At 36.1% G+C, this 72,089-nt stretch overlaps 2 protein-coding genes, 1 long non-coding RNA gene, 1 other non-coding gene and 1 pseudogene across 5 annotated transcripts; 2 read left to right on the top strand and 3 right to left on the bottom strand.

Moving 5' to 3' along the window:
* Positions 1-27,686: 27,686 nt before the first annotated feature.
* LOC115968020 lies at positions 27,687-29,938 on the top strand (annotated as a pseudogene).
* Positions 29,939-32,814: 2,876 nt separating this feature from the next.
* On the bottom strand, positions 32,815-35,005 carry LOC115968023. Its single transcript, XR_004086640.1, has 3 exons — positions 34,757-35,005; positions 34,491-34,628; positions 32,815-33,250 (listed from the first exon to the last, which is right to left on the bottom strand). It is a non-coding gene; the product is annotated as an uncharacterized LOC115968023 (long non-coding RNA).
* An 8,206-nt stretch (positions 35,006-43,211) lies between these two features.
* On the bottom strand, positions 43,212-48,237 carry LOC115968021 (endo-1,4-beta-xylanase 5). 2 transcript variants are annotated; one of them, XM_031087209.1, is made up of 8 exons: positions 48,036-48,236; positions 47,903-47,937; positions 47,588-47,747; positions 46,641-46,813; positions 46,023-46,124; positions 45,324-45,470; positions 44,010-44,648; positions 43,212-43,570 (listed from the first exon to the last, which is right to left on the bottom strand). In XM_031087209.1, the coding sequence occupies exons 1-8, from the start codon at positions 48,118-48,120 to the stop codon at positions 43,235-43,237; spliced, it is 1,677 nt and encodes a 558-aa protein (XP_030943069.1). In that variant the 5' UTR covers positions 48,121-48,236; the 3' UTR covers positions 43,212-43,234. The 2 variants fall into 2 exon arrangements, with proteins under 2 accessions (XP_030943069.1, XP_030943070.1); XM_031087210.1 differs by lacking the exon at positions 46,023-46,124 and having other exon boundaries at positions 48,036-48,237.
* TRNAE-CUC lies at positions 47,388-47,460 on the top strand. Its single transcript has one exon. It is a non-coding gene; the product is annotated as a tRNA-Glu (tRNA).
* Positions 48,238-54,155: 5,918 nt separating the features above from the next.
* Positions 54,156-60,199, bottom strand: LOC115968153 (protein NUCLEAR FUSION DEFECTIVE 4-like). Its single transcript, XM_031087453.1, has 3 exons — positions 59,744-60,199; positions 58,507-59,339; positions 54,156-54,960 (listed from the first exon to the last, which is right to left on the bottom strand). Exons 1-3 carry the CDS (start codon positions 60,089-60,091, stop codon positions 54,468-54,470), a joined length of 1,674 nt encoding a protein of 557 aa, XP_030943313.1. The 5' UTR covers positions 60,092-60,199; the 3' UTR covers positions 54,156-54,467.
* Positions 60,200-72,089: the final 11,890 nt, after the last annotated feature.

Here is a 72,089-nt window from a genome sequence, read left to right on the forward strand (position 1 = left end):
AGAATACTTCTCCAAATGTATGATGGTCTTCTCCCTATTTGAGCCTCCAAAAAAGCTGTCTTCGCAAAATACTTTGCTTTGAAAACTTTATGAACCAACAATTCCGGGTTTTTCAAAATTCATCATCCTTGTTTTGCCAATAACGCCAAGTTAAAAGCCTTCAAGTCCCTAAAACCCATCCCACCATCAACCTTTGGGGAGCAAAGCTTTTCCCATGACACCCAAGCTAGCTTTCTCTCATTTTTCTTCTGACCCCACTAGAATCTGCCCATCAAGGAATTCAAATCTGAGCAAAGCAAGTCCAGTAGTTTAAAGCAATTCATCGTGTACGTGGGTGTTGCTTGCGCTACTGCCTTTAATAGAATTTCTCTACCTGCATTGGATAGCAGTTTGCCTTTCCAGCCAGCTATTTTCCTACTCACTTAGTCCTTTATCCAGTTAAAAGCTTTTTTTTTACTCCGACCCATTAACGGGGGCAGCCCAAGATACTTCTCATGTTGTTGGATAATTTGTGCACCAAAAGTTTCTTTAGCCATTTCCTGAATATCCATACTCGTATTTTTGCTAAAGAAAAGTGAGGTCTTCTCTTTATTCAACTTTTGCCCCGATTCCTTCTCATATGTAGCAAGCACCTCTGCAATTTGAGCACAATCCCCAACCGTAGCTCTACAAAATTTGAGCACAATTTGAGCACAATTTGCGACGGGATATTCTTGAGGCTCCTATCTTGACCGACACACCCCTCAGACTACCAAGCCTTTCTTTCCTTTTTATCATTGCAGATAAACCTTCAGTGCATAGAAAAAACAGATATGGGGAAATTGGGTCCCCTTGTCGCAACCCCCTTGAAGGGGTGATAGAGCCTTTAGTTTCCCCATTGATTAGTATAGAATAGGACACCGTCTGAACACACATCATAATCAATGATACCCATTTATCCTTAAATCCCATTCTTTGCATAATAGCCTCCAAATAGGGCCACTCCACCCGGTCATACGCCTTACTCATATCTAATTTTATAGCCATTAGCCCTTCCTTACCCTTCGTCCATTGGTCTATGGTGTGCATTGTTTCAAAGGCAACCAAAATGTTGTCGGTTATGAGCCTTCCCGGAACAAAGGCACTTTGCGCTTCACTTATAACTTCAGGCAGAATCTTCTTCAAGTGGTTTGCAAGTACCTTTGACATAATCTTGTATATCACATTACAGAGGCTGATAGGACGGAATTCGGTTATTTTTTGGGGGCTCTTAGTTTTAGGGATAAGGCAAATGTATGTTTCATTAGCACGGGGAGGCATGATACCAAAGTTAAGAGCCTGTAAAACACAATCTAAAACACACAGTCCAACAATATCCCAATATTTCTGAAAAAATAAAGGGGGCATACCGTCGGGACCCGGCGCCTTAGTCGAGTGCATCTAATTGAGAGCCCTTCTGACCTCTTCCAGCTTGAACTCCTTAAGCAGCTTCTTGTTCATTTTAGGGGTAATACATTCTTCAATAGCATCTATGCTGGCATCAAAGTTGGTTGGACAGTTAGATGTGAAGATATTCTTGAAGTAATCTAAGATAATAGCTTTTGTTGCACCTTCCTCTTCATGCCAAACTCCTTTAGAATCCCTTAACCCCTCAATTCTATTCTTACTCTGTCTCTGGCTGGCTGCTGCGTGAAAGAATTTCGTGTTCCTATCCCCATTTTGAAGCCACTCCACTCTTGATCTTTGCTTCCACATTATCTCTTCTCTAGTAAGTATTTCATTAACTTCCATCCTCAATTCCTTAATTTCAGCCTCATTGTCATTTAGCAAATTAATTTATTCCAACTGCTACAAGCAGGTTTGTTTCTGCCTCAGATTTTTACTCACATTGCCAAACACTTTTTGATTCCACCACTGTAGCTGATTTTGGCACCTTGTTAGTCTCTCCTCAACAGGAAGGTCTGATAATTCTCTATATGGGTCCCAAGCCTGCTCAATCACTTCTTTGCACCCTCCTTCCCTTGCCCACATAGCTTCGAAAAAGAACCGCTTTTTTCTCTTCCTCTGAGGTCTACTCTTCTTAAGACTAAGAGCAAGCAAGCAATGATCCGATGCTGCCATAGACACACGGTAAGCCATTGCTTTCAGGAACTTAGCTCTCCACCCATCATTTGCCACCATTCTATCAAGCCTAAGGAGGGTGCGTTGGTCACCAAATCTCCCATTGCACCATGTGTATCTTTGCCCAATGAAACCCAAATCAAACAACCCACACACATTCAGAGATTCCCTAAAGGCTTCCATCTAGTTTGAGTCCCTTTCTTTCCATCCTAGCTTTTCATCCACATGGAGGATTTCATTGAAATCTCCAAAAACCACCCACGGTAATACATATTGAGAATGGAGAGTTTTTAATAAATCTCAAGAGCTAGAACGCATACCTATGTCGAGATGTCCATAGAAGCCCGTCGCTCACCACAATCCTCCACCATCATCCTCCATCACCACCACGTCAATATGGGTATGGGAGCAACTTTTAAAATGCACCACCGTACCTTCTTTCCATAATAGAGCTAGGCCGCCACTCCGGCCATCGCTAGGCACCACAATACCTTAGGTTAATTCTAGTTTCTGCTACAGCCCCTTAATTCGGTTAAGTTGAGCCTTGGTTTTAGCTAGAAACACCAAGGTGGGGTTCTTTGATCTCACTTCCTCGGTGAGCAATCGCACTGCGAGAGTCGACCCCAAACCTTGACAGTTCCAAGCTAGCACGCTCACTGCGCTCGGCGGTGCTGCCTCGCAACCACTGCCACACTGCCATGCACATTGTTTTCCTCACACAGAGGGTTTTTTTCTACTCCCTTTCCTTTACCTTTCTTTGCGCACAGAGTGTTAGGATCTAACTCCTGGAGAGGCACAAGTCCTTCTCTTTTGACATTGGCTGGGCCAAACTTTTCACTTGGACTTATTTCTTTAATTTTCCTCGCCAATCCCTTCCAATGTCTGCTACCAAGGCCCAACTCCTTAGAAATCCAACCCTTACTTGGATCCAAACTCATAACCAATGGGCCCATATTGTTCTCGGCCCAGCTCATTTGAACCTCTGAAGCAGCAACATCTTTTGTGTTGAAATTTTCATGCCGTCTCACTTCTGCACTGTACTCAGACGTCTCTATCATCCCCCTTACTCCCATATTTGAATCTTCATGCCCTCTTGTCTCATCCATATTACCCATGCTAATTTTATCCAACACGCCAACCTGCTTTTCCTCCTTAGAATTGACTTTGCCATTCTCGTGTAACTCCTTTGTTTTCTCCCCCCCCCCCCTACTCCTGTCGCCTTAGTACAAAGTCTTGGGCTGTGCACCAATGACCGGCTTTTTTCTGCACAAGTATTGCCATCGATCCCATCTTGCTGTTCCGGTACCGTATTTTTTCTCGGCAATACCCTCATCTCCCTTGCCGCCCCTTCATCCCTGTATTTGTTCTTCAACCCATTCCCTTCATCCGTACTTTCATTTTCTCTGTTAGCTCGTCTCCCCGGTTCACCTCTCAGCCACGGCCCATACTGTGCATTTCCTTTCTCCCCATTCTCCTCCCTCAGCATGCTCTCACAACATTCCTTTTCACCATGGTCAAGCATACCGCATCTATAGCAGAAATTGGGGAGTCGTTCGTATTTAAAGAACACCCATCTCCCATTATTTCCTTCAATACAAACCTTCTTTCCTCTCACCAATTTTCTCAATGTTTACCCTCACCTTGAGAAACTTTCCCCACTAAACCCCTTTCTCAGGGACATCTACTTCTAATACCTCTCCTATTTTTCCTCCAATCGCATAGCCCGTCCTACTGGTCATACTCTTGAGCGGGAGATTGTAAATTTGTATCCAAAATGGCGACCATCTAAGGGTTATTTCTTTTGGAACCAGCTCACACTCAAACTCCCTCATAAGAACTAGCTGTTTTTCGTAGCTCCATGGTTGCATTCCCATCACTTTTTTCTTGTCACAACTATCTCCAAACTCAGCAAGGTATAAGTTGTCTTCAATCTCCGAAACTTGTAGCCCCTTGTTTGGTTTCCACAGCATTCTCATATTCTTCTCTAAAGCTTCCATGCTAACGCTGCGTTGTGTTAAAACTTTCATCACAATGCAATTTTTCCCAGCCTCTTTCGCTACTTCGTGCTGTTGCTTCCTAGTATTATATCTTCCTCCTCTTCTTCAGTAACCGTCAGTTTCTTCCACAATTCCTCAAGCTCTTCTGCCATGGTTAGACAGCCCACTCTCACCGTATTTGGCAAAAGGGTACCAAGACTGGCCTTACAATCTGGAAGGCCACAAAACTCTTGCAGGAACGCTAGACGTCACTTGCTTCTACATGCACGAGAGCATGAGAGCACACATCATTGTCTCTTCTCCATCTTCCACCCCTCTAGTTTTACTAATTAGGAAAAAAGAATTGCACACGCAAGCTCTACAAAATGAAATAAAAAGTACAAAGTTGGGATGCATATCAAAACATATAATCTTATATGAAATGATAAGCTAATACAATATGCCTCTCTTAACAAAAATGACAAGCAAACTAAGCTGAATGTAGGATATCACAGAGCATAAAGTTCATCAATCCTTTAATTCTTGTCCTCCCAATCTTCAATCAATTTACTGTTTGTCTTCAATTTAGTATTTGTCTTCGGCCATTAGATGGTGCCCAGGATTTCTTTGATTTCTTGCTCACATAAATCTTGGTATAAACAGCTTTGGTTCTAATAGACAATAAAATGTCTAGACCAAACCCAATAATGCATGCAACAGCCATGACCACAAAGGTTTTCCTGTAACAATGGGCTCCAACACAAGTATTGCCGCCTCCAGCAGTGGGAGTAGCCTCCATGTCGTATAAAATGCCGGCAAGTAGACGAGAGAAGAGGAAGGAACCAAGGGGAAGGTCGTTGAGGATTAGAATGTTGTATATGAGGCCATAGTATATTATACCAAATAGTTCAGAAGCTGTTGGGACACTAATGGCTATTCGGATCCCATAGCATATTCCTACTAAGATTGAACCAATGTACAAGGAACCAGGCAGAGCAAGGGCCAAAATAACGAAACCAAAAACCATTAGAATCTGAGCAGCCGCATTCCAAAGAGGCCTTGGTGTACCAGCTTTCCTGTCAGGACAATAAAAGTTGGTTAAAAATTTTACTTATTTGCTTATATACAGTTTTTTAAAATCTTACTTTTTCTATATACAATTGTATTATTGCCCACTTTCCGCAAATCAGTGATTCAGCACACAAAAAAAAGTAATCTAAACACACCAATTTTGTATAGACAAAACTTTTCATGAGATGTGCACGTTTTTAGACCCCTTAAAATACAACTAAATTAACCTAGTAAATTAACCAAGTGATTACTTAGTCCAAATTTCAGATCTAGGTTAACACAATCATATAATCATATCAATGTAAAGTGCAGAATATAAAAAATACAAAGATATGATGACCCAGGAAACTACACCAATAAAAACCTGGGGAGGATTTAACCTAGCTATCCTCAGGGTAAACCTGAATCCACTATAAAAGAATCGAAGTTTTACAATAGGACTTAGAGCACTAACATCCTATTACTACCCACCAGTAGAAACTTACTGACACGACCACGTGCAAGCTCTGAGACTACGGACTCCTTCTTTCTTGGATTCTCCAGTAAGTACAAGCACACCCGCTTGTGTTTCTTTAAGTTCTTATGGCAGCAAATGACTAATCATCAAGTTCTTGAACGAATCTCCTCTTGATAACCCTAAGCTTGTGTAAAAGAAAGCTCCTCACAGATATCACAAGAGATTTACACAAACAACAATATGAGCAACACTAGAACGTGGCTAGGGTTCGCCTTATATACTTAGGGAAAAAACACAAAATCCTAAACTTTTTAAATGAACTAGGGCTGAGTTGGAATTCTGCAGAAAAACGCATTCTGCCCGAATTTTGATTAATCGAGCCTAAGCTTCGATCGATCAAACCAAACCGAAATGCACTTTTAATTCTACATCAACTTGAATCCAACTTTACATAAATGACACAACTTTGAGCAAGTCTAAACACGACTAAACACCTTGTTTTGATCATGGTTTGCCAATAATACACATTAGGGTTCTAATACATTAGTTCCTAATTCTTTAGAACCTAACAAGATGAAATTCACTCTCTAAAGTCTGTATAGGTTTTTTAATGTTTTCGAGGTAAAACTATACTATTACCCATTTTGAGCCAATTAGTAATTCAGCCAATCAACCAAAACAACTATTTTCAAACAAACACTAATCATTTTGCATGGACCAAGGGTTCTACGAGATGAATTCCACTCTCTAAATTAAATAAGGTTGCCCACTAGATTTATTGATGCCAGTGAGACCTACCTATCTTGACTTAACTACCCATTAAGGACTCTAAAAAGATCTACTTTTTTTATGTTTTATATTTTGGCTGTGTCTTACAATACCAACCAAAAACAAGAAGATGGTAGCCAAGCATAAATCTATGGTGAAGAATTAGGACAAGCGTGTCACTGTCAAGAATTTAATGTGTAGATAATAGAAATGATCCATTTTGGTCAGACTTAGTTTGATTTGTCTAGACATCAATTTTCTCTCTTACCAAAAGTCCGACTTATTTTAGGTGGAAGTTTCCTTGATTATTACTTGTATACAAAATTCCAGGATCATTAAATTGGAATAGGTCCCTTACTAACCTAACCAATTGGAATAGGATGAAATTTATTCCCATCCACACTAAACATTATGTACACTCCAAATTTTTTTTGCATCTCATAATGATACGTTGTTGATAGGTGTCATCCAAGTCCAACATGATTGAGAGTTGTAATTGACATGATTGAGAGTTGTAATTGAGACTATGGCCCAGAAGCTTTACTATTTAATACTTTGGGAGAAAAATTAAACACTCATTTAATGTAGGGATAATTACAGTAAACCCACTCGTGGTATGGCCCGTTTTCACTTTGTTTACGCGTGGTTTAAAACCTTACACTTTGCCCACCTGAACTTCAATCTATTACCCATCCATTACCCACCTCTATTAAAATCAAAGGTAAAAATGTATTTTATCTTCACTTTTATGTCTCTCTCCTCTTAAAAAAAAAAAAAAAAAAAAAAAAAAAAAAAAAAAAAAAAAAAAAACTTAAAAAACTCAAACAAACAAGATCAAAGAGGGGGTTTTGTAGCATGGGTTCAAGAACACCCTTCGTCTTGGTATGAACAGACTTGAGCTAATCAATCCAAATAAAATTTTCAAATTTGCACAAATCCTGAAAAACATTTACAAAAATCCTACACTTGAAAGTACTCTACTCTAATTTCACAAAAATCCTTTCAGACACTTTCAGTCATTCAAAAAAATCATACACGACTTCACCTCAGTTCTCTCTCAAATCTCAAACCAAAACCAAAGCAATCCCCTCTTCAAAACCCAAACCCACCACACCTAGCAACACAAACACAGGCCCACAAGAATTGACACTCAAAACCAAAACCAAAACCAAAACCAACGGCGTCCTAATTTGAATCCCAACTCCAACTCCAACCCCAACCCCAACACCAACAGCAAGAGCAAGAAGAAGAAAGGTGGACCCATTTCCATGGATCACATGCTTCTGGCATTGTAAGAGACAAGGACGAGAGGCATCTCAGAATCCGAGCTCTATTCGATTTCTTCGATGCTACCAACCTGGGATACTTGGACTATCCCCAGATTGAGACATATTGCTCGCTACTACTAATAAATTTGCTTTTTATTCTCTCCTCTTTTTCCTCCCCCCCCCCCACTAAATCACTCTCTATTCTCACCTAACTCTCTCTCTCTCTCTCCCATATGCACTGCTCAACATCAATAGGTGGTGGTGGTACTAAGTTTTGGTCGCGATCTGGTGATAGTGGATGTCTAAATTGGCAGTGGCAAATCTGGGTGTCTGAAGGTTGATTTTTGTGGGTTCTCGTTGATATTTGTTTGCTTTGTCAGTGGGTGATGGGTTTAGTTTGATTTGTGAGATGGTTACTGGGTTTGTGATTATTTTTGGGTTGATTTTTGCAGTGGGTGTGGTGATTTCCCAAGTGGGTGTAGTGGTTGCTTGTGCACGGTGGGTGGACGTTCGCAAATCAGAATTTGTGGGTTGATTCTTTGGTTGATTTTTGTGGTTGTTCTCGCATATCCAAATTTGTGGGTTGATTACTTGGTTTGGGTTAATTATTTGGTTGATTTTTATGGGTTGATTTGTTTGGTTTTGATTGATTTTTGTGTAGTTGGGGTTGTGTTTGTTATGGGTTGGGGAATGTTTAAGGGAATTTCAATTAATCTGGGTTTGAATTTTTCTTTTTCTTTGGGACTAAATCTGGGTTTGTTGTTTGTTCCTCCAATTTGTTCTTATTAAAGTTTATGAGCAATGAAAAACCCTAACTTTTTTATTCTTGTTATATTTGTTTTTGCCTAAAAATGTGTTTTTCTAACGGCAAACAGAGAGATGGGTTACGAAAGGATAGCGGAAGTAACCTTAAGTGGGCAAAGTGTAAAGTTTTAAACCACAGGTAGACAAAGTGAAAATGGGTCATACCACAAGTGGGTTTACTATAATTATCCCTTTAATGTAACAGGAGACTATGAAATTTGACGTTGTATACACTGGGTTTGTTCTTGATGTTGTGAAATTGCTGTAGGTACTAAAAACTTAAGTTTGATTAGTTGGCAAGTCATGTTTTTTAATTGTGAAAAGTCTACAATGGAAAACTTTTGTGTTCCTACAATAAATGTTTTGGAGAGAAAATTGTTAGGACCCTCATCTCATTGGGACCCCCCCTATTTATACAAAGGAAAAATGGTCCAATATTCCTAAGTGTGACTTAGTTACATGGAATTTTTGTGCAAATGTGCCTAGAATTCTTTTAAAAATTTAATTATAATTTTAAACTCTAATTTGGTGATTTTTATATGATTTTCATGGTTTGATTTTGATTCAGTGAAGACATATTAGCCAAAAGAAACGAAGGTAGAGCTATTAAAGAAATCTGTACTCAATTACAAATGGCTAATGCTGCATTGTCATTTGTGGTTGTGGTATGAATAAGTGGAATGTTGTTTAAGCGACTAATTGAGGCAAAGCAATTAACCATATTAAAAGGGATTAGCAACTTTTTCTTTCTCCTTTACCATTTGTGGTATGCATATGCTTTTTTCACATATGCTCAACTAAAATACCGATTAGGATTTCCCTAAATTATGATGAACATATTAATTTTTTTTTAAAAAGTTTTATGTTTATTAAATGAGATATATATATATATATATATATGTCGAGGGCCATGTAGCTGAATTGGCATCTCGCTCTACATAAAGTGTCTGGGGTTTAAGGGAGAAAAGGTTCAAATTGCAGGAGTCAGGAAAAAAAGGTTCAAGTTGCAAGGTTATTAGCGTATTGTAATTATTTTTAAATTTAAAAAAAAAGATATAGAGATATATATTATTTTCCTTGAGCTAAAGCAATTGCGATGGAAGTGAGGAGTGGATGGTTTTTTTTTTTTTTTTTAGCCCTAGAGTATTTTGGATTGTTTCAAATGAGTAATGGCTCCTCTTAGGCTCCTAAATTTTTTGGTTTATTGATTTTCTGCCTATAACTTTGATTCTTCTTTACCTAATCAAGTTTGGAATTTTCTGTAAGTAAATTTTTTCTTCAAGAAAATGAATAGAAATCTCCTTTCATATTCATGCGCATGTTGATGTTCAAATTTGTATCTTTTGCAATACTCAATAAGTTGTTTACTCATTTTGTGAATTATCAATTGTAGTTAAGAAAAAATGTATAAACACAATACTATTCAATTAAACTAATGTGAAAAATTAAATCTATTAGATTAAAAAAATGGACATGAAAATGAAAATTTCACAAAATATTTCTTAAATAGAATTAAAATAATTCTTATTCAATATTGTTTATCAAGAAATCATGTACTAACTAACAACATTCCAATCATTACGTGTATAACAGGGTGATGAAATGGTTGTTCAGTTTATTTAAAAAATGTGATCTAGCTAATAGAAATTAAAAAAATACAATAACTTTCATGCGTAGTCATGAATTATATCTTTACGTACATCTTATGCATTTTATGAGTTTTATTTTTTATAAATGTATTTCATAAAATTAACAAAATTTATCATAAAACCCTTCATTGTATTTTTTAAAATCACTACATAAAAATAAAAGAAGTTCTTTTCCCAAAAAAATGTTCTCCAGTCATAATATTTACCAAAAAAAATCATGCAACGCACAAGCCAATACCCAGTCTATATATATAATTAAAGCCAACACTGAGAGAAAATTCAATTAAATTCCAATTGTTGTTTAATTTTGTGTCACGTGTCCAATTTAAGGTTTTTTTTTTTTAAAAAAAAAAAAAATTGATTCCAAATACTGATGGACTCACCATTCCAAATACATTGCAATATACTAACTTGGATTTTCTGAGATAGGTTTTTTGATGAGATAGTGGCTCCTAAAAAAGGCCATATATGGGATTGTGATTTCATGAACAACATGTAATTTTAAATAGGCTGATGGTAGGTTGCTATAAACACACACACATATATGTAGCCAATTTTACGCCATGTGTCTCATCTAATTTTTAAATTTGTGTATCAAGTGAATTATTAAGTGCAAAAATCAAAGAGTCTAAATTCAATTAGATTCTAAATTGAATTTTAATTGGACTTCAATTTTACGCCATATATCCCATTTAATATTTTAATTTTTGTAGCAAGCGAATTATTTCGTATAAAAACCTAGATCCAATTAGATTCTAAATTATATATATATATATATATAATTGTGATTGTTTTTAAATATACTTGTGCATATGCACAGGGTTACATACTACTTTTATTAAATGAATGTATCAATTTTTAAACACAAAATAGAAAAATAATTAGGAAATTGATTTCTTACCTTGTTGACATGACACTAATTATATTCATTACCATGTTAGTTTACAAGATTTTTATAATATAATTGGTAATAACTTTAACTTCTTAAAAAAAATTATAATGTAAAAAATTGACATTTGGCTTCTTCTTTTTTTCATTTTAAAATTAGGTAAATAGTATGTTTTTTAGATGATGTTCATGAGCACTTTAACTAAAAAGTCAAGGCTTAGACCCCATTTGGTTGCCGAGAAAGCAAAGGAAAAGAAAAGAAAAGAAATTTTTAATTTCTGCAAAGAAAATGACATCTCATTTACTTATGGAGATGCAATTAATATATTTTCAAATATTTTATTTTATTTTCTAATTAAGGACATGTGATAATTCAAAGGATAGCTTAGATGGCATAAAAATATTATTTTGATATTAATGTTAGATACATCAATTCTTTTCATGTACCGCTTAATAATAAGGATTACTTTGACATAATACCAAAAGTTTAGAAACAAAATTGACACGTTTAAGATGTTAAAAACCATTTTGATACAAAGTACAAGTGTTAAAGACTAAAACGGTAATTAAATATGTTTTTTACATATTTTTATTAAAGATTAAATTCTATAAGGATGTGGTTTAAAACCCAAGTTTTACACCCTCAAATTCCAATATGTCACATCATCTTATCATGTATTAAAGAATAAGAACAACCACACTCTATCAATTATAATGCTCATCTAAAAATTCAACCAAATTGGGAGTTTATTAATATGTTATTAATTGTGGTATATACTAAGTTTTAAGTAAAAAGCTGATGTAACATCTCTTATTAGATGGTGAAAAACATGAATTTTACACCCCATTCTTACCAAATTCAAACTATTTTTATTAATATCCTCAAAGCACTTTTTTTTATTAGCTGAATTTGGAAACTAATATCCTGTTTGGTTGTAAGGGAGACGAAAAGGAAAGAAGGGAGGAAAAAGTAAGGGAAGGGAAAGGGAAGAAGAGAGAGTTGTACATAGAAGGATTGCATTAAACAATTTCTTCAAAAGAAAGGTCTTCTTTGAAAAAATAATGGGGCCATCTGAAGGATTGTGCTAAAAAAATTTATAGAACACAAACTTTTCTCAAAATTATGGGTTGTGAGAAAAGTATGAAACTTCATCAAAAAAGAGGAAAAAAAAAATGAAATATTGGTGAATCAATCAAATTGTGTATTCTCACTTTTTAATAGAAAACTGAAAAATAAAAATGCTTGGGACCATCACAGCACGTATTAATATAGAAAAACTTAATGAAAGAGGTAAAAAAAAAAAATGCTAAATGCAAAGTTAGAGCACCACTTGGTAAGACTCCATATACTCCCACATGAGGTCTCTGCATTTATATATATATATATATATATATATATTGATTTCCACATCCTTTCATCATCGATCATCTATCACTTTATGATCACTAATTTCTTCCCTCTACCAACCCATTTACATTTACAAGTGTAACAGCCTACAACTTAACTAGTTTTAGTTATGCCAACACTAACATATCATATGAGGGAGCTTACCCTGAAAAGTAAGCAATTTAATTCATTAACACCATACTGGCAAAACAGTTGGTGAGTCAAGTCACTTATTTCAGACCCATGCACCCAAGGATGGAACCATGCTAGTTTATGAAATTACCAACTTTTTGAATTACCACAAGCATGATTTGTGTTAAATTTGTATGCAAGGTTAGCTCCTCATGCTAATTTTGGACCAAAAAAAAGGTTGCACACTTTTTGTCATTTTTTGCAAACTTATTTCTCGGCCTTCCTAACGTCGATTTGACTGACTCAAACAAAAATTTACTGAAAAGTCTGCGACACAAATTTCTCTTTGTAGCTTTTGATTTTGAATTTAGCAAGTTATGAGCATAGAAAAATGATATAAAACACAAGTTTTGGTAACAAAATCTCACAATTTCTCCTCTTTTGTCTCTTTGGTTATTCACAGAGCCTAGAACAAAAATATGTCTTTAAGTCACAGTGTTAATAATATATTGCTTGCCAGTTTATTCTCCATAGTTGTTCGGTAAATGGCTGTAATGATGACTAATTACATACATTTAATTCATTTAAATGCGTTATTTTGAGCGTGTACTGTTCTATAGATGACACTGGAAACATATTGAAAATCAATAAATCTAAAAACACAAAAAATTTCATAAAAATTAAGGGGTGATATATTGTGATTATATATTGCTAATAAAAATGATGTCACTAATGGCCTATTAGAGCATTCACATCAAAACATAGCTTTTAACAACTCAAAAATTCACTTTATCTATTTTAATAATTCACTTTAAAATACATCAATATCAAAGGTTCTATTTTAGCATACAACATATTAAAATAATATAAACAACACAATAAAATAATATATCATATACAATAAACACCATAAAAAGAACTAAAAAGAGAAGAGGAGACGTGCCATGCCACAATTTTTTTTCTTTTTTTTTAGTTTAAGTTTCAGCTAGCAGTTTATTGTAGCTGAGAGTAATATTTTTTTTTTAAAATATAACACTTTTGATATAGAGCCTATTTTAGTATTTTAAGTTATAAAATAGCATTTTTGTAGTAACATCTTTGATGTGAATGCTCTTATGAAAGCAATGTTCTAATCAAAACTTGTCAATGTTAAAAATGTTGTATCCTTAACATTATTTTAGAATGAAATAGAATTATTTCGGGTCTTCAGGCGGGTCATCAACTTGTTTTTTATAAAATGGCTAGTGCTATGCATTTTCGTCCTATTTAATTATTTTTGGCATTTATTAAGGCAAAGATGTACAATATTTTTCTTAATACAAATATTATATTCTTTTTTGTGTTCTACTTTGTACTCTATTAATAATAGTATGTCATAACCACCGCACACCTTTGGCGTGATAATCACTTCACAAATATAAGTATTTTGTGGAGTGTAAGATAAGAGTCGGGTTTCAAATCTCTACGAAGAAATTTTACACACATACATATAGATTAAATCATAGTAGAATTTTATCTCAGATAAAAAAAACAAAAACAAAAATCATGGTATATCATGTGTTTATTTTTTACCAATTTAAAGTATGATTATTTTATAAGGAATGTCAAATGAATATGTAACAAGTTATGATTGGTAGAGTATAAAGTGAAACACAAAATATTGAACAAAATATTTGTATTTGTACTTCCTAAGAAGCTATTACATGCGCTAAGAGTATCCACGTTAGTGAAGCAATAAATTTAGTAATAATGCTCCATATAAAGTTATTTTATCTATTTTACATTCTCACATTACAAAACATCTAACATCAGTTGTTTTATTTTAGCATTCAACATAATAAAATAATATAAACAACATAATAAAATAATATATCTACTACAATAAAATAATATATTCACTACAAAGCAATGTGAACACATGAATAAAATAATATATTTAATATAAACACATAATTTAATAAAATAATATAAACAATATAATAAGATAATATATCCACTACAAAGCGGTGTTAACACGTAAATAAAATAATGTAAGGACTGAAATTGGATTGGACCCAAAACAAGATTGGGCGCAAACCCAAGCGGCCCAAACAATAAATTTGTAGAATGTGGACGAAAGAACTAAATCTATTCTAGAAGAAAAACGATTAAATTCGGTAGTTTAAGACTGTTGGACATAAGTAAGATTTAGAAAATCTATCCTCGGAATAACTCAAGGAGTTTGTATTATATTATCTTGTTGAACAATAAAGTTATATAAGAGTCACAGTCCTATTCTTCGATCCTCTCTTATTTTTTCTGATCCTTCTTTTTTCTTTAGTACATCTTTCTATGTTATATATTCCAGTCTTGGTGTCGTCCCTACCACACACGTGTAGGTTAGATCCGGGGAACTCCTTCCTGTCCCATCCAGCACTTCCTAGAACCATCAACTAGTAGCTGTAAGGCTGCTTGATCACTGTTCAGGCGTCACTTTCACATTAATGCGGCTAGAGAGTTGGTTGGGAGTCATTTAATGCGGAGGTAGCAGCTTTTTGAAGATATTTGTTGCCCTTCTCCTTTCTTATCCCTTGTCCGACATCTAACTCTTGATGATGATATAACTTTGAAGTAAGTCCATGATGATTTGGCACTCGTACTGACCTTGGACTCTTGTTGCTAAGATGGCTTTTATCCTCGGACGCTCGTTGGACTTATCTTATACTATCTCTACTCCTCTCTTCACTCTGTTCTTCTTATAATCTTATCTGGACCTCCTCGGATGGTCTAACGTTCTCGGATCGAGCCATAGGCCCAATTAGTACTGCCTTAACAGTACTTCCTGATTAACTAGCCTCCACAATAGCCCCTTAAAATCTTACTTTTCGACTCCTCGAGAGGAAAGGATGATTTTGACGTCCTCAACCCATCTTATTTATGGTCCTACTCTGTATTCTTGACCTTTTATATGTCTTTTTACCTGCTCATGGCACATTCCTGACGCTTTGGCATCCAGAGTGTGCCAGCATTAAATTTTGGCGACGCCCCTGTCCCCCACATTCAACGGTAAGATATAAATCTAACGGTGGAGGATTTTTCTTGTTTTACGAGCGGGAACTTTCCCACTTGTAATTTCTGCGCTACTATAAATAGCTTTTCAAATCAATTCTTTTTCTCACTTTCAACAATCACACAATCCTAGAGCTCATACACTGAACCTCTCTCTGTCTTTCATTTTCTTGTGCATCTATAAATACTAGAATTTGTCCGAGGACCCTTTTTCAAACCTGTAAGTCTTCTTAAAACCTTTTTAGCTTTCATTTTAAACTTGTCAATTTTTCTTCGAAACCTCTTAGGAAAATGGGTAAGTTCCAGTGTTTGGTTAAGTCCAAGGAGGGTATGAGAAGTTTTAGGGCTAAGTATAGGATCCCACCTACAGTAGGCATGAGGTAGGCTGCCCAGGGGGAGTGGATCGGTGCTAGGAAAACTAGAGAAGTGGTTATTCTTATGATTGCCTTCATAGAGGGAGGGATGACCATTCCCATGGGTACCATCACTAGAAATTACCTTAGGTTTTTTAGGTTATCTCCCACACAATGTGCCCCAAATATGTTTAGGGTCTTGGGGAGTATAGAAGTTTTAAACGAGAGAATGAACCTAACCCTAACCCACCACAATGTGAATTGGGTATACAATTTGCACAATTTGAAAGGGCAGGGATATTACCTTAAGTCGAGGCGTCCCGAAGTAAGGCTAATCCAATGCCTTCCCACTTCAAACAAAAATTTAAAGGAGGATTTCCTAATCTTTTCTGGGGAATGGCACAATGGTCTACCCTATCCGATTGAGAAGGGAGAACCAGGTGGGGAAATAGCCGTAGATTCATGAATTTTGGTTTGCATTCCTCTTTCGCTTACCAACATCCTCGTCTCTAACAAAACTTTATTTTAATTCAATGATTTTGCAGACAAACGTACTACTAAGCCCAAGCTCAGCTTAGTTAAAGAAGAGAGCTTAGATAGGATCTTGCAAGCCAAGGTGTACGTGAACGAAGCTGACTGTCAACTCCGAGCAGCCCATCTAATTCTTGGGTACACGCCACTTTCATTCGCATTCCAAGCGCCTAAGTACGTGATTAAGGCTCGCGACCCTCGACTCCACCACATCAACGTTACTTTCGAAGGGTTCATTGTTCTAGAGGGTATCCCACTCCTTCAAGATACTTTCCACACCCAACCCCTTTTTGTGGCCACTCCTTCAATTAAAGCATCCTCATCCCAACTCGTTCTCGAGGAAGAGGAAGAAAGAAAAGAAAAAGAAAAAGAAGAAAGAAGCCCAGAGGAGGTTGTGGACTTGTCAGACCCCTCGGACGAGTTCGAGGTTTTTAACCAAACTCTATCCTCCGAAGACATATCTGACAAAATGGGTGTCCAAAGGAAACCTCAAAGAAGTTTAATGAAGCTGATAGAAAATCAGCCTGGAAAAGGTGCATCGGGGAAATCTACACAGTCTCAAATTCCCCCTCCTCTTCCCAAATCTCCTCCTCCTGCTCCTCATCAACCTCAACCAATCAGACCTAAACATGATGATCCAAAAAGGAAAAGGGAGCGGAGAGGGAAAGATGTGGTTGAGGCTAGAAGAGCCAGTCCAACCCGAGAAGAAGAGGCCTAACAAGCTGCGAAGCAATAAAAGGTCAGCCACACATCACAACGGGGCCTGGAGAGGTCAGACACTCAACCTCCAGAGCCACGAGTCTGGCTCTCAGCACCCATGCACGACGGGGAGCCCCTGAGAGATGATGCATCACTCAGGGACTTCAACGGGGGCATTGGGTGCCACGTTGCCTCGACCGTAGAAAAGGCCTTATTGCTCCCAAAAGATATGTCTGACCTGCGAAGCATTAGGAAAAATGAGGTCTTCCTCAACTGTAAAATATATTTGGGCATGGTAAAATGTTAACCTCATTTTTTTTTTATAATCATTATTTGTAGACATATACTTTTTGTTGGCTATGGTATTAATCCTTTTCTTTTAGGCTGTCCAAGCCACCTTTAGGCTGGAAGAAATTATCAATAACTACTACCAGCAGTTAGAAGATGAGAGGAAAAGACGGATGGCGACTGTGCAAACACTGACCATATCAGGAAATAACATTGTCGAGCTGAAGAAAAACTTGGCCAAGGAGCTGACTCGGCCTTGGATGGTGTGCAAAGACAAGCCGAGGACCAGAGAAAGCGTCTGCGTGAGACAACTGATCACCAGGTAGCAGATGGCAGCACTCAAAAAATAGCTGGAGGAAGCCCAAAGGCTAAAAGACCAAGTTGAGAAGTCCAAGGCTGAAGCTGAGAGGGCAAGGGTTTAGGCTGAGAGGGCAAGGGACGAGGATGAGCAAAAGGGTTATGACCTTGGAGTAGCTGAGACCGAGGAAACCCTTAGGGCAGAGGTCCCAGCTGTGTGTCGCATTTACTACGCCCAAACTTGGGATGAAGCCCTAAACCGGGCTAGGGTTGAGGCTTCATCCAAGTTGAGGAAACCAGAAAATGTGTTTTACCCTTCTGCAATACGAGCCTCGAACCTTCCTTCTACTCAAGATGATGTGGCTTTTACAGCTATTAATCCAAGTAAAGAAGTACAGCCTCAGGATCCTCCTCCTCCCAGCCAGCAAAGGCCAACAAAAGAACCCGGTGCTTCCCAAGAAGTATCCTCAGACAAGGTTGCAGCTGTTCCGAAGGTAGGAGTAGCTTCCCAAGGCTTTCAACAAGACTTGGCTTCAACGGTTATGCCCGCTAAGGGAGCCTCCAAAGATAAGGAGGGACCAACTACCTCGGAGGCAGATAACCCAGCCAACAAAACTTCCAAGCTTCAAATTAAGCTGAAAAAATGAGCTTTCTTTTGTAATGTAATTAAGACTTTTGTAAGGGATTTTGTTCCCCCCTTTTTTTTAGACATATTTTAATGAAGTGTGTATTTTTACCTTTTTGAATTCATTTGAGTTATTGTTTATTTCATTTTTGTTTTATTTGTTTTGTTACTTTGGTTTTGAGGAGTTTTCATTTTGACTGCCCTTTGTTTGTACAAGAGAAAAAAGAAAAACATCGTTCACACATGCTTTTAATTGGCAGTTAAAATGGACAATAACCATTGAATCTGTAACATTACATAGACATATTTTGAATACATATACATCTATTCTAACGAGTTTAACCTTGAGAAAATATCCAAACGTTTGATTAAATAAAGTCAAGTCTAGAGCACCTTAGTATGCTTTAAATGATGCTCATAGGTTTATTGAGGTTTATATCTTTACTAGGTAATCACAAACCCTGTGATCCGAGAATGGGAATTAAGGGTTTACTCCCTTCAAATGCTCAAGTTCGTGTTGAACTAGCATCTTAATAGTACGAGGGTGTATTAATTTTTATTGAACCTGTTTAATACTTCAATAGATGTCATAGGGTATTAATTTCCACTAAGTTCGTGGTTCGAGAAACCTGACATAACTTAGTTTCTGTTTAATACTTCAATAGATGTCATAAGGTATTAATTTTCACTAAGTTTGTGGTCCAAGAAACCTGACATAACTTAGTTTCTATTTAATACTTCAATTGATGAGGAAACACATGACATATGATCGGGATAAATTAAAGGGAAACTAAACAAGACTATTTTTCATTAGTAATAATACCTCTTTAGATTGTTTACATTCCAAGGATGGAGTACAGATTTTCCATCTAGATCTTCCAAATAATAGGCACCTATTCCTGCCACTGAAGTGATCCGATATGGTCCTTCCCATTTAGGCCCCAATTTTCCCCAGGCTAGATTCTTGGTAGTTCCCAAAACTTTCCTCAGTACCAGATCTCCTACAGCCAACGACCTCAGCTTTACATTGGTATCGTAACCTTGCTTGAATTTATGCTGGTAGTAATCTAGTTGGACCATTGCATTCTTCCTTCACTCTTCGATCAAGTCCAGACTCTTTTCCAACAACCCATCATTGTTGCCCGGGGTAAATGCACTAGTTCTCAACGTTGGGAAACTAGTTTCTAGAGGGATTACGACCTCGGCTCCATATGTCATTGAGAAAGGGGTCTCTCCTGTTAACCGTCGAGGCGTTGTTCGATACGTCCAAAAGACATATGGTAATTCCTCCACCCATTTTCCCTTTGCATCGTCTAACCTCTTTGTAAGTCCACTCACTATAACTTTGTTGATAGCTTCAATTTGCCCATTCCCTTGAGGATAGGCCGGAGTGGAATATCTATTCTTTATCCCTAAGTCAGAACAGTATTGCCTGAAAGCTTTACTATCAAACTAAAGGCCATTATCCAAGATAAGGGTGTGGGGAGCACCGAATCGAGTAACAATATTCTTCCAGATAAACCTTTTAACATCTACGCCTCTAATATTAGCCAAAGGTTCAGCTTTGACCCACCTAGTGAAATAATCCGTGCCGACCAGCAGATACTTTTTGTTTTCTAGTACTTTAAGAAAAGGACCTACAATATCTAAGCCCCACTGAGCAAAAAGCCAAGGGCTGGAAAGAGGATTAAGAATTCCTCCAGGTTGGTGGATGTTTGGAGCGAATCTCTGACGTTGGTCACATTTTCTAACATACTCTTACACTTCTTTCTGTATATTTGGCCACCAGTATCCTTGAGTAATTGCGCGGTGAGATAGGGATCTTCCTCCCATGTGACTTCTGCAATTCCTTCATATAGTTCCTCTAGAAGTGAATCTAATATCTCGGGACGTACACAAAGCAGATATGGCCTAGAAAAAGAACGTTTATACAACTTTTTATTCTTGGACAACCAAAACCGAGGAGCTTTCCTTCGTATTTTCTCAGCTTCTGTTTTCTCCTTAGGCAATATATCGCTCTCAAGGAATAGAAGTATGGGGTCCATCTAGCCTGGCCCCAAGTTGACTTGATGGATCTGGAGCAAGTCCTTCCTTGTTGGGCTGGGGGTGCATAAATCCTCAACAATTATCACCCGGGGCAAATTCCGTGCCGAGGAGGTGGCAAGATTTGCCAAGGAATCTGCATGGGTATTCTCACCTCTAGGAATATGTGACAAGTCAAAGGATTCAAATTTCGTTTGTACATGCCTAACTTGACTCAAATATTCTTGCATTCTTGTATCTCGGGCTTCCAGTTCCCCTTTTACCTGGCCGATGATCAGTCTTGAATCTGAGAACACTTCCACTACTTTTCTGCCCATTTTTTGGACCATAGTCATTCCCATTAGCAAAGCTTCATATTCCGCTTCGTTGTTCGTAGCCGAGAATCCCAGCCTCAAGGACTTTTCAATGATGATCTTTTAAGGGGATACCAGAACTAGCCCCACTCCTGCTCCCCGTTGGTTTGCTGCTCCGTCTACATATACTTTCTAGGATAAGGTGTCTTGTGCGGAGTTTAAGCCAACTGATTTTTCATCCATGCCATGTTGCTTCACCTCTTCTTCTTCTGGAAGTTCAGTAAACTCAACTACTAGATCAGTAAGGACCTAGCCCTTCACAGAGGTACGAGGCATATATTTGATGTCGAAAGCCCCCAGAATCATGCCCCATTTAGCAATCCTCCCAGTATAATCTGCACTTCGAAGTATGGACTTGAGCAGTAATTGAGTTAGAACCACCACGGTGAACGCTTGAAAATAATGGGGGAGTTTTCATGTAGCATGCACTACTGCCAAGATAGCCTTTTCTAGTGATAAGTACCGCACCTCGACTTCATGAAGTGACTTACTTACGTAATAGACCAGTCTCTAGATGCCACTGTCTTCTCATATCAGAACAAAACTTACAACATGAGAGGCCACCGCCAAATAGGCAAACAGGACCTCATCTGCCTCAGGACTGGACATGATAGGTTGCCGAGATAAGTACTCTTTCAGCTGTTGAAATGCTACAGTGTATTCTTCAGTCCACTCAAACCCTTTCCACTTATGCAGTAAAAGGAAAAAGGGTTTGCATCTATCAGCTAACCTAGATATAAATCGGTTTAAAGTAACAGTCATCCCTATCAGTTTCTGCACCTCCTTGGGATTCTGAGGTGCTTGTAAGCCATTAATGGCCTTAATCTGATCTAAGTTCACCTCAACTCCCCTGTAAGTCACCATGTATCCCAAGAACTTTCCGGAGCTTACACCAAATGAACACTTTGAAGCATTTAGATGTAGCTTGTGCCTTCTCAGAATTCCAAAAATGCTCATAAGATCTCCCACATGCTCGAACACCACTTTGCTCTTTACAATCATATCATCGATATAGATTTCAATGTTCCTGCCCAATTGTGGTTTGAACATCTTAGTCATCATCCATTGGTAAGTAGACCCTGCGTTTTTCAAACCAAAAGATATTACTTTGTAATGATAGTTTTCAATGGGAGTAACAAAAGCTGTCTTTTCTTGATCATCCAATGCTAACGGTATTTGGTGATATCCTTGGAAGGCATCCAAAAAGCTCATCCGATGATGACCTACTGTTGCATCCACCAACTAGTCTATCCTAGGCATAGGAAAGGGGTCCTTGGGACAAGCCTTATTGAGGTCCGTAAAGTCTACGCACACTCGCCATTTCCCAGTCTTCCTTTTCACCACCACCATGTTAGCTAACCATTGAGGATAAAAAAATTCCTTTATAGCCCCTGCCTGCTTGAACTTGGCCACCTCATTTTTGACAACCTTGGCATGCTCTCTTGACAGACACCAAGGTGGCTGTCTCTTCGGAGTAATGGAAGGATTAACATTGAGATGATGACAGATAAAGCTTGGGTCTATACCCGAGGCTTCATACACGCTCCATGCAAACACATCAACATTTTTTCTGAGGAATTCAACCAATTGCTCCCTCTCCTGCGAAGGCAGTTTAGCCCCAACCTAAAAGAATTTCTCCAAATCATCACCAACGATTACCCTCTCCAGATCTTCACATTTTGGCCCGTCGGCTGGTTCATTTAAGGGTAACGCCGGGGTTTCTAATTGCTATAAACCATTATCAGCAGTGGCCGAGGTCTCCGCCTCTGGCCGATGTTGGATAGCCGCTACCAGGCATTGTCGGGCTGCAGCCTGACTTCCTATTATTTCTAAAACCTGACCTCCGGATGGGTACTTCACCTTCTGGTGTAGAGTAGAGGAGATGGCCCCAAGTGTATAAAGCCAAGGTCTACCCATAATAGCCGTGGAGGGAAAGAAAACATCTACAATGATGAAATCCACTTCCACCACATCCGTATCAGTCTGCACAGGTAATCTGATCTGACCCTTTGGGACAACCACTCTTCCCTCAAAACTCACCAGAGGAGAACTGTAGGCCGTCAAGTTTTCAAGTTTCAGATTTAGCCCCCTATACAAGTTAGGATACATTATGTCAGTAGCACTGCCCTAGTCAATCATCACCATTTTCACATTGTACCCACCAATTCTCAGCACAACAACAAGAGCATCAGTATGGGGCTGTATGGTTCCAACCTTGTCCTCATCTGAAAAACCCAACACTAACAGGATGCCTAACTTAGCTTTCTTGGTTATTGAGCTAGACTCCTCAACTCGAGAACGGGATGTCGACATTACCCTGGATGGATAAGATCTTGTCCTCCCTAGGGTAGTAAAAATAACATTTATTGTACCAAGAGGAAGTTTTGAAGAAGCATCTCCCCGAAGCTCTAAGCCCGCTTGGCTTACCCAACCACTAGAGTGATGTAAGAGTTGCTTCAACTTCCTTTCTCGGACTAACTAGTCCAAATGGTCCCATAAATTTCTGCAATCCTCAGTCGTGTGTCCATGATTTTAATGATAGTGGCAATAAAGGTTCTGGCTGCATCTCATAGGATCTCCTACCATCTTGTTTGGCCATTTAAAGAACGGCTCATTCTTAATCTTCTCTAGTACTTGTTGCACTAGCTCTCGAAACATAGCGTTAATCGCCTGAGTGTTGGTAGATCCTGATTGCCCACTGAAGTCTTTCCGAGGTCAGTTATTATTATACCAGTTCGACCTGAAATCCCTCCTCTCTTGAGGGATCACCTTAGCCTTTCCCTTCCCCTGCAGTTGGTATTCTTCTACTCTTCTGTACTTGTCATTCCGATCCATCAATTGTCGTTGTTGGTTTTTAGACCCCTTAAATAATTGATTAACCCTAGTCAATTAGCGAAGTTGTTACTTAGTCAGATTAACAAATCTAGGTTATCACAATAATAAAGATCAAATCATGCAAATCAGCGGAAAATAAATAACACACGATATGATCACCCAGGAAACCAAACTGGTAAAAACCTGGGGAGGATTTGACCTAGCTATCCTCAAGTAAACTTGAATCTACTATCAGAAAGAATCGAAGTTCATACAAAAGGACTTACAAGCACCCCCGCTCAACTTCCTAATGCTACCAACCAGTAGAACTTACTGACACGACCACGTGCAAGCTTCGAATCCACGGACTCCTTCTTTCTTTGGATTCCACCAGCTACAAGCACCCCCGCTTGTGTATTCTTTAAGCTTTAATGGCAGCAACTGTTTTGATCATCAAGGTTTAGAGAAAGTCTCTTCCTTGAAAACCCTAAGTTTGTGTAAAGGAAAACTCCTATAGATCTCACAAGAGATTTACACAAACCGCAATATGAGCAACCTTAGAGAGCCTTTGGGTACAAAACCCTAAATACAAAAAGAGGCACAAGAGGCACTCTAATCTCTCTAAACAACTACTGAAAAACGTTCTAGGGTTTCCCTTATATATAGGAGAGTTTTACTTGAACCCTAATACGTTTAAGTAGAGTTTGGGCTGAACTGGAACTCTGCAGAAAAGCAATCTGCCCGATGTTCGATCGGTCGAGCCTAAGCTTCGATCGATCGAGCCAGGCTGAAAGCCATACTGCTTTCTGCTTTCCACTCGATTCCAACTTTACATTGACATACAACTTTGAGTTAGTTTTAAACACTTCTAAACACATTGTTTTGATCCTGGTTTGCCAACATTACTCATTAGAGTTCTAAAATACATAAAGTCCTAAACTTTAGAAACTAACAGTCGTAAACTAGTAATAGGCTTACCAGTTAGAGATTTTCTCAAATCATGCTCGGTTGGAAGACCAGCCTTGAAAGTGCTAATGGCCACATCATCGTACTCTCCTTCTATTTCATTAAACATCTCCTAGTATCTATCCGAATATGCCTTCAGAGTCTCACCCTCCCGCATGGACATAGATAATAAAGATCTCAGAGGCCGAGGAACCCTGCTGCAAGTAATAAAGGGAGCACCAAAAGCCTGAGTGAGTTTCTTAAAGGAGTCGATAGAGTTCGCCCTCAAACAGTTGAACCACCTCATCGCCATTGGGCCTAAACTAGATGGGAAGACCTTACACATCAAGGCCTCATCTTTGGAGTAAATAGTCATCCTTTGACTGAAATGGCTGACGATTTCTACCGGGTCTGTCCGACCATTATAAATGGTGAATGTGGGTTGGTGAAATCGCCGAGGAAGGCTCGCGTCCTCTATGTTCCGTGTGAAGGATGATATAGAAACTTGACTCAGTGCCTTGTTCATGGCATCGTTCCCCAAGCCTTTACAAGACGGGCTTTTGTACCTTCATCTACAGTGGTGCTCTTCTCCATAGGAAAAGGTCTTGCTGGGCTCTAGACCTTCGTCTATAACTAGCACCATCTGTCTTTTCAGAGGACGGTTTGGAAATGGACGATAAATGTCTTCGCCGAGCATGATGTAACTCTCTCTTCAACTCGTCAATTTCACGTTGCATGTCTCCATCATTCTTTGCATGGGAAACATGACTCTTCCCTCGAGATTGATTTTTACTGGTATGAGTTGTGTGCACACTTCCCTCATGGCCCCCTCTCCGTTCGTGGCTCCTAAGAAGATTGCCATACTGGGAACCCCTTCATTCTGCTTGATGCAGATCAACATCTATTTGGTGTGGTCCTGCTGCTGCATGGTGTGGACCTACCTCCTCCGTTGTGAACGTCATAACCAAATATCCTTTAGACTAGATCAAGCTCTTCCCACAGACGACGCCAATTGTAAGGACTGAAATTGGATTGGACCCAAAACAGGATTGGGCGCAAACCCAAGCGACCCAAACAATAAATTTGTAAAGCGTGGACGAAAGAACTAAATCTATTCTAGAAGAAAAACGATTAAATTCGGTAGTTTAAGACTATTGAACACCAGTAAGATTTAGAAAATCTATCCTCAAAATAACTCAAGGAGTTTGTATTATGTTGTCTTGTTGAACAATAAAGTTATATAAGAGTCACAGACCTGTTCTTCGATCCTCTCTTATTTTTTCTGATCCTTATTTTTTCTGATCTTTCTTTTTTCTTTAGTACATATTTCCATGTTATATATTCCAGTCTTGGTGTCGCCCTTACCACACACGTGTAGGTTAGATTCAGGGAACTCCTTCCTATCCCATCCAGCACTTCTCAGAACCATCAACTAGTAGCTGTAAGGCTGCTTGATCATTGTTCAGGCATCACTTCCACATTAATGCGGCCAAAGAGTTGGTTGGGAGTTATTTAATGCGGAGGTAGCAATTTTTTGAAGATATTTGTTGGCCTTCTCCTTTCTTATCCCTTATCCGACGTCTAACTCTTAGTGATGATGTAACTTTGAAGTAAGTCCATGATGATTTGGCACTCGTACTGACCTCGGATTCTTGTTGCCAAGATGGTTTTTATCCTCGAATGCTCGTTGGACTTATCTCATACTATCTCTATTCCTCTCTTCACTCTGTTCTTCTTATAATCTTATATGGACCTCCTCGAATGGTCTAACGTCCTTGGTTCAGGCCATAGGCCCAGTTAGTACTGCCTTAACAGTACTTCCTGATTAACTGGCCCCCACAAATAATATTTGTTGTGATGAGGAATAAAAATAATATATTTAGTATAAAGTAGTGTGAACATGAAATTTAATTATATATACTTGCATAGGATGCATGTCAAATAGGGGTGTGCAAAAAACCAACGAACCGAAAAAACCGCTTCAAACTGACCGAACCGTTGCAAAAATCTTGGTTCGGTTTCAGTTCGGTTCGGTTTTATTACATAAAGAACTGAAAATTTCGGTTTGGTTTTCGGTTGCAGATTTGAATGCACTGAATCGAAATATATTATTATATAATTATATTATATTTAAATTAAAATATATATAGTATAAAGTTTGTAACGTGGGCATGGGCTTGGCCTTGCCAAAATTACTCAAGCCCACTGCCCTTTTTTTTTTTTTTGTGGAAAGAAGCCCACTGCCCATTGGATAATCTAGATTAACTAACTAAAATTAAACTAATTAACTTAAATTAATTAAGTTAAACAGAAATTAATTGAAAATAAAGGAAATAAAAATCCTACCCTTACCCTACCTACCCCACTTTCACTTGCACGCCCTCTGAGTTATCTCCTCCATCTCCCTCACGCCTCCATCTCCCTCATCTGCCTCACACCTCTACTGCCGCCTCCATCTCCCTCATCTGCCTCGCGCCCCTGTTGTCGCCTCCATCTGCCTCACGCCTCCATCTCCCTCACGCCTCACGCCTCTGCTGCCACCTCCACATGCCGACCTTCACACGCCGGCCTCCCCACATGGCTTGATCTTTTCATTCTCACGATGACCTTCTCTAGTCTCTTTTTAATTTCTTGATAACCCTCTCTCTTTTTTGTATTTTGGATTTTGTTTAATACTGAATCAATGCTATTTTTTGTGAATATGATGTTGAGTTGTTATTTTCTTTTTGTGACTGTGATGTTGACTTAGAGTTTTGGAAAAATAGATAGCCGCATGTGCTTAACCGAAAACCAACCGAAACAGATAGAAACCGAATACCACCGAAACTTATTGATTTCCAATTATTTCGGTCGGTTTCGGTTGAGAATTTCACAAACCGAAAATTTCGGTTTCAGTTGGCCAAAACTAAAAAAACCAACCGAACCGAACCGATTACACCCATTGTCAAATTTTTCCATATTTTCCTTCTTTTTCTTTTTTTCTTTTTTTTTTTTTTTCCTTTCATTTACAGTTTTACTGTTTAACGGAATGAGTACTAATTTAGACTGCATTTTTTAACGTGGCAACAAGCTGCCTGGGATGCACCTTTTTTTTTTAATTTTTTTAAAACCAACAAGCACTTGTTTTAGATAAACAACGTGTTCCTGCAAGGGAGTTTTTTGTCTTTTTAACTGGGAACGTTGACTGACTTTTTTTTTACTTTGATTTATAGTACAACTGTAATATCTATCCCAATTCCCAACCACACCTCAAAGTTCCAACCATGGCTGTTTACAACCTCACGATCAAACATTTCCGATTTCCACAGCTTTTAATCCCCTTTTCTCTATTTATGATCACCAATTTCTTCTCTATACTAACCCCATTTACAAGTGCTGTATCCTTCAACTTCACTAGTTTTGATTCTCCAGACCCTAACATATTATATGAGCAAGCTTTCGCTGATGAAGACCAAGTCATTCAACTCACGGGCAGCAAGATGAAAGGATGGATTGATGGTCGAGCCACGTATTCCAGACCCATGCACCTGTGGGACAAGGACTCCAGAAACCTCACAGATTTCTCTACCCAGTTTTCCTTTGTTATTGATTCGCAGTATCAACCTTACTATGCAGACGGGCTGACCTTCTTCCTTGCAGCTAACGGTTCCAAAATTTTTAAGGCTGCTTTTGCTGGCTATCTGGGTCTCTTTAAACCAGATTTAAAGCCAGCTGAAAATCCTTTTGTTGCAGTGGAATTTGATATCTGCAGCTATAACCAATGGGATCCGCCTGGGGAGCATGTAGGTATTGATATCAACTCCATGAAATCTGTTGCTTATGAGCCATTGTTATTGAGTAATATTTCTATAATGGTAGGGAAAACAAATGAAGCTTGGATTAGTTACAATTCAAGCTCAAAAAATTTGAGTGTTGTCTTTACTGGTTACAATGTTACTGTGAATCAGTCGCTTTCTTATATTGTTGATTTGAGAAATGTCCTACCCGAATGGGTTACTTTTGGATTCTCTGCCGCAGCAGGAGGTGCTTCTGCTATACATACTATTAAATCTTGGGATTTTAGTTCAAGTTTGGAAATTGATAATAACAATACCATCCCTAAAGGACCCTCTAAGAAAAGGAACACATTCATGTTAAGGTTAGTTGTGGGGTTCATTGCGGGGGGATTTATTTTGGTTGGTGGGTTGACCATGGTTCTGTTTGCCTTGTGGAAGAGGAATCGGAGGGCTTACGAAGATGATCGTGCCCTTGATGAAAAGTTTAAAAGGGAAATAGGACCTAGGAGGTTTACATACGATGAATTGGCTCGTGCGACAAATGATTTCAACGACAAAGAAAAACTAGGCCAAGGAGGATTTGATGGAGTTTACAGGGGATTCTTAAGAGACTTTAACTCCATTGTTGCTGTTAAACGGGTATCAAAAGGGTCTACACAAGGGATAAGGGAGTCTGTAACAGAAGTAAAAATTATCAGTCAATTGAGACACAAGAATTTGGTATAACTCATTGGATGTTGCCATGAAAGTAGTACAGGACAACTATTACTTGTTTATGATTTCATGCCCAATGGAAGCTTAAATTCACATCTTTATAAAGAAGATACCTTACTAGTGTGGGAAGTGAGGTACAAAATTGTACAACACTTGGCCTCAGCCTTGCTTTACTTGCATGAAGGATGGAATCATTATGTGTTGCATAAAGATATAAAACCAAGTAATATTATGCTTGATTCAAATTTCAATGCCAAACCTAGGGATTTTGGATTAGCTAGGCTCGTGGACCATGCTAGTGCATTACGAACTACTGATTTGGCAGGTACCAAAGGCTATATGGACCCAGGATGTGTCACAACCCGAAGGGCTAGTAAGGAATCAGATATCTATGGTTTTGGAATTGTTGCATTGGAATTAGCCTATGGAAGAAAACCAATCAACCACAAGGCCCCAGAAGATCAAGTAGTCATGTTGGAGTAGGTTCAGGAGCTCCATGGAAGAGGAGTACTTCTTGACGCAGCTAACCGAAGGTTGGGTGGACAGTTTGATGAGCAGCAAATGAATTGTTTGTTGATTGTAGGGCTTTGGTGTGCTCACTCCGAATATGATCATAGGCCTTCAATAAAAGAAGCAATTCAAGTGCTCAATTTTGAAGCTCCATTGCCTCTTCTCCAATTTGATATCCCCAGGTCATCACATCATACTCCAACAATGAATGATACTAATTCTACCAGATGGGATGACAACTCCAATTCCTCATACTTTAAAGCACACTTTGCTGCTTATTTACCTGCATTGCTTTTGTTGTTAGAAGTTGAACTTGTTTTAATTGAACTTTCATTTAAAGTAAGAATGTTAAATATATGTTGAATGAGTGTGGAATAAATGTAAGGAGTTTATTTTGTTTTGTGTAATAAATGAAATTGAATTTAGAATTATTTTTTTTTAATTATATATACTTATGCATTGCACAGAACTTATGAAACCACATTTAATTGACTATGACATGAACACGTCATTTTTTTATTGTTGGTTGTAGCCTTACCAAATTTGTAGTCAGACTTTGTTCATTTTAGACATGTTGCCACATTGATTTTAACTTTCCTTTAAAGGGTACGTAGTATAGGTGAAAAATTAAGCAATTAAACTATGTGTACTTCTTTAAAGAATAAAGAGTAACTATTAAGTCAGACAAGCACAAATTCAATGGCCAAAATCAATCACCCTTAACCAAGCTTGGCTGCCCAAATCAGCCATCCAATGCCCAAGCTTGGCTACCCATCACTAAGATCATGAGCCACCAAACACCTTGGCAACCAAGACAACTTGGCAGAGAGAGAGAGAACATAAATTAAAGGTTAAAAAAATCATTTGGAAAGCTAAACTATTGACATTACTGTTGGAATTATAGCTATAGAGTTTTTGTGATTTGGAAAATTACAATAAATAGTACTTTAAAGTATAAAGTTCTTGATTAATAGCATGAATCCTCTAAATTTCAGCTTTTTCTGAAAGAATATAAAAATTAAAAGCTCTTGGCTTATACAAACTCTTTTTCTTTTTTTCTTTTTTTCAATAAAGAGCTTTATAGCTCTTAAAGCTCTTTTCTGGTTGTGCGTATATGATGGTCCATACTCTGTAGGACTCTGGAGTCGTATAACTCTACTTCATATGTTTGACAGACGAATTAAGATTTGAAATAGAGTATATGGACCATACTTACTTGATAAGGCAAATTGCCAAGAATAGTCTTTGCAATTGCATAACCAAATGGGAAATCTTTCAAGACTTGCTCTATGTTAATAGGTGCCCCTTGCAACTTATCTCCATTTTCATCTGATACATGGATTGTTACCGCACACTTCCTTTACTAGAAAACAAATTAGAGACGCCCTTAGAATATTGTTAAGAATATTTTTAAGATAATAGCAATGCTAGAGTTACTCCAAATTTCACTATAAAATCCTTATAAATTTATGTGTCGATTTTTATACACAACAAAAAATATACTTAAGAAATATATTTATTATGTTATTTATGTGGCACCAATCACATTGACAAGTCAATTTATAATTGTGGTGGCCAGTCGATCAACAGACCCGTTAAGGTCAAGATAATTGGGCCTATGGCCCATCCGAGGATGCAAATTTGTCCGAGGAGGCCCAGGTCAGGTCGAAAGGGTAACTACAGAGGGGAGGTAGCCAATAACCACGGAAGTGAGTTCTGTACTCTTCCGAGGACACCATACTCCTCGGCATTATGCGTCCAAGGACGATCAGAACGCCGTCTTGTTACAATCGAACCTCGGAGATATGTCGCCACTGAAGATGGGATAAGAGACCAAGGGTAAGAAAGAAAAGGCAAACAAATATCTATGACTACAACTGTCTCCGCATTAATTGTCTTTCAACCAACTCTCTGGCCGCATTAATGTGGAGGTGATACCTGAACAGTAATGAGGCAGCTATAAGGAAGTTTCAGGAGGTGCTAGAAGGGACAGAAAGAAATTCCCCGAACCCAAGCTACACATGTGCGGTGAAGATGAAACGAAGGGGACGGTATATAATGCAAAAGAACAACTTACGAAAAGGAGAGAGAAAAAGAAGACAAAAAAAGAAAGAGAGAACCTAGAACATCGAACGCTCCAAAAAGAGACTGAGACGGACCTTAGTTGAAATCCATTCATTGCATGGCGAACCGTTTTTCTCTTAAAGAGTTAATCTAGCCCTTACATACCCACACTCTACAAATCATATTGTTTGGGCCATTTACGTACAAACCCAATATTCGTTGGGGTTGTTGCAAATCGTGTCCATACAATAATAATTTTAATATTTTCATTAAGATACTATATTTTGATCATTCACATCGTTAAATCATTTTATAACAGTATAGTAAATGTACCATGCTATTAATGGAAACTGAATTCAAGTCTTAAGATATTGCCTTTAGTATGGAAAGAAAACTCCCTCCTCTTTTGTCTCCTAAGTTATCAACGGAGCCTAGAACAGAGTTGTTTCTTGTACTTAGTACTCACAGTGTTAATAATATGTTGCTGATTTATTCTCCATTGCTGCTCAATAAATGGTTGTACCGAAGCGCTTGTAATTTCTATATTAATTTGCTTGTTGTTGGAATTCTATACAACCAAACAAACAAACTTAAGTCTGATAAGTACTAGTTTCATACATTTGAATTCTTAATTTTGCACCAATACTATTGTTCTATAGATGAGACATAAGCAATGTGTTACTGGCAATATCTTGGAAATCAATAAAAATAGAAACACAAAATTTTCATAACAATTGAGGTGGCATGCTATGATTGGCACTAATAAAATTGATGTTAGTAGTAACCTCATGTAAAAGTGATGTTCCAATCACAACTTTTCACGTCAATGGGGTTAAAAACTTGATATCGTTCACATTATTGGTAACTAGTAAGAACTATATTTAGTATTTACTTGAAGGATTAGAATTGAGAAACTGGATGGTGAAGTCATAACAAATCCACCCTTCAAAAATGACCAACATCCATGCTTTTTTTTGCTAAACAACAACATTATCATTCACCTAGCAGATAAGATGGCTGTCAGCCTTACAAGCATCGGCAATGACTATAGGAAGACTACACTAATTGAAATAAAATGCTCTACAAAACCTGATTGCATACTTTGCAACCTCATGGGCAGCAGTATTGCAACATCTAACCCAACGAAAATTACAATTCAAAAAGAAATTACAAAGATCAAGTATATTACTAATAATAGTAGCAATGGACCAATCAGGCTGCTGTTCAGATATGATTAGGGGGTCAAAACAAGACTTAGCATCTCCTTCAATGATGATATGCTGCCAGTTTTCACTTAGAGCTAGCCGGATTGCCCAGAGCACAGCTGCAGCTTCAACTTGCAGTGGTGAGCACCATTCATACATTTTAGCCCAAACTTTAAGAACCTCTCCATTTTTATTCCTAGCCACCATCGCCAAAGCAATGACATTTTCAGACACAACAAAATCTACATTGAGTTTAAAATCCATCCCTCCTCTGGAGCTTCCCAACCATTTAAGCTGTTGTCCTTGGATACGGTCTTTTCCTTAGATAAGGTCCTAGCATATTCCATAATTCTCTTCTCTATATATTGGGTGGTTTCCATATCCATGCTTTGCTATGACAGTCCCTATACAGTCATATGGCACAACTTGTGACTTCAGGCTTGCCTTTATGAGAGTTGATTCTGCACCTTGTATCTTGACCCAACCTATTATGTGAGATTCAAGTAACTTTAACCCACCAATTGATTTGGTAGACAGCCGTTTCAATTTCATTTATGTCAGGCCGTAAAAGTGAATTTGTCCACAATAGCGAATAGGCATGGTTATGGGCTGAGCTTGGCAACATGTGAAATTATTGGTACAGTTTTTCTTTTTTCTTTTTTTGAACAAAATCATTATTCTACAAGCAAAAGTAAGAAAAGAAAGAGTTGTGTTAATTGACACCGTAAGATGCCCGTTAACAACAACCTTTTGCAGTTTTTTATAACATTAATTTACTTTTTGCAGTTTTTTATTCTTTTTGACAATTTTTAATAATTTTTTTTTTTTATCTATTTTTAGTAACATTTTTAATAACACACTATCTACCACTTAAGATTTCCCTAAAAGAAAATAAGCTCTTTCAAAACACACTATCTACCACTAAGCGGGGCTGCAGAATTTTGGGCATGAATATGACGTTTATTATATATACTATTTATTGGGCTTGGATAGAAAGAAGCCCCAAAGATACCTAGGACATGTTCTTTTTCTCATTTTATATGGTGGGAGTGTGAACTGTCAGGTGGGGGGACTGGGAAAGGTGGTAAAAGTAATAAAAGAAAATGGGTCGGTTAAGGTGTGTCCTTAGGGTACACATTAACAAATCTATTTTTGAAAAAATTTTATTGAGAATTGAAAAAATTGTCAAAATTTTTTTAATTTCCAATAAATTTTTTTCAAAATTGGTTTATTATTGTGTGTCCTTAAGGTACACATTAGTAAAACTCAAAGAAAATAATCTCATTCAGAAACACACCATCTAGTATCTACCACTAATAGGCCTGCAGAATTTTGACCATGAATATTGAAAGCTCTCTAGATATCTAGGAGATGTTCTTTTTGTCATTTTAGGTGGTGGGAGCGTCAAGTGGGGAACTGGGAAAGGTAGCAAAAGTAGTTTGAGACTACTACTTGAGATAAGATTCTCCCCCAAAAAAAAAAATTTACTTGAGACTTGGAGAGTTGAGATCGAGGTAGTCCTGTATGCTAAATATATAATGGAATAATAAAATTATCGACCGACTGTCTGCTGTAGTCTAGTTGGTTAGGATACTTGGCTCTCACCCAAGAGAACCCAAGTTCGAATCCCGGCAACGGAATTTTATGATTTTATTTTGCCAAAAGTTGAGAAGCAATTGCTATTTGTATAAATAAATTCTATTCCAAGAAACAGTAATAAGTTACCTGAGTGAGATTGTGCAATATGAAAGCCGGCCAAAATACATTACTCGCAGAACCACCGATGCTGCCTTTGACAGTGACAGGCTCACCATCTTTGAGAATCCCTCCTTTGTAAAGTGCCTTCTCTGGCTGCCCTTTACACTGCCAAACAAGTAACACCATACATTACCACTACAACATTTTGGAAGAAATCAAACAATTTTAACAATATTAATGCCCATGTAAAAAAAAATTAACTTAATGGAAATTGCCACTTTTTTTATGTATACCTCAGTGTAAGCAGTGTAATCATACAAAGGCCCGTCTGCAGTATAGAAGAAAGAGGAGTAGTTGTAAGGAAAACCCCATTAAAAATGAAGTATTTAAACCAAAGAAAGAGAGGTACTGCGAGAGAAAGAACAAAATGAAGCAACCAAGGGAGGGCCTATGACAAGGAAGAAAGCAAAGAGGCTAAAGCTAAAAGTAAGAGAAGGACTATCCCTCAGGTTAGGAGAGGTGTGGGGGTTCACAAGGGAACAGTGGTCAGGCCTGAGTAGCCCCGTGCCTTGATCACATGTTAAGAGAGAGGTTCTTGTGGACATAATTGAGTGACAATAGTAGAACTGTAACTCATACTTTTGTGTATGACAATTGGCTAGTTTTGGAACTCATTTGCTAGCTTTGTTAATGGTTGCTAAGTTTTTCATTCTCTTTTGTCACAGGCTTGGATCTTAATACCCAGTTAGATTTCATTCTTTTTTCCCAATTAGATTTCAAATCTATTTTAATTTTGTGCCTCTGGTGTAAAAAATTAAAACTACTTCCAACCCATTTAAATTAAATAAATTATCTCAAAATCTTAAAACTTATAAGCAATGAAAATAGAAAATTTGATTAAAAAATTTTGGCTATAATAAATTTGGATGAATTGTTAAATTGGTCTCTAAATTTTATTTATTTGTCATTTTAGTTCTTAAAGTTTTATCATAGTTTTGAAATCTAAACCATTCCAAGGACCTTAGAAGGAAAATGTTCAATATTTTTAAAGTCAGGCTGAGGTTTTACTGTGATGACGTTATAATTAATTTAATAATTATTTAAAAAATAATAAATATTTTTCTGAATGGTATAATAAATATATTAAATTAATACAAATAGAAAAAATGACTAAAATAGTCCAAATAAATATAAAGACCATCTTTCAAATGTATTTTTCATATCACAACTTTCATTATACTGTTTCAAAAATATCAGAGGAATTTGGGAAAATACTTCTCAATTATTATTAGAAGAATCAGCTATACAACTTATATATAAAACAGAGTAAAAAATCTATCTCTAACTAACTACATTGGACACGTGTGAACAGTAAAATAACCAAGCTTCTCACATGTAGTAACTAACTCATTAATAATTAAATCCAAAGCTACATGTAGTTTTAGTTCCTAAGCTACTAGCCGTTTACTCTGTTTTTCAATTCTGCAAATTCACTTGGTCTTGCTTCTATCAAGGCATGATTCATTCCTTGCTCCTTATGCTCTTCGTCCTTCTTCTCCATATTCTGATACTCCCCCTCAAGGGAAACTGCAGAATGGATATTAACCATTCCCATCTTACAAACCAGATTAGAGAATTGATTAAATCCTAATGCTTTAGTGAGCAAATCAGCAAGTTGACAGTGTGTCCTTACATGAATTAACTTGATTACTTTCTCAAGCATCTTGTCCCTCACTACATGACAATCTATCTCAATGTGCTTGGTCCTCTCATGAAAAACTGGATTTGACCCAATATGAAGGGCAGCCTGACTGTCACAGAATAGTAAAGCTTCCTTTTTATGTTCAATCCCAATGTCTCTAAGGAAATACAATATCCAAACAATTTCACAAGTAGCTACAGCCATAGCTCTATATTCTGCTTCTGCAGATGATCTAGACACTGTACATTGCTTCTTTGACTTCCATGACACTAGAGAATCTCCAATGAACACACTAAAACTTGTCACAGACCTCCTTGTGTCAGGGCATGAAGCCCAATCTGAATCAGCAAAACCTTTGACATGAAGTTTTGATTTTGATGAAAATAATATCCCTTTCCCCGGTTCATTCTTCAAGTATTGCAAAACTCTATACACAGCATCTAGGTGAGGCTTTCTTGGCTGGCCATGTATTGACTTAACCTATGGACTGCATAGGTAATGTCTGGCCTGGTAATAGTCAAGTAAAGCAACCTTCCAATCATTCTTCTATACATTCCTGGATCCTTGAGTTCTTCACCCTCATACTTGCTTAGCTTGACATTTTGTTCCATTGGTGTCTTGGCTGGTTTGGATCCTAGGAATCCTGCATCACTCAACACCTCAAGAGCATATTTTCTTTGACACAAGGCAATTCCTTGATCTGATCTAGCAACCTCAAGTCCAAGGAAATACCTCAAATCCCCCAAATCTTTGAGTTTGAATTTTTGATTCAACAACACCTTAAACTCATCTACTTCTGCTTTATTGTTGCTAGCCAATAACACATCATCCACATAGACCAAAAGAATTAAGAAGGACTGACCTGTCTGCCTAGTGAAGAGAGAATAATCAGCTTTAGACTGCACAAAACCCAAATCTTGAACCAAGGTACTTGAGAACTTAGCAAACCATTGTCTTGAGGCTTGCTTGAGACCATAAAGTGACTTATTCAGCTTACACACCTGCTCCCCCTAGCTATGAAACCCGGGTGGAAGAGCCATATAGACCTCTTCAGACAAATCCCCATGCAAGAACGCATTATTAACATCCAACTGTCCAAGATACCAGCCCTGAACTACTGCCACAGCCAAAAGACACTTAACGGAGACCATTTTTGCAACTAGAGAGAAAGTCTCAGTGTAATCAATCCCCTCCTTCTGAGTGAAGCCTTTGGCAACCAGCTTAGCCTTGTATCTCTCAATTGACCCATCAGACTTGTACTTGACTTTATAGACCCATTTGCAGCCTATAGGCTTCTTGTTAGGAGGTAAGGAAGTTAAAGTCCAAGTGTGATTAGCCTCTAAAGCAGCTATTTCAGCAGCCATAGCTTCCTGTCACTTAGGATCAGAAACTGCCTCATAATAGTGGGAAGGTTCAACAATTGAAGAAATAGAACAACAAAAGGTCTTGAAGGAAGGAGAAAGAGAAGCATAGGAAAGATGGGAGGTTAAGGGATGAGATGTACCTGAGTGGAGAACAGCAGCAGTGGGAGTGGAAGTAACCATGTTACAATGATAAGCTTGAAGATAAGAAGGCTTCTTATGAACTCTAGAAGACTTTCTTAAAGGAATAGGATCAAGAAGAGGCTCAGGAGGTTCATTAGGAACATCATGCAGAAAATCATCATCAAGCTCATGATGCAATTGAAGAATAGTATCATCCATAGAAGAAGCAGATGGAGAAACCAAATGAGATGAAGAAGAAGAAAGGTCATCAAAAGGAAGAGGGGTAGTGCAAGGTAAAGGAATAGGCAGATCAGTATTGGAGGGTGAAGCAGTTGATTGGAAGGGAAAAACAGATTCATGAAAAAGAACATCCCTACTAATGAAAACAGTATGAGTGTGTAAATCAAAAACCTTATAACCCTTGACATTAAAAGGGCAGCCAATGAACACACATCTCCTAGATCGAGGGTCAAACTTGGACCTAGTATTGGCAATTGTGGAAGCAAAACACTCAGCCAAAAACCCTCAAATGATCATAAGATGGGGTCTTATGAAAAAGAAGTTCAAAGGGAGTCTTATTGTTTAACAATGGAGAAGGAAGTCTGTTGATCAAGTATGCAGCAGTAAGCACACAGTCACCCCAAAAAGAAATAGGCAAATTGGACTGAAACTGTAAAGCTCTAGCAACTGAAAGAAGGTGTTGATATTTTCTCTCCACAACAAAATTTTGTTGTGGAGTATAAACACAACTGTGTTGATGGACAATTCCATTGGAAGCAAAGAAATCTGGCATGTGAAATTCTAAAGCATTATCAGTCCTTATTTGTTTAATTTTGACATGGAATTGAGTAAGAACCATGGTATGGAAAGAAACAATAAGAGTCCTCACATCAGATTTAGATTTCATTAAGTAAATCCAGGTAGCTCTAGTTGCATCATCAACAATAGTCAAGAAGTACTTGTAACCATCTAAAGTAGGAGTGGAATATGGACCCCAAACATCCATATGCAACAAATCAAAAGCAAAAGTACTGAGACTGTTATTAAAAGGAAATGGCAAATGTTTTTGTTTAGCCAAAGGACATATGGTACAAGTATTATTACAAGAATTTTTCAGAAAAGGAAAAAAATGAACTAAAGCTTGTAACCTAGAATCTGATGGATGTCCTAATCTGCTATGCCAAAGAGAAGAAAGTGTATTGGCTGAAGTTGCAGCTGAGAAAGAATTGGAGACTGTACTCAGATTATGACATGCCAGAAAGTCATCAAGAGAGCTTAAAGATTGAGTGCTACCAGATTGTAACAGATATAAACCATCACTTGCTTGTCCCACTCCAATCGTTCTCCAACAGGTAAGGTCCTGAATAAAACAAAAGGCAGATAGAAAAACAAGGCAGCAAGGGTGAGATTTTGTGATGGTGCTAACAGATAGAAGATTAAAAGTGAAGGAAGGCACACATAAAACATTATGAAGTGTGAGGGAGGAAGAAAGATTAATAGTTCCAATATGTGTGACAGAAGCAGTTTCACCATTGGGCAATTCAACTATAGACTGAACAATAGCTGTAATAGAAGACAAAAGATTCACTGAGCAAACAATGTGGTCAGCTGCTCCAGTATCAATAACCCAAGTTTCAGATGTATAAGACCTTTTGTTAACTATCTTAGCAGAGAAAACAGAATGAGAAACATTTATACCTGTCATGGCAGAAGTGGAAGTAGAAGGAACACAAGGAAAAAAAGCATCCTTGCCATGAACATCCCTGTGTTGAACAGCAGATACAAGGGGAGAACAAGGATTAATCAATGCAAGAAGCTGTTGACACTACTCTGGAGTAAAGGCTGAACTGTTGGGAGTTGGACAAGACATCAACTCCTGTGATTGAATGGCTGAAACCTAATAAGCCATTGAAGGCTTATTCTTGAACTTGAACCCAGGTGGAAAGCCATGTAATCTATAGCACTTGTCTGCTATATGGCCAGTCTTGCCACAATGGGTACAAACAGGTTTGTCCTTGCCCTTGACACCATTACCACCAGAAGGATTACCAGCATTGAAGTTTTGCATCTTTGCAACCAGAGCAGTTGAATCAACCTTTACACCAGAGTGATTAGGAACTGATCTCTGCATCTCTTCTTGAATCAACAAAGCATAAACTTTACTAACAGAGGGCAAAGGATCCATGAGCAAGACTTGAGACCTTACTTGTGAAAAAGAGTCATTTAAGCCCATTAAAAATTTCATCACTGACTCTCTAACTTGCAGATCACTAAGCCTCTTATTGACATTGCACACACATTTTCCACATGTACATGAAGGAAATGGACTTAAACTTTGCAATTGGTCCCAAAGCACTTTCAATTGAGTAAAAAAATCAGTTATGGGAACTTCACCTTGGTGTAAATCTGCAATTTCTTTCTGAAGATTGTAAATTCTTGGTCCATTGCTCTGAGCAAACCGATTCTTCAAATCAGTCCAAATCTCCAAAGCCGTGTCCTCATATATGATACTTGCTTGAAGTTTTGGTGACGCTGAGTTGGTTAACCAAGTTCCAACCATGTTGTCACATCTAATCCAAGCTTGAACAGCTGAAGGAGTAGACACCATTGGAGATGATAAAGTGAGTGAACCATCAATAAATCCCAGTTTGTTCTTGGTGAGTAACGCTTTCCTCACAGCTCGAGCCCACGCTGAGTAGTTCTCCCCACCAATCAAAGGCTGAGTGACAAGAACTGTACTCGGGCTCTCTGCATGATGCAAGAACAGGGGATCATCCATTGGTGAATCTTGTGAAGACAAAGACGTAGCATTCTCTAATGCAGTAGCACCTTGAGTTGCAGCGGAAGCCATTGTTGTCAACGAAGAATTTTCTTAGAGAAAGAAAGAAAGAAAGTGATTTTCTCAGAGAAAATTGAGAGAAAGTAAAAAAACCTTAAGAACCCTAGAATTTGGGAATTTGCTCTGATACCATATCAGAGGAATTTGGGAAAATACTTCTCAATTATTATTAGAAGAATCAGCTATACAACTTATATACGAAACAGAGTAAAAAATCTATCTCTAACTAACTACACTGGACACGTGTGAACAGTAAAATAACCAAGCTTCTCACGTGTAGTAACTAACTCATTAATAATTAAATCCAAAGCTACATGTAGTTTTAGTTCCTAAGCTACTAGCTGTTTACTCTGTTTTTCAATTCTGCAGATTCACTTGGTCTTGCTTCTGTCAAGGCATGATTCATTCCTTGCTCCTTATGCTCTTCATCCTTCTTCTCCATATTCTGATAAAAAACCAACGCAATAGATATTATCAATTGTAAAAAAATAAAAAAATAAGAAGAAGAAGAATATAATAATAATAGTAGTAATAATTTGCCAATCCCTGTTGTCCACTTCCTTGTTACTGAGATGTTTGGGCTCCTGATATGTGCTAAAAGCTTCTTGGTACCAGCATAGAAGATTTTGTGAAGTGAGTATAACCTAAAGCCCCTAAATTTCAGCTTTTTCTAAAAGACTCTAGAATTTAAAGTAAGAGCTCTTGGCTACTAGAAAACTCTATCTTTTCTAGAAGTTGTGCGTAAATGATGGTCCTCAAGACTCCTGCTCTACTCCATATGTTAGACAGATGAGTTAAGATTCGAAATATAAAATATGGACCATACTTATTTGATAAGGCAAATTGCTAAGAATGGTCTTTGCAATTGCGGACCTAAATGGAAATCTTTCGAGACTTGCTCTATGTTAATAACAGCCTGGCGCCGGGTCAAGCCCCCTGGCCCAATATGTTTTTTTACTTAGTATATTTTTCATTTTTTGTAGTTGAGTTCCCTCTTTCAAAACCTTAGGCCGCTTCTCTCCAATGAATCTAACCTATCTAGCAACTATCTAACTCAAAAACTTAACAAAAACAATAAAAGTATTCGTAAAAGTGATTTTATATTTGTATTTTAGCAAAAAGATATTTTACTACCAAAGAACTAAAAAATCATGTGTATATTGGAAAAGCTAAAGCTAAAGCTAAAAGTTTTGCAACTACAATAAACTAGTATAAATACCAGTTGACTATAACAAGTTAATAAAAATAAAATACAATATTTTATTAAGATTTTCTCTCTTCCTTCAATTAAAAAAACTCAAATTCTCTCTCCATTTATTATTTTAATGAGTTGTTTATATTATTTTAAATGAAATGGTAAAAAAATAGAACATTTGATGTTGGGTATATTGTAAAATGAGATGGTGAAATAGATAAAGTAACTTTTTGAAATCTAAAAGCTAAATTTTTTAGCACCACTACTGTGAATGTTTTAACTTCAAAAAAAAAAAATCATAACCAGTCTAATATTAAAAAACAATATTATTTTATATTTTTTTGGTCTTTGTTGGTAAATGATTGCATCTTAATGTATTAAAAAAAATTGTATTTATAATTTGCTAATATTATATGGATGCCTATTTGGAGTAAATTTTTTTTTTTTTTTTTTTTGCTTATACTTCGTGCTTATACTTCGTGCTCCTCTAACTTGAAATCCTGAGTTTGTTCCTAAAATAAAGCTAGCCATGATAATGACGTACCGATTTATAGGTGTTTGTTTCAATATGAAGTTTCTATCCATCTTCATTACTTTGGGCACTAACAGGAGTAGAGAAAAGCAAGAAACCATAGATTAAATTCTATGTTTCACCTAAGGCTTGTTCATAAATCAATTTGTAGTCATTTAATAGAGAAAACAAAAAGAGAAAGGTTCATTTAGAGAGAGAAAGTGGTTCTCTAAAAATCGAATTTGTTTATCTTGGTAAAATATACAATGATTATCAATGATTTTCCTTTTTCTCTACTTCATTACTACTCAAAATAATGAAAATTAATAATGAAGATGTACAGAACATTCAAATTTAGACAATTTCACAAGTTTGGGACTTATTGATAAAACTCATGACCTAATTTGAGTAGACTATAAACTTCAAGCCTTTTATGTAATTTTCCCCAAAAACTAGTTAGACCCTTTATTGATATAGGGTCTCATTAATGGATGTCCTTAGAGAATTTTTTAATTCACTATTTTTAAAAAGTTTTAAATTTTAATACCATTTTTATGGAAAATGTAAAAACCTTTTAAAAAATCAATTGCTTTTTTTTTTCTTATACAAAGTTTTTTAAAGTATTTCGTAAATCAATACTCTTAAGGTGTCTGTTATCTTTTCCTTATAATATATTAAAGTGAAAGTTCAATAAATGATCCATTTTATAGGTCATATAGTTTAGTAGGCTTATTTTCACAAATATGTCTATTTCACCAAGTCTCTCTCCGGGACACCGAGACAGTAAATATGTAATGTAATATAATTGAAACTAATTCTTCAAATATTATTACATATAACGAGTACTCCATATTATATACGGACTATAAAGATATCTTTTTATAAATATTTCAAATTTAACTTATAGCATATTTGCATATTGCTCAAGACATGGAATAGTCCCTATAAAAAGAATGAAAGCTACTGCTTGTTTGGTACAATAATTTAGATGTAAAAAACTAACTATAAGATGTGATGAAGCTATGAAATATTTTCATGGGCTACAATTGAATGTTATAATGTTTAGTTTCATCACCTCCACAGAGCGAAAATGTTGAATTTACCCTTCTATTGCTGTATTTGACATTCACTTTATATTCTCCTAAGAAGCCATAAAAGCTATAAGAACCATGCTCGTCTGTCTGACCTTGTCCCTCCCCAGTTTGCCATTCTTTAAGTAGCTTGTCAACCGTGTCTCCAGCTGGCAGATTTTGAAAATTATTATCAGTCAGGCACATTTGATAACACCCATTAGGATGCAGTGCGGTCCAAAGCATAATTCCAGTCACAGAAGGATGTGAAAAGCCTTCTCTCAGTACTTCTTCTAGGTAAATAGCCTGCACAACATAATTTAATTTGCACGTTCATTGATATATTCCAAGGTCTACAAAATTTGGGGTTTCAGCTAAAATCAAACAAGAACTAATAATTTTATGTAAAGGCATGATGGATCATATGACTCATGACAAAATCTTCAGGAGATTGACTAGCCTACTACAATGAGTACTCATATGTACTTCTAACATAACCTATTTGATTAGTCAAATAACTTGATTAAATGATTTTATGAATCATGTAATTTAGTACACATGGATGATCTTATGAATTCCATAATGGATTTAAGGAAATTCCTTCAACCCAATGTGAATGAAAACTTTATCCATACAAATAAAGTTCAAACTAAAGAGTAGTGCTAACATGTGTAGTCATAGCTACAACATTAGAACTCTCCAATAATTAAATTAAAAAGAGTGAGTAACAATTAGACTTGCTCACCTGTGCTTCTTGACCAAGTGTATTGCTGATATCCACTTCTGTAAGCCATATGGGAAGCCCTAATGTGGCCAACTTATCTAGAATAGCTCTCATCAAAGGAGGGTTTGGTATGGTAAAATGACCCTCTAAACCAATCCCATCCATTGAGACACCACCACGTTCGAGTTCTCTCATCCTTAAAATGTAGGTATCAACTGTGGAATTCACATCACTGCAAGTCTCAACCACATTAAATTCATTCATAAAGAGGGTTGCCAATGGATCTGACATGTGTGCTATCTCATAGAAATGCAACGTGGCATTAGGGCCAAGTCGTTGCTCATAGAAATCAAAGTGAAGCATTTCATTGCTAACATCCCAGTGTATGAATTCTTCTTTGTACTTGTTCATTAGACTTTGTATACGCGAATTGACAGCTGATTGTAATTCAGGTCCTGTAAGGTCACGCACCCATTGTGGTGTGTATTTGGGGTCCTCCCAGAATATATTGTGGCCTCTAACAATGATTTGGTTAGCACGAATAAACTCCAACATATTGTCTGCTATAGTGTAGTTTACCTGCCCTTGGTCAGGTTCTGTGGCATACCACTTGAGTTCATTCTCAAAGACTGCTGCATTGAATCGCTTAGCAAACCAATTCTGGAACAAAATGAGAATCTTTGTTTTAGCTTGCCATTTGAAAGTGCTAATAATAAAATTGCTAAGCATTTTAGACGGATGGAATGGAGTAATACTAGAGATACTATCAACTTTACAACACAAGCTTCATAAACTGTTATGTCAAATTTTAAACACAAGACCAAAAATTATCAAGAAATTTATATATTATGTTACTGATGTGGCACTAATCACATTATGTTGTCATGTCAATTTATAACTATTTTTGTAATAAAATTGGCAGTAAATTTTTCATTTTTCATTGGAAGAGGTATCCATTTGACATTGCAGTTCGAAGTCGAGCTATAGCTATAGAGATTTTGTGATATAGATTTTTAAATAAAAAGTTTTTTTTTAGCATTTTAAGCTTTTGGAAAATTATAGTGAATAGTTCTTTAAAGTTCTTGATTAATAAAGCATGAATCCTTAAAACCTCTAAATTTCAGCTTTTTCTAAAAGACTATAAAACTGAAAAGCTCTTGGCTATAGGCACTCTTTCTTTTTTTTTCTTTTTTTTCTAGAAAGAGCTTTAGAGCTCTTAAAGCTCTTTTCTGGTTGGGCGGATATGTTGGTCCATAGGACTTTGGACTCATACTCTACTCCATATGTTAGACAGATAAATTAAGGTTTGAAATATAGTATATGAACCATACTTACTTGATAAGGCAAATTGCCAAGAATAGTCTTTGCAATTGCAGAACCAAATGGGAAATCTTTCGAGACTTGCTCTATGTTAATGGCTGCCCCTTGCAACTTATCTCCATGTTCATCTGAGACATGGATTGTTACAGCACGCTTCCTTTGCTGCAAAACAAATTAAAAGCGTGAAACCTGACTTTGAAAAAGAAGTGCCTTATATTCTAATATTTGTATGTTGCCCTTAAAATATTTTTAAGAATATTCTTAAGATAATAGCGATGCTACAGTTACTGTAAATTTTACTATATAATCATTACAATTCGATATGTAAATTTTTATATACAAAACAAAAAATTTCCTTAAGAAATATATTTATTATGTTATTTTATGTGGCACCAATTATATTCATTGACAAATTAATTTATAAGTCTTTTGTATAAAAATTTGATACTAGTTTTAATATTTTCAATAAGATACTATATTTTGATCATTCTCATCGTTAAATCACTCTACAGCAGTATAGATAAGAGTAAATTTGCTATGGTACTAATGGAAACTAAATTCAAGTCTTAAGATATTGCCTTTAAGTACGGAAAGAAAACTCCACAATCACTCCTCTTTTCTCTCCTAAGTTATCAACAGAGCCTAGAACAAAGTTGTTTCATGCACTCACAGTGTTAATAATATGTTGCTAACAAAGTTGTTTCATGCACTCACAGTGTTAATAATATGTTGCTGATTTATTCTCCATTGCTGCTCAGTAAATGGCTGTAACGAAGCGCTTGTAATTTCTATATCAATTTGCTTGTCGTCAGAATTCTGTATAAATTACAACCAAACAAACAAAAACTTTCCTGATAAGTACTAGTTTCATACATTTGAATGCTTAATTTTGCACCAATACTGTTCTTTAGATGAGACATAAACCGTGTGTCACTGGCAATATCTTGGAAATCAATAAATCTAGAAACACAAAATTTTCATAACAATTTTGGTGGCAAGTTGTGATTGTTTGCTAATAAAAATGATATCAATAATAACCTCATGTAAAAGTGATATTCAAAATTTTCAATCTCAATTTTTATGTCAATGGTGTTAAAAGCTTTATATCCTTAGCATTACTCTTTAGGAGAAACGATATGTCCACAATATTTTCACAACAAATTATAAGTAGCAAGTTGTTACTAGTTGTTATTATTGGAGCAAAAAAGTAACATTAGTGATAGGTTCAAATTAGAACTAGTAATAACTAACCACCTATTATTTGTTATAAAAATATTGTAGACATAACACCTCTCGTCTGATTAGAACCATATTTACCCTAAACTATATTACCTGAAGGGTTAGAATTGAGAAAATGGATGGTGAAGTCACAACAAATCCACCCTTGAGAAATGACCAGCATCCATGCTTTGCTATAACAGTCCCTATACAGTCATATGACACATCTTGTGACTTCAGGCTTGCCTTTATGAGAGCTGATTCTGCACCTTGTATCTTGACCCAACCTATTAAGCACCAAAAAATACCATATCAATGTGAGATTCAAGTAACTTTAACCCACCTGTTGATTTGGTAGACAGCCGTTTCAATTTCATTTATGTCAGGCCGTAAAAGTGAATTTGTCCACAATAGCCAAAAGGCATGGTTGTGGGCTGAGCTTGGCAGCATGTGAAATATTTGGTACAGTTTTTCTCTTTTCTTTTTTTTGAACAACTTATTCATTATTCTATAAGCAAAGGTAATAAAATAAAATAAGCTCATTCAATACACACTATCTACCACTAATAGGGCCTGCAGAATTTTGGGCATGAATATGATGTTTATTGTATATTATTTATTGGGCTTGGACAGAAAGAAGCCCCAAAGATACCTAGGAAATATTCTTTTTGTCATTTTATATGGTGGGAGTGTCTAGTGGGGGACTGGGAAATTTGGTAAAAGTAATTTGCAACTATTACAGTATTACGTGAGATAAGATTCTCCCAAACTTGAGACTCTGAGAGTTGAGATGATACTGAAGTTCGAGGTAGTCCTGTATACTACATATAAAAAGGAATAATAAACATTTTGGACCAACAATCCGTTGTAGTCTAGTTGGTTAGGATACTCGGCTCTCACCCGAGAGACCCGGGTTCAAGTCCCGGCAACGGAACTTTTTGATTCTATTCCAAATAATATTTTTTATTTTGCCAAAAGTTGAGAAGCAATTGCTATTTGCATAAATAAATTCTATTCCAAATAATATTTTTCAAGATAAAGAGGAAGAAGAAGAAGCTTACTTGAGAAACAGTAATAAGTGCCCTGAGTGAGGTTGTGCAACATGAAAGCCGGCCAAAATACAATACTTGCAGAACCACCAATGCTGCCTTTGACACTTACAGGCTCATCATCTTTGAGAATCCCTCCATCGTAAAGTGCTTTCTCTGGCTGCCCTTTACACTGACAAACAAGTAACACCATACATGAATTAAACATTTATTTGTACATTACCACTACAACATTTTGGAAGAAATCAAACAATTTTTACAATGCCCATGTAAAAAAAAAAAAAAAAATTTTGAACTTAATGGTAATTGCCACTTTTTTATGTTTACCTCAGTGTAAGCAGTGTAATCATACAAAGGCCCATCTGCAGTATAGAACAAAGAGTAGTAATTATAGTGAAAATCTCAGTAAAAAAATCAAATATTTGAACCAAAGAAAGAGAGGTTGTGTAAGAGAAAGAACCATATGAAGCAACCAAAGGACATCCTATGACAAGGAAGAAAGCCAAGAGGCTAAAGCTAAAAGTAAGAGAAGGACTATCCCTCATGTTTTGTGACAGTACAAACAGAAAGCTTTTTAGACAGGGAATGAAGTAGTTTATGTCTTATATACAAAAGGCTTTTACTTACTCCAAGTAACCCTCCAAAATAAGGGAGGTAACAATTTACAAGGCAGAGAAAGTGTGCACTTAAAGGTTAGGAGAGGTGTGGGGGTTCACAAGGGAACAGTGGTCAGGCGTGAGTAGCCCCGTGCCTTGATCACATGTTATGTGAGAGAGGCTCTTGTGGACACAATTGAGTGACACTAGTAGACTGTAACTCATACTTTTTGTGTATGACCATTGGCTAATTTTGGAACTTATTGCTAGCTGTGTTAATGGTTGCTAAGTGTTCATTCTCTTTGTTCACGGGCTTGGATCTTAATGCCCAACTGCCACGAAACACATTCATTTATTCATTTGGATTTATCGATCTTTACTTATTCTGTATTCCCCATTGCTTTAATGGGATGAGAATTTGGATACCAGCTAAGTGCTAAATCAGTGTTCCTAATCTAAGATTTGGAAGCATTAATTTAAATAATGGTAATGGAACTTCTATTAAGTCTGTTTATTTAATCAAAATAAAAGCATCACTCACAAATGGCCTATTACAAACATAGTAAGTTTAATGACAAACAAAAATTCACTACTTTTGAGCTGAGATACTGTAATCCATGTACAATAAAAATAGTATCAAATAGTGAGTTTATGTAAATAAGTAACACAGAGCAGTGGGCTTAATTACATCTCTAACTTATGTCTCTATACATTGCTTTAATAAATATAAGGAACATAGCATGGTGGGCTTAATTACACAATACACCTAACATTGTCCAAACCACTATTTTGTGTCAGTTTTCCCTAATGAAAGAAGTACTAGAAATCTCCGTTATGGATGGTGCATTCATTGTCTGCAGTAAAGGACAGTGACCTTGGTGTGAGAGGTTCATAATAGGGTACTTTCTTAAAGGAGAGCAGTTCTAGTATCAAAAACTACTTCACAATTTTTTTGTCACAATTTTTATATAACAAATTATGAATAATTTCTATAATTTTTTATCATAATTTTAACGTGACAAATTATGAGTAATTGTCTATTATTTATATATTAATTCATCATTTTTTTCTTCACTATTACACTCTCTTCCATCATAATTATGGCAAAGAAGTTATATAATAGTTTGAAGTAATAGATTTTTTCTAAGACAAAGGCTGCTTTGCTTACAATTCTAGTCCCGTGTTTCCAAAGAGCGTGCAGGAAAGATTTCATGACTAAAACTCGCACGCGAGCATGAGTCATGAGATGAAAATAGTAGTTGGGGGACCATGGTTAAATTCATGAATTTTGGACCTGCTTGCTGTACCTGCTACCACGGTTAAATTCATGAATTTTGGACTTGCTTGCTGTACCTGCCATAAAATTCTATTGCTTGCTAGACGTAGCTAAAAAAAGTTAATGACTTACCTTCCACTTAAAGAAATTCGTGCAATTATAATAAAAATGAGTTAATGTTTATGGATTAGTTGGTCTACCTTCCACCATGTTTCTTGTCACTCAGTCGTTGGTCAAAAGAAAGTTCTTAATAAATTTTTGGACACAAGTCACAGAACAACTATTCTGATACCTGATGTGTAGTTAAGATTCAGTGAAGAGAAGTATGAGAAATGACCAGAAAGTAGGAAGGATTTGGAGAATTTTAAGAAGTGAAAATTGAGAAAAAGACGCATCCAATAAGTATGTGTCAGAGAATTGCAATTTACAAGATCACCCAACTCACTCTGGCTCTTACAAAGTGGTTTCTCAAACTTCCAAAAGAAGGCCTTCTACAGCCTCCATCTAAGCTGAACAAGAAAGGCCCATGTTACTCCCAGAAACAGTAACGCTTTGTAGGATCTTTCTGTTCACGTGTAAAGGGAAATTACATCAGTCTATACAAAATATTCTATCTATTTTACACACAAAAAATCCACTTTTTTTATTATATATATTTTTATTTTTTTTACAAAATATTTACGTCAGTTTATCTATTATGCACTTAATTTTATTTAAATAATCATTATTATTATTATTATTATTTTATTATTATATCTCTCTCTCTCATCTCAATCTCTCAGACTCACGGTGCTCTCTTTCTCAACTCTCCCTCTCTGCCTCCCTCTCATCCCAAGCCGCCAAACAGAACATCATACTGACAGCTCCGGCGACAGATCCAAGGTTATATCGACAGCACTGGTGGGTTTTGAGGTTTTCCATTGGGTTTTCTTATGGGTTTGGTTGTTTTTGGGATGGGTTTTCCGATGGCAGCATGCTCTCCATGGCGGTGGCGACAACGGCGGCTTTGTTTGGGTTTGGGTTTGATTTTGGGTTTGGTTTGATGGGTTTTGTGTTGAAAGTTTGATTTTGAGTTTTAAGTTGTTGAGTTTTCCATTGATTTTGGGTTTGGATTGATTTTTGGTTTGATTTTCCTTTGTTTTGGATTGATCTTGTGATTGGAATATCATGGATTGTGATGTATTGTGGTGGTGGTGATTGGATGGTGGTTGGGCGGTGTGGGTGAATTTGCAGCAAATTGACGTACACAGCCAAGGAAGAGAGAGACAATGAAGACAGAAATTATTAAAATATTATATAGAAGGTCTACAGTAACCGTATATATATATATATATATATATGCACAGTTATAACAATGGTGTAAAAATGTAAGATTTTACATTTACTGGTTTGGGTGCTTTTTTGGGTTAAATTGTGTAAAAAGACTGTCTTTTTTCATTATGCATATTTATACACAATCTGATGTAATTGCTCAATATAGGTAACCCATATCTTCACATCAACGTCAATTTCACAGGTGTGGACCCACATATCAATCTCATATAGGGCCCATGAACCTATGCGTATGAAAAATTTTATTTTTAAAGAGAGTGCCCATATCGCTAGGCCCACGACCATGGATAAGTATAAGCCTAATCAATTTATGTTATGATATTGTATTATTCAAAATATGTATTATTCAAAGTATAAGCCTAATCAATTTCTTTTTTTTTTTCTATCAAAAAAATTTAGGGGTGTCAATATTTGACCTAACCCATAACACTACAAGGGTTTTTGTGGATTAAGGTGGGTCTTAGCAAGTTTGGGTTACAGACTGGTCAACCTGAAAGTAACACGATAAAAAAAGTGTCATAAGTGGATCAACCCGCATAACCAGCAATAGATATATTTGACACGTCAATTTATTTGTGTCAACCAAAAATGACTCATTTAACACCACCTGTTTAACTCGTATAACAAATAAATATTTATTTTGTTTTAGATTTTTCAAATATCTTTTATATTCAACCTATACTTTAAACCATTGTTATTGATACCACTCTATTCCGGCTGGAACAGCCGGAATTTTCTGTACCGATATGCAAACCGGTACCTGAATACCCCACATTCCACCTCAGGTCAGATTTCGGGCCATTTTGGTCATTCCAGACAATTTCGGCCGAGATGTAAATTCTAGCCGGTACAGGATTTAGCCTGTTATTATTATAAAAATAAAAAAAAAATAAAATAAAAAATTAAAAAAAAAAAAAAAAAAAAAAAAACAATAACAACAATAAAAGTTCCAAACAACGCCGGCCCGTCATTTGCCTGAATGAACCCAGCGTCCCAGCCTACTTCTTCATCTTCTTCTTCTTCTTTATCTTCTTCTTCTCCGTTTTGTATCCATTGGTTAGTGGACTGGTCTTTTGTTCTTTTATTTTCTATTCTCTTGAGTGTCTTGGTGTCTTCTAGAGTCTTTTATCGATTTCAAATTTCAACTTTTCTAAGCCCATCACGTGAGTGACTTTGGAAATGACAAAAAAAGTTTAAAAATTCAAAAGCTAATATCAGTCAGAGGTATTATTTTTATTTTCCTCATTGTGTACAATGGTTTATAACTTTATATTAATATTAATTTATTTTAAAAAAAATAATATTGTTATTAGAAAAATGTTATATTGATAACATTTTCATAATACTTACACAATAAATTGTAAATAACAGGTTGTATACGTGTGTGTTCATATACATATAAATATATATATATATATATATATATATTTGGAACCCCGAAATACCCTGAAACGATACGCCAAAATAGGTCGGTACCGAAATATTCCATTTCACTAAACAAACCGAAACGGAATTAATAACATTGTTTTAAACTTAAAAAAAAAAAAAGTGAGTAATTACAAAAACTTACAAGTGATATAATTGTAAATTGAAACTTTCTCTAGTCATGATCAATCTACTGTTTGCACCAACTCTTTCAATATTGATATTTAACATTTGGCGAGTTCTGTGGATGTTATATTTTTGTTGAACTATGTTATTTTGAATATGGGTTGAAGTGTATGCATTTTCTTTTAGAGTGTAAAGAACTTATTTCTAGATTGATATTATATTTTTGTTGATCTATATTCTTTTGAATATGGGTTGAAGACTTGAAGTGTATATATTACTTTTAAGATATAAAGAACTTATTTCTGTATGGATATTATATTTTATATTAAGTGGGTTAAAATTGATTGTGTCACATTCATGTCAACCCAACACGACTTGTTTATTAAGCATGTCAAGTGGATCAGGTCGTGTCAACCCACTTCATTAACAAGACAAGTTAAGGTTGAAGAGTCATGACACAATTATTAAATGGGTTGGGTTCGGGTTAAGCCATTTAGTTGAATACCCTTAACTCGACATGACACGAACCCGACACGTTAATCCGAATTGACACCCCTAATAAAATTTACTAAAAACAAATAAATTAAAAAACTCCTTTTGTCTTTTCCTAATTTGTTAAATTTCAGTATGAGCTTTACCACTGCCATTGTGAATGCAGATGATCTTGTCCTCACAATTGGATTGGGGAACATGGATTCAAGATTTAGAAGTGTGCTCATCAAAACGCAATTGCCAACTATTGCCATTTGGAATTGCCGGGTAAACCTTTAATCAGATGTTCTGCTCAATGCCCAATATCCAAAGCAACATGTTGAGCCCAAAATGTAAGGAGCCCAAAATGCCCTCTGGGAAAATGACACCATATTTCTGCCATTTGTGTACACTTTAATTTCCGGCCCACAAGAAGGAAAAAAAAAATGGTTGTTCTTTGAATTGGGTTCAGTTATTTGAAAGTTTAGATGAGTCAGTTATCATAAGTCAAGGTTGTCTTAAAAACCCTATAATAAAAAATTTAAAAAAGGTTGTCTTTAAAACAAATTAAAATGCTGAGCCCAAACTAAATCCGGAATTTGATGAGTCAGTCATCATAAGTCAAGGTTGTCTTAAAAACCCTACAATAAAAAATTAAAAAAGGTTGTCTTTAAAACAAATTAAAATGCTGAACCCAAACTAAATCCGGAATTTGATGCAGGACTGAAAATAAATAAATAAATAAAAGACCGAGAAAATCTATATATATATATATATATTGCCCAAGAGAAAATCCAATTAGATTTGAATTGAGGTCTTGCACTACATGTCTAATTTAAGATTTTTAATTTTTGTGCCAAGTTAATTATTCATTAAAAAAATGAAAAGTCTAATATTAAATGAACCATATAAAAAGAACCAATCATACACTTAATTTAATCATTTCTTTTGTATAATTACCTATGATCTAAACCACCTAAAGGTGCTTTCAAAAAAAAAAAAAAAAAAAAAAAAAAAAAAAAAAAAAAAAACCACCTTAAGGTTGATACTTGAATAATATGTGGTCCTTGAATAATATGTGGCATTTTATGGACCATGCAACGTGCTAGAAGCACTATATGGGTAACTGATAAGTTTTTCTTTATTAGTCAAAAAAAGTGATAAATATTTTTTATTGACTAAATTCTTAAGTATACTTAAGTATATACAGATTAATTAGGATTGAAACGCTTCCTTGAAACCGTATGATATAATGTTAAAAACAAGTGTTAACAAAAAATTACAAGAAATTATCATGGTTTAAGTTAAAAAACAGGCAAAAGAAACTTAAAATAAAAAATAGAAACTAAATAAATTACTATAGCCAAACATATAATCTCAAATCTTATTGTACGTAGAATTGTACCAGCACATAGTTTACATGCTAGTTTTACTAATTAGGAAAAAAGAATTGCACACGCAAGCTCTACAAAATGAAATAAAAAGTACAAAGTTGGGATGCATATCAAAACATATAATCTTATATGAAATGATAAGCTAATACAATATGCCTCTCTTAACAAAAATGACAAGCAAACAAAGCTGAATGTAGGATATCACAGAGCATAAAGCTCATCAATCCTTTAATTCTTGTCCTCCCAATCTTCAATCAATTTACTGTTTGTCTTCAATTTAGTATTTGTCTTCGCCCATTAGATGGTGCAGAGGATTTCTTTGATTTCTTGCTCGTATAAATCTTGGTATAAACAGCTTTGGTTCTAATAGACAATAAAATGTCTAGACCAAACCCAATAATGCATGCAACAGCCATGACCACAAAGGTTGTCCTGTAACAATGGGCTCCAACACAAGTATTGCCGCCTCCAGCAGTGGGAGTAGCCTCCATGTCGTATAAAATGCCGGCAAGTAGACCAGAGAAGAGGAAGGAACCAAGGGGAAGGTTGAGGATTAGAATGTTGTAAATGAGACCATAGTATTTTAGACCAAAAAGTTCAGAAGCTGTTGGGACACTAATGGCTATTCGGATCCCATAGCATATTCCTACTAAGATTGAACCAATGTACAAGGAACCAGGCAGAGCCAGGGCCAAAATAACGAAACCAAAAACCATTAGAATCTGAGCAGCCGCATTCCAAAGAGGCCTTGGTGTTCCAGCTTTCCTGTCAGGACAAAAAATATAGAGGAAAAAAAAAGTCATCAAAAAAAGTTGGTTAAATCTTACTTTTTCTATATACAATTGTATTATTGCCCACTTTCCGCAAATCAGTGATTCAGCACACAAAAAAAGAAATCCAAACACACTAATTTTGTATAGACAGAAACTTTTATGAGATGAAATTCACTCTCTAAAGTCTGTATAGCTTTTTAATGTTTTCGGGGTAAAGCTATACTATTACCCACTTTGAGCCAATTAGTAATTCAGCCAATCAACCAAAACAACTATTTTCAAACAAACATTAATCATTTTGCATGGACCATGAGCTCTATGAGATGAATTCCATTCTCTAAATTAAATAAGGTAGCCCACTGGATTTATCGATGCCAGTGAGACCTACCAATCTTGACTTAACTACCCATTAAGGACTCTGAAAAGATCTGTTTCAAAAATGGACTCTGAAAAGAGCTTTTTTATGTTTTATCTTTTGGCTGTCATACAAGACCTACCAAAATCAAGAAGATGGTAGCCAAGCATAAATCTATGGTGAAGACTTAAGACAAGTGTGTCACTGTCAAGAATTTAATGTGTAGATAACAGAAAGTAAACAAGACAAGGAGATATCCCACTTGCGTTTCTGCCCACTTCAAAGTGATACCATTAAGCATTAGCAGAGTTTCAGCACATGACATCTTACATAATGTCATTTATCCAAAGCCTTTTTTTTTTTTTTGATAAACCATTTATCCAAAGCCCATAGGTTACTGAGATGAGTTTGGCCACTTGATTTACATGGTCATATTTGAAATTTAACTCACTCACAAGCATAGTATTTGTGATCATATGGCTTAAACATTTGAACCCACTAAGCAGGGGCAGAGCATAGCAAGGCTTGGGGGGTCATGCAAAAATTCTTTAATATTATGTATAAGTATTAAGAACTTTAAATATCTAGCTACAAAAATAGAAGTCCCCACCCCCCCCCCCCAAAAAAAATGTTTTGAGTTAGTCCAATGATGGTCTTAAAAACCATTAGAATTTGTCAATCGGTCTAGTAGTTATAGAGATAAGGTAGTTTTTGTTTTCTCAAATTTATTTTTTGTACATAATTAACATCAAACTAAACAGCTTTTGTATTCTCATTGGAGTTTAAAAGATGATAAGTTTTCCTAAAAAATTTATCTTGCAAATATACATATGTGAAAGTTGTTAAATTTATATACAATATATTTATAAATTATGACCCATTCTAGTATCAAAATGTTAATGTTTAAATATATATATATATATATATATGCATTTACGCATGTGTGTAATAGTTTATCTTAACTCATGACTACTATATTAGTAACCAAAATTTGGCCCTCCCAAACAAAAAATCCTAACTCCCCTTGCCACTAAGTTACAATCAGTCCCACAGCAAAAGAAACGTTTGTATCCGTTGAAAGAGAAGAAATGGCCACACATGTAACATCCTAGAGATTTTCTTTCATCATAGCGGAGGACCAAATCAATGGTCCCTAGGAGCGTGGTCCATCATGCACACATGAGATATCTCAGCAACTCCTTTGCTTGAAAGAGTAACACTATTTTCTTTCCTTTTGTGTTAGGTTAATTAGAGAAGAAACGATCGTAAGAACAATATGCCTTAATCACAATTAGAGGTGATCATGGGTTGTTGGAATTAGGTTTATCATCATCAACCCATGACTCAACCCAATCATGTCGAGAGGAGTGAACTCTTTTCACCCTCTTTCACTATTGGCTAACCGAGCACCCAATCGAAGCCAACCTTAACTTATTCTCAGGTAAGAGATTGGATTTTCGGTTGAGTGGCGGGTATTAGAGACAAAAGGATGAAAGGTGATTGAAATATACTGTAATTCAACTGCCATTCTTCATCTCTTTTTTCCATAATTCAATCCCTCTCTTCAAACACAAGGAGCGACAAAAGATACCACCTCCTATGAGGAAAACAATTTCCTGATAATGACTTTCCCACTACCCATTCCAGGGGTTAGACTAGTAGAGTGGTGGGGCATGAGATTGAAAAAAATAATTCAAAGTTGAGTAAAAAAAAGATAAACTTTCCCCCAACTATTACCACCCTTTATTAATTGTTGATTATTGACAACAACTGAACAACGCTACAACGTAGCTCAATTGAACCTGTTCCTATAGAACTGAAAGGGGCAACCCAACAAATGCTGACCTACACCATTAATAATATTCCTACCCAAGGAATAATAAATTAAAAGTAAACTCTAGAGAAGAATCGAAAAATAAAGGAGGTTAAACAACTTGATTAAAAAAAACAATAATTTATTTGGCACTCATAAAAAGTACTCCCCTAAATAATATTAAAATACAATGTATATTTTAAACGGAAGATGTCAAAAGCACTCTAGATCATGGAAATGGTATACAGCTTGACCTATTTAAAGAGTTATTTTGGGAAAGGAAAAAATATATAGGTTGACCCCTACAAATTTCTAGGAAGTTCAGAATCATGTGAACCTGGACATCACAATTTCCCTTGCATTATTTATAAACATAGAGGGTCATGCTCACTAACTTAACCCCGAAGGAAGAAATATATTTACTCAATATTTAAATTGAATTCGACTTTTATTTAAGTTTTTTGTAAAAACATGAGGTGATTTCATCAAATCATGCACATAAGCTCCATGATCAAGATCCATCACACAGCTCAAAAAGATTTGAGTGATATGTATATTTATATTTACAAGAGACCAGTGAGTACGACTAGTGGCCCCAACATTTGGTTGTCAAAATACCATCATTAAATTATTAACATGTAAAAAATAAAATAATTTAATGCACGGTTGACATTCAACCTTGGTAATAGTTAGGTTTGGGTCCAAGTTGAGTCTAAAATGGATTGAAGCTTAGACTTCTAAATTTACGTCATGTACCCATGGCTAAAGGTAATTACTAATTAATAAACAAAATTGATATCTTTTTAGATCTTACTTTATCTTTTATTTTTATGGTTCTATGTGCCTATTTGGATTCAGCGTTTTCCGTTGAATCTTGGGCTGCATTTTCTAATTTTTTTTTTTTCTTTTGGGTTCCAACCGCACTATTTGACCAAATCAATTGTGAATAATGACTCGTGTATTGTTCACGAACCTACAAATTTCACTTTTCAGCAACTTTTTCATTGAAAATGGGTTTCACGATACTATTCACACATTTAAAAATTATTTTGTTACTGTGTTTTCAATTTCAGTAAAAATAAACTCAATCCAAACGGACCTATATTTACTCATACTTTCTCATATAAAGTGCAATTCATTTTATAACCATAATAATAATTTTTAAAAATAGAACAAAACAAGAAAAATACTAGAACCCATATGGCCCTCCACCACTTTTTTTATTTTATTAAAACCACCGCCACACCTTTACAACTTACCACTCATGCCATATAGTAGTAAAAAATTATGTAACTTTGGATGGTCCTAGCACCGCTCATAAAACAGAGACTTAAAGCAAGAAGGTAAGTAAAAGAGTGAAAACGACTTACTTGATGAAGTACTCCGAAACAGTACCCGAGACGATTCGCCCGAAAAAGCCCCAAATACTGATAAGCGAAACGAATATCGAAACGTCACTGTACCCAAGCGCCAATCCTATCTGACCCATGTTGTTCTGCACCGCCAAACCAGTCCCAACTCCACACAAAAACGACACGAACAGAACCCAGAAATCAATGGTCTTCAAGACCTCAACAATCGTGTGCTCCTCTCCGATCAACGGCTGTCCTCTCTTCACCTCAACCACCGCCACTTCCTCAGCCGTATCCTCACCCTCCGCTGCCGCCGCCGCCGTCACCAACAACGGTTCAGTGTTTTCACCCACCTGCCCTTCAACATCTGAACCCGGTCGAGACCGGTTCTTGAAGTAGATATAAACCGGGACTCCCAGCGGAGAAGCTAAGAGGACCATAAGAATGGCGGAGAAGGCTTCGGAGAAAACCGCGCTGGGACTTGGGATGAAATCGTAGGCCAAGAGGTAAACGGCGACGAAGACGGCGACGGCGTTGAAGACCCAGAAGAACTGCGTCTCTTCCTTCTCCTCGGAGCTAGTGGACGCCGGAGGGGACTCGCGGAGGAACACGGCGGCGACGAGGCAGACGGCGAAGGGAACGACGGCGAGCATGACGAGGAAGGAGGAGGCGTCGTCGGAGAAGAGGGCGGCGCAGACGTCGGTGAATATGGCGGTGCTGAGCCCCACGTAGCCCTTGAGAATTCCGGACACCGGACCTCTGTTTCTCCGAAAGTTCCTTATACACGTCACCAACACTGCCGTGTTCATCCACGTGGTGCTGTTTCCTCCCATGCACAAGAATATACACATCTGTATATAGTGTCAATGAAAGAAGAAAAAAGTTAGCTTTTTTTTTTTTTTTTTCTTTTTTTCCATTTGTACCATTTTTTGGAATATTCGACCCTAGAAAATGTCAAAAATAATTTGCAAATTTTTTGATTTTTTTTATTTGGTATTTGGGTTTCAAAAATGTGAAAGTGAACATGCTTAGAATGTTAGATTGTGTGTTTTTTTGTACAAGACAATAAGAAAACAAAGAAATGGAGAATGTTATGCATGTGGGGTTTGGTTTTTCATTCATATTTCATTAGAAATTACACAAATTAGTAGTTAACAAGTATAGTACAACTACAACTGCATTTTACTTATAAAACACAGAGAGAGTTTTTAAGGGTTTTGGACTCTTTTTGAGTTTTGTTTTGGTGGGTGTGTACCTGCCAATAAGAGAGAGGCTTAATTGTTTCACTGACAACAAGCCATTGAGCCCCATAGCCAACGAGGCCTTCGACCGAGCCAATAAGGAGGATCACCCAGGTGGGCAATTTGTCAGAAGCAAAGCCAGCGAGAAGCCCAAATGCCTTGCCCACATCTTTGGCCACAGAGAGATTGTTGAGCTCAAGTTGGGTTAGGTTCATTAGGGACTTTAAGGCATCGGAGTAGTTTGAGAAGGTGTAGTTGTTGCCTGAGATAGCTTGGACCCATATGGCAGCGACAAAGCCAAGCCATTTGAGGGCTGTGACTGAAGATTTGGAAGAATAGGAGGAGAGCTCGAAGAAGCCCATGAAAGTGTGAAACTAAAAGTCTCTTTCTTAGAGAAAACAGCAAAAAAAAATAGAGAAAGAGAGAGAGAGAGATTGAGAGATTGAAAGGTGGGTGGGTATGTGAGGCGGTGTATGTGATATTTAAAGATTTTTTGGTAATTGAATAGTAGAGTCCCAGAACGAAACGTAGCTATTTGGCTTTATTGCTGTAGGTAACTTAGCGGCCCTCTTTGACCTTTTGCCGACGAGGGACAACAACTTTGTACGCTCCTGTTCCATTTTTCTCTAGGAGTTCGGTGTACGGTTCCCTAATTTCACATTTTAAATTTTAAATTTTATATTAAGAATAATGCTTCACAGCATCTACAATATTCTTTAGAAATAAGACTTAAGTACATTATTTAGGTGTTGTTCTTTAGATTTATTTATCTTAAAATTCTATTATGTGATTTTTTTCTCATAAATGAAAATGTATTTTTTAAGTTAAGTAATCATATGACAGAATTTTAAGAGAGAAATCTAAAAAATAATACCTAAAATACTGTATATAAGTTTTGTCCATTTTATTAGCATCGTTTTTTACAAAGATCTTGTAAGGACACGATTTGTAACGACCCGTAATAACGTTGGGTTCGCACGTAAAAAGGCCCAAACAATATCATTTATAGAGCGTGGGTTTGAAAGGCTGGGCCTTTGTCACAAGACAGTGGGTTTTTCGTGGTGTTCATGCTTAATTAAAATCGTATTCGCCCTAGGAGTCTTTCTCCTGGAGGCGGGCTGGGAGGCTCTGGTTTTGGCCATTTTTCCCAGCCTTTCTTTGGATTGCTTACTTTTTCTTTTATATTAGCCTGTGCTCCTTATCCTTCGTCCACGTGTAGGGTCGACTTTTCCAAGACTGATACTTGTCCCATCAGCCCATATCCAGAGTGGTTGGGGATGGTTGTAAAAGCTGGAGAGTATGGCTCTGTTAGGTGCAGAGTATTGAATGGCAGTAAGGGCAGCTTTCTCTAGTCGCTATACTTTCCAGCGTATCCTTCTCTATTGACCTAGATATTTTAGATTTTTTCCAAGCTGTTCTTATCCCGTTTTTGCCCTTCCTTCCAGGGAGACCTCGGACATGCTGAGGACTGAATCGTCCTCGGCTGTGTCCCAAGACTATTTTGTACTTGTATTACCAAGCCTGGGCTATAACCTTCCTTGGCTCAAGCCTTGGGCCCCAATGAATAAATGGGCCAGGGCCACAAATTATTGGGCCCCACAGATCTAAAATGGTTTTTATTTTTTTTAATGAATATAATTATGAGATGGTAAGAATTTTGTAGTCTACCATTGGAGTGACAACTAAACTTATATACTATCCAATAAAAATACTAAATTTATACTCTTCTAAGTTTAAAGTCTTTTTTTTTTTCTTTTTTTGGTATTGTGGGTGTTTAGAGTTCTTTGAACACTTAACTAATTTCATAATGAATGTAGTCATTATTCTCGTACACACACACCATATAATTACAATCAATACAAATTATTTGTACCACTTTTTGAATTTCATTTTATGTTCTACCAATTGTGATATGTTGTGTGTCGTTTTTTTTTTTTTTTTCACTTCAATTATTTTTATAAGAAAAGTAAAAAAAAAAAAAATACATAACAAGTTGTGATTAGTGAAGTATAATGTGGTACAAAGCATTTGTATTTATGAATGAATCCCTTTGGACTCATTTGGTTGGAGTGATTATAGGGAGGATGAAAAATGAGGAAGAGAAAAGTGTGGAGAAAATAATGTTTGTGGACTCATTTGGTTGGAGTGATTATAGGGATGATGAAAAATGGGGAAGAGAAAAGTTGGGAGAAAATAATGTTTGTAGTTGTTTGGTTGAAAACCATCAAAACACAACCTCCCCAAGTTGGGGAGAAAATTGGGCAAAAATATTTGAACAAAATTGCCCATATTACATGCTTCTTCTAGAAATTGTGTACACTATACATGCTGCCTACCTTTGTTTTCGTTGTTTTGGTTGGTTGAGTAAATGCTTGTATTTTGTATTCTTTTTTTTTTTTTTTAGAGTAAATTTATACAAAAACTATTTTCTATCCTCCCTCCACTTTTTCATCCCTCTAACCAAATACACATGAAGAAAAACTAAACATTTATTATCCTCCCACTTTTTCATCCTTCCACCATTTTCTATCCATCCACTTTTTCATCTCCTAAACCAAACGAACCCTTAAGGAAGTGAGTTGTCCATTGACCTAGAAAACCCAACCTACCCACCCAGACCGATCCAACTTGAAGCCCACCAAACAACTCTAAATCACTGAGTCGTTCGGGATCATGAAACCCGAATTTTCGAGTCAAGATGTTGGTTAGGGGGTTTATAACCCGTAAAATCCGATCCTACATAATTAATATATATATATATATATATTCCTTATTAGGTGTCAAACTCTTATTTGACACAAAAATTTAATGAAAATTTCCGTATGATAGTATTGAGGTCTCTCCTTCGCTTCACAACCCATGAAGTAGCTTGACCTTCTCTGATCGCGTAATTCAAGTTCAAATTTCACCTAATTTTTTAATTCACTCACTCATTCACCAAAACAAAGAAAATAAACTTGAGAATTCCCAATTTACAACTTTGAATAATCTCACCTCAAAATTTATCCTCCAAATACTACATTAAAAGAATTATTATTTATCTATCAAGTATCAACTCCCTTTGCATGTATGACGAGGCACTTCTTCACTTTTGCACGAATTATGAAAATTGGATTGGCGAGGGGGTAGTAGGCATGCCGATGTTGTGTGCATATTACAAATTCTTTTATTCTACTATTTGTTTTTAGCATGAGAAATTCTGATGTCACATCCAATTATACAATTTTATCTATAATTCACTTATATTGTAAGTTATGATTAATGGAGACCACAACTCGTCACATAAAAGAGTTGTGAATAAAGTTATGTAATTGAATGTAGTACTAGAATTTTTCTTTTAACATGAGTAAAAGGTCATTCGATACTCCGTCTATTCTATTCTATCCTATTTACCGGAAACTGTTCTCGGGGAAAAAGGTATGACAAGAAAGCAAAAGAAAGAACCAAAAAAAGTAATGGATATTACAAGGAAAGTAGGACGGTCATTTCGCGTGATGTAGCAAACAAGCTATAGTTTTTTGGGGCTAGTCTTGTGTGCATATATAACTTAGCTTAACGGCATCAAAGATGGCATGTCGGTATGGTTGCCGTTAAGTTTATCCATAATAGAATCAGAATTGTACTTTCAACTTTTCCATTGGGTCATTGGTCATGTCATTTGGAAACACACAGAGGAACTGACTTGGGTGCATCATATGAATGCAAACACCCGTCAAACACTTATCAAGTGTTCACTGTTCACATAGGGGCGGAGCTATAGCAAGACTTAAAATTTTTAAAAACTATTTTATATTATGGGTAAGTATTAAGAACTTTAAATATTTAGTTACAAAAATAGAAGTTGATCCCTCCAAATGTTTGAGTTAGTCCAATGATGTTCTTAAAAACAAATAGAATTTGTCAATTGGTCTAGTAGTTATAGAAATAAGATAGTTTTTGTTTTCTCTAATTCGTTTTTTGTACATGTTTAATATTAAACTAGACAACTTTTGTATACTCGTTGGAGTTTAAAGTATGATAAATTCCCCTAAAAAATTTTCTTGCAAATATACATATGTGAAAGTTGTTAATTTTTGTAGGGACACGATTTTCAGCCCAGGCCCAAAATGTATGGGATACTGGCCCAGTGAACCCAGTACAATAAATTTGTAGAAAGTGGGTAGAAGAACTAGGCTTTAGTGAATGGGATAACAGTTATAATGAGTTTCCAAGACAATCAAATAGAAACGAACCAAGTTTGTACAAGAAAATTAGTCCTCGGCACAATCCGAGGAGCTCTGTTTTAGTATATATTGGATGATAATGGTTGCAGGAGTTGTTGAGATTGCTACAGTGTTTTCTCTTCTCCTTTTTTCTTCCCCATTGATCTCTGGGTCTCTACTCTTATTTATACTACATATTTTCTTTCATCTCTACCCTACACGTGGATAGTTGATGGTTTATGCTGATACTTGTCCCATCAGCCCCCTCTAGAAGTCTTCTGGGGTGGTTGTAGGGCTGCATTAATATTGTGTAGAGGTCACTTCCTCATTAATGCGGCTAGGGAGTTAGCTGGGTTGCATTCAATGCGGTGACAATAGCTTTTCCCAAGATATTTTGGGATTCTTCTCTGTCTTTTGTTCTTGCAAGGCTTATCCATATTTCCAGAATTTCATGGATCGCACCCCTAGATGGCAGGCATCCTTTACGGACCTTGGCCTTGGCTAGCCGAGGACAAATTCATCCTCGGCACAAACTCCTAGGCCATTATGTTCAATATTGTCTTCCTTATCCACTAGTATGGGTTTCCTTGGCTATACTTATCCATCCTCGGACAGCCCCTTATCCTCGGTTTGGGCCTTAAGCCCAAAACCCAATTGTATGATCTGGGCCCATGACCCCACAATTTTATATATAATATATTTATAAATTATGACCTATTCTAGTATCAAAATATTAATGTCTATATTTGTGTATGTGCATTTACGCATATGTGTGATGGTTTATTTTGACTCAAGACTAATATATTAGTACCAAAATTTGGCCCTCCAAACAAAAAATCCTAACTCCGCCCCGGTTCACATTTTAATGAATTTAATGCATAGGAGTACAGAAGCTAATTCTCACCTCAATAATATGAATGAAAAAAATAATAATAAATGATGAGTCAAGCTCATATGGTTTGTGCCCTCAAAAAAAAAAGCTCATATGGTTTGTTGCATACCCCACTAGTCGTTACTATTTTTTTTTTTAGAAGATAATTGTTACTATTTAGTGTGGCTCATATGATAAAGTTCTTTTTTTTTTCCAAATAAGGGATATGAATTTAAATCTTACAAAAGAAAATTTTATTAATGTATTAACCTAATAATAAAAGGTAATTATCATAAAACAAATATGATAAGTTCGAATATTAAGAGATAGACTTATTACAGATAACATCTTGATTGCCTTTGAATCCTTGCATTATATGAAAACTCAAAGCTCGGGAAGGGAAGGTTCTATGGCTTTGAAAATAGATATGAGCAAGGCCTATGATAGAGTGGAATGGAGTTTTCTCGAAAAAATCATGTTAAAGATGGGGTTTCAGGATACATGGGTGGCTATGATTATGCAGTGTGTTTCTACAGTGACTTATTCCATACTCCTAAATGGTGAACCAAGAGGGTTTATACAACCATCCAGAGGGTTGAGGCAAGGTGACCCCCTTTCCCCCTTTCTCTTCTTGTTTTGTGCGGAAGGACTAAATGCTCTTCTTAACAAAGCAGCGGATAATGGGGAGAGAAGGGGTTTATCTCTATGTCGCCAAGGGCCAAAGATTACTCATCTCTTCTTTGCAGACGATTGCCTTTTGTTTTGCAGGGCCAACAAAAATGAATGTCAAAAAATCCAAGAACTACTTCTTTGGTATGAAGGTGCATCTAGCCAATTGGTGAATAAGGACAAAACAACCCTCTTCTTTAGCAGAAACACATCGGAGGAGGTTCAACAAGAAATCAAGGTTTTGCTAGGGGTGCCAGCTATCAAGCACTATGAGAAATACTTGGGCTTGCCGTCATTTGTGGGGAGACAAAAAAAGGCTTGCTTCATTCAGATCAAGGAACGGATTTGGGCAAAAATGCAGGGGTGGAAGGAAAAGCTACTCTCTCAAGCAAGAAAGGAAGTCATGATTAAGGCGGTTATTCAATCTATTGCCACTTATTCGATGAGTGTGTTTCGGTTACCAATTGGCTTAATCAAGGATATTGAGACGATGATTCGAAAATTTTGGTGGGGAAACCAAGATAATACAAGAAGAATGCAATGGGTGAAGTGGAGTACTTTATGCTCTCCAAAGTCCCTTGGGGGTATGGGATTCCGTGATCTCCGACTATTTAATGATGCACTTCTTGGTAAACAGGTTTGGAGACTTTACCATGAGAAGGACACGTTACTGTACAAAGTCTTTAAGCCGAAATATTTTCCAATGGGGAGTATCTTGGATGCTGACTTCAACCCGCGAAGTTCCTTTGCTTGGAAAAGTATCTTACAGGCTAGGGAGGTTATATGCAAGGGAGCACGGTGGAGAATAGGAGATGGTTCAGGGATCAACATATGGAAGCATCGTTGGCTGGATTCTTCAGGGGGAGGCCAGATTGTGTCTCCTCAACGTGATCCTTCTCTAATCACAGTAAAGGATCTCTTCATCCCTGACACAAGAGTTTGGAACAAGGAGATCATTGAACAAAATTTCTTACCATGGGAAGCCGAGAGCATTCAAGGAATTCCTGTCAGCCTTTATTCGATGGAGGACTTGCTTATATGGCCAAACACCACGGATGGAAGCTACACTGTTAAAAGTGCATATCAGTTGATGGCCGCTGAATCCAGAGCTGCTCTGCCCAGTCCGTCCGCTACAGGGGGTTGCAAAGCCTTTTGGAATACAATTTGGGACATGCAAGTCCCAAATAAAGTTAAACACTTTATTTGGAGAGCCTCCAACAAATCTTTACCCACCAAGCTCAATCTATTCACACGACACATTCTCCCTGACAACATTTGCTGCCTCTGTGAAGAACACACCGAAGATACAATTCACTGTCTTTGGTTGTGTGATCGGGTTAAATGTATCTGGCTTTCGGAGTCATCTTTCTGTCCATTCAGACCAAAGATTTTTAGAAATTTTGGCGATCTTGTTTCAGCGGTTTTAGCTAATGCAAGCCCAGCCATAGCTGCTCTGTTTTCGATGGTTGCCTGGAGCATTTGGATGAGGCGCAATAAACTGAGGGAGAAGCAAAGTGTTTGGGGAGTAGGGGAGACGGTGCAGCGAGCTCGTGAACTGTTACAGGAGTTTTGGGACGTTCAGGATCGTCCATTTCGGTCTAGGGTGTCTCGCACAAGACTGCCATGGACGCCGCCAAGTGCTGGTTTTTATAAGCTGAATTTCGACGGTGCCGTCTTCGAGAATTCTGGTAGAGCAGGTCTGGGGGTGGTAGTTAGGGACGTGGAAGGATTGATAATTGCAGCTCTAAGTCAGAACATTCCGCTCCCCAGCTCTGTAGAATCGGTGGAGGCCTTGGCTGCCCGACGTGCTATCCTTTTGGCGCAGGAAATTAGTCTCACACGAGTGGTAATGGAGGGTGACTCACTAAAGGTAATTGAAGCCATCAATAGTCCTAAACAGTGTAGGACTCAGTGGGGCCATATTATAGAAGATATTAAAATAGCTAGCCTTTATTTGCAAGAATGTAGTTTCTGTCATGTTAGTAGGGGGGGTAATAATTTAGCCCACTCCCTAGCAAGAAGAGCAGTTTTAACTGCTGATACTGATGTGTGGTTAGAAGAACTACCACAGGATTTGGATGATGTTTTCCAGTCTGATTTGCCGAAATAAAATTGATTTACCTTATTCTCAAAAAAAAAAAGAACAAGAAGAAAAAGAATAACGAGGACCAAGCTTCTTCTTTTTTTCTTCTAAAGAAAAAAAGCTTTATATATATATATATATATATATATATACTTGAATTTAAAAACAGATTTGTCAAGGGCGAAACATTAATATAACTATATAAGAATCCTTGTCAAGTCCTTTTCGTACTTATAATCACATAGCAATGGGGTGAAAAAAAATGGTGGGCCTTATGACACAGTGTATTATTTTGTGTTTGATTTGATTTAAAAGAGATATCATGTCAATTTCAATTGGTATAAGAATCTTTCTTCAACTTGTTGATTGATAAATAATGGCAGTAGTAACCATATATAGTTCTTTTTCCTTTTGATATGATATCTGAATATAAAAATATAATAAATAATGGCACCAGTAACGATTATTTTTCACTAGTAAATTATTCATATGACTAAGGACGAATTGGATGCAATTCATGTGAATGGTAACTGATTTGAATAATATATGATATTATGCGTATATACCAAAAGAAAAATGGTATATGAGATATTGAGATGTCATGCAATGAAGATGATTCCTATGCATATGAAGTGTTCAAAGTCAACCTACTCTCAAATTAGAGTATTTATTTCAGGAAAAAGATAATCGATGCTCTAAACCAATACGTATTGGTTTAGAAAGTATTTTTAGAAACTTTAAAAAAAAAAAAAATGTAACTAATTTTTTTGACAATTTTTTTATATTTTTCATAAAAATAATATTAAATTAAAAAAAAATAGATTAACAAATTTCCAATTAAAGAGCACCTTTTAATTTGACTATTTTATTTGAATATGGGCTTAACATCAAAATTTATAAACTTTATCCACTCATTTCTTTCATGGCTTATTAGACAAAAATAAATAAATAAATACAGGCATAGTGCTGCCATAGTGCCGCATAAAGAATTGGATAAAGAGGTGAGGTTAGGTTGCCTTTGAGATTCTTTACAATTTATTAATAAATAAATAAATAAATAAGAAGTTAAGCTTACTTATTGCGATATATGTTCGCTTAGGAGCCTTGCAATTTTTGGTAACATATGTGCATAATATTTATCAAAATATATAATTTTTGTAATTTTTATATTAAATATTTTTTTTTAAAAAAACTAAAATCTAAATTACATTATTTATTATTAAAAAAATTGACACAAAAACCAGAACTTAAACACTTTCTAGAGTACACTTCTTGATGTGGGCTTGGATGTGTGCTTATGTGGTAAATTCTTTGTTGAAAAATTCATCACATGCACTGAATGTTTCATTGTAGCTTTGAATTTTTTATATTTAAATGGAAATTCTAGCTTCGGATCTTCGTTTAGAGAAAAATAAGAAATTTAATTTTAGAATTGAAAATTTATTAAAATAAATAAACTTTAATTAGTAGAGCAGAGGAATGTAGTGCAGTGGTGCGCACATGACTGAATAAAGTGAATAGTACTCTACCGATTCTAAATTAAAAAAAGAAAAAAAAAAGAATAGTACTCTACCAGTACAAAAGCCATGAATGGCAGATTGTTGAAAATTAAGGCCAAGTTTGGATTTTTTTTCATCATTCATCACTGCTTACTCAATTTTCGTCACTCATTACTCATTACTTAAAATACCCTAATTTTCTATACCCACCCATTTGGCACACTTCACTCACCTTCTCATCACTCAATTTTTCTACTTTTTTGTGAGACCCATTCCTATAAAGTGGTCAGACCCTTTTGTTAACAAAATCAGCTTCAACCACAAAACAAAAACAGTAACAACAACAACAATAACAGCAACAACAACACCCATCTCTCTCAAAACACAAACCTGAACCCATAAAAATTTCAAAAGCTCCCTCCCCTCATCAGGATTGTCATTAGTGAACAACAAAATTAGATCCGACATGTATGACAGCGCGATAGGGTGGGTTTTTTTTTTTTTTTTTTTAAATTGGCTGGGTTTTTTTTTTTTTTGTGTGTGTGTGGATGCACATGTTTGTGGGTTTGTGTTTTGTGTTAGAGAAAAGATCGTGAGAAGTGAAAAAAAAAAAAAAAAAAAAAAAAAAAAAAAAAAAAAAGAGGAAGATGAAGAAGACCATACCAGCAGCGTGAAAGGGAAAAGAGAAATGGAAGAAGAAGAAGACCCATGAAACCAAAAAAAAAAAAAGACCACCTCACCGAACCCAATGAGAAAAAAAAAAGGTTAAAAGTCACGGCTAACCTGACTAGTGGGTCTCTCAGTGCAGGTTTAATTACAGAAATGTCATTGAAAACAGAGTTATGGAAACTGAAAACACCTAAAATGTGTTTTCAATTTCCATAACTCATCACTCAAAAATCAGATAATTGAGTAATGGAAACAATAACTGGAAACAAAATCCAAACAAGCTTCTCAGTCATGGGTCTCATCATTTTTGAGTTATAAGTGATAGAAACAAAGTTATAAGTTATGGAAACATGAAATCCAAACACCCGCTAAGTGATAAGTAGTTAAGAAGTGTTTAGCTACCGGGAGATGATCTCAGATTTCATGAATGATAGATTGTTCAAAATTGAGTGATAAGTTGTTGAGAAACATTTTGTGATATGTCTCTAGAAGTTAATTTTTTTTTTTTTTTTTTAAATTTTAAATGCCACCATCTCAAGAAGGATTTAATTACACTAGGAAAAATTGTATATTGTACTCTCTAATAATGATCAAAATTAATTTCAAACTTATAACTTTATTTTCGTTACAAACATTCGGGTAGCCTAGTTGGATAGATACCGGGACAACAAGTCTCAGGATTTGGATTTGAGTTTTAACAACTAACTGTGTGTTGATGCTCTTTATATTTCATTTCCATCCCAAATGGTCCAAAAAATAAAAAGTGAGTTTCTCACCAACCGGGAGTATGGGGTCTCACCCGAGAGCGGGTAGAGTGCTACTATGGTCACGCCCAAATAGGGAAGCCACATTGATCGCCCCCCTCTACCCATTTTTTTTTTTACCAAAAAATAAATATTTTCGTTCAATTGAAGTTTATTCAATTAAGATTTTTCTGTCAATTTTTGTTAAATGTTGTTATTAAGTGTCCAAATTTTTCTTAGAGTGTCAAAGCAAAGGGTTTTAATTTATAAAAAATAAAAAATAATGTGCAGAACTATTCAGTAACCTTTGCTTGGAAGGTGTCCACGATGAGCTTATTGTGGTGCTTGAGAGAATCTTGGAATTTGAATGTAAAACCAGGTAAAATAATGTTCAGTATAAAGTCTTAGCTGCTCTTTGTGAGGCTGGAGAGATGACAAAAGACCAGTCTTTTTTATGTTGTGGATGAAAGGGATTAAAGTCCTGATGCTATTTCCTACACAATGATGGTACATGAATATTGCAGATAAATTGCTTTACGTATCAATCATTTGAAAACAAACAGTGCTTTCAATGCTTTAATGCTCTTCTTTTTTTTTTATAAATATTTTTTAATAATTAATTGGACTATTTTAATTAAAAACTTTTGAAAAACAAATAGATACATTAACATGCAAAATTTAACGGAAGTTGATAGGGATACTTTAATTGAATAAATTTGAAATTTAAGTAATTCAATTAAGCAAAAGTAAAGTTAAATGTCTAAAAATAATTTTGGTCAAATTTAGAGAATGTAATTTTGCATTTTTTCCTTAAAATTATATATAGGGTTGGGGTTTAAGTTACATAGTTTGTAACTTTAAGTTATGTTATACCATTCAATATATTTTTATTGGATACGAATTTAAAATCCATTTTTGAATTAAATTTTCTTCTAATACTACATGATTGAAAATTTTCAAAATGATTTGAGATCAATAACTATGTCATTGATCACGTGTTTAAATTTAAAATTTTTGTATTTTAAATTAGACTTTTGTTAACAGATGTTATTAAGATATTTGTTAATTGATCATTTTAAGAAATTTTTTATACTATTTTTATGAGAAATATATAAAAAAAAAAATTGTTAAAAATTTCAATTTTTTTTTTTTAATTTTTCATAACAAATTTCTAGAAATATTTTCTAAACAATACGCTTAGAACATCTGTTAACTTTTCCCTTAAAATTATGCAAAACATATGGATTTTTTATCAAATAATAAATAGTATTCGATTGGCACAAAATTTAGTATGCATGTTTTTTTTAAAGAAAACTTAGCGTACACGGTACATGTTAAAAACATATAAAACATTTAATCCAACGAGCAAGATTTTATATATATGAAATTCAATGTTATATACATGGAAGCTTCCTAATTGCTTGTTAGATGTCTTTTGGATTTGGGTGAAAAATAGAGTTAAATGAAAATCCTCTTCCCCTGCCCCCTATATATATAAAAAATTAATTAAATAAAAATCTTAAAATTTTTAAGATCCCCTTAAAGGCTATAAGTTTGATTAAAGGTCCTTTTGTTCTAATTTAAAATTTTTATGTTCATTCTCATTTTATACCTAACTTTTAAA

This window comes from Quercus lobata, chromosome 11 (assembly GCF_001633185.2).
Source record: "Quercus lobata isolate SW786 chromosome 11, ValleyOak3.0 Primary Assembly, whole genome shotgun sequence".
Taxonomy (NCBI): Eukaryota; Viridiplantae; Streptophyta; class Magnoliopsida; order Fagales; family Fagaceae; genus Quercus; species Quercus lobata.

What these genes read in the sequence shown, in the direction of transcription:
- LOC115968021 (XM_031087209.1), bottom strand. Translation starts at nt 48,120, where the DNA reads ATGAGGGATAGTCCTTCTCTTACTTTTAGCTTTAGCCTCTTGGCTTTC. An exon ending in ATTACACTGCTTACACTGAG is followed by an intron (nt 47,748 to 47,902) that starts GTAAACATAAAA and finishes CTTGTTTGTCAG; the next exon opens with TGTAAAGGGCAGCCAGAGAA. An exon ending in TCTCAATTCTAACCCTTCAG is followed by an intron (nt 46,125 to 46,640) that starts GTAATATAGTTT and finishes TAATTTATACAG; the next exon opens with AATTCTGACGACAAGCAAAT.
- LOC115968153 (XM_031087453.1), bottom strand. Translation starts at nt 60,091, where the DNA reads ATGGGCTTCTTCGAGCTCTCCTCCTATTCTTCCAAATCTTCAGTCACA. An exon ending in AGCCTCTCTCTTATTGGCAG is followed by an intron (nt 59,340 to 59,743) that starts GTACACACCCAC and finishes CACTATATACAG; the next exon opens with ATGTGTATATTCTTGTGCAT. An exon ending in GTTTCGGAGTACTTCATCAA is followed by an intron (nt 54,961 to 58,506) that starts GTAAGTCGTTTT and finishes TTGTCCTGACAG; the next exon opens with GAAAGCTGGAACACCAAGGC.